This window comes from Mercenaria mercenaria, chromosome 5 (assembly GCF_021730395.1).
Source record: "Mercenaria mercenaria strain notata chromosome 5, MADL_Memer_1, whole genome shotgun sequence".
Classification (NCBI taxonomy): Eukaryota; Metazoa; Mollusca; class Bivalvia; order Venerida; family Veneridae; genus Mercenaria; species Mercenaria mercenaria.
This window is the reverse complement of record NC_069365.1, coordinates 91,279,941-91,352,029: the sequence shown is the minus strand read 5'-3', so window position 1 is coordinate 91,352,029 and position 72,089 is coordinate 91,279,941. Positions and strand designations below refer to the sequence as shown.

The 72,089-nt window shown below is 34.2% G+C and overlaps 3 protein-coding genes across 7 annotated transcripts; all 3 read left to right on the top strand.

The window, feature by feature from the left end:
• Positions 1-15,735: 15,735 nt before the first annotated feature.
• Positions 15,736-26,900, top strand: LOC128557212 (heat shock 70 kDa protein 12A-like). Of its 2 annotated transcripts, XM_053544286.1 has the most exons (8): positions 15,736-15,895; positions 16,504-16,611; positions 18,710-18,801; positions 19,134-19,352; positions 19,776-21,301; positions 22,276-22,866; positions 23,471-23,533; positions 25,786-26,900. In XM_053544286.1, the coding sequence occupies exons 6-8, from the start codon at positions 22,428-22,430 to the stop codon at positions 26,160-26,162; spliced, it is 879 nt and encodes a 292-aa protein (XP_053400261.1). In that variant the 5' UTR covers positions 15,736-15,895; positions 16,504-16,611; positions 18,710-18,801; positions 19,134-19,352; positions 19,776-21,301; positions 22,276-22,427; the 3' UTR covers positions 26,163-26,900. The 2 variants fall into 2 exon arrangements, with proteins under 2 accessions (XP_053400261.1, XP_053400262.1); XM_053544287.1 differs by lacking the exon at positions 19,776-21,301.
• On the top strand, positions 15,788-19,997 carry LOC128557407 (heat shock 70 kDa protein 12A-like). Its single transcript, XM_053544767.1, has 4 exons — positions 15,788-15,895; positions 16,504-16,611; positions 19,134-19,352; positions 19,776-19,997. Exons 1-4 carry the CDS (start codon positions 15,788-15,790, stop codon positions 19,995-19,997), a joined length of 657 nt encoding a protein of 218 aa, XP_053400742.1.
• Positions 26,901-27,234: 334 nt separating the features above from the next.
• On the top strand, positions 27,235-35,203 carry LOC123557917 (heat shock 70 kDa protein 12A-like). Of its 4 annotated transcripts, none has more exons than XM_053544284.1 (5): positions 27,235-29,561; positions 31,158-31,368; positions 31,653-31,874; positions 32,708-32,864; positions 33,583-35,203. In XM_053544284.1, the coding sequence occupies exons 2-5, from the start codon at positions 31,333-31,335 to the stop codon at positions 34,317-34,319; spliced, it is 1,152 nt and encodes a 383-aa protein (XP_053400259.1). In that variant the 5' UTR covers positions 27,235-29,561; positions 31,158-31,332; the 3' UTR covers positions 34,320-35,203. The 4 variants fall into 4 exon arrangements, with proteins under 4 accessions (XP_053400259.1, XP_053400257.1, XP_053400260.1 ...); XM_053544282.1 differs by having other exon boundaries at positions 31,158-31,460; XM_053544283.1 differs by lacking the exon at positions 27,235-29,561 and adding an exon at positions 29,570-29,818 and having other exon boundaries at positions 31,158-31,460.
• The last annotated feature ends 36,886 nt before the right edge of the window (positions 35,204-72,089 follow it).

Sequence of the window (72,089 nt, the reverse complement as noted above, 5' to 3'; positions counted from 1 at the left end):
TCTGTCCATAAACATCGCACAATTCCTCAAAAATCTCATTCGCAGATACGCCAAGCTTGCATCTTTATATAACCTCGAACTTCAGCTGCCTTTACTTTTTTCTTGCTATTTTGGTATCTATGTGTAGAGAATGGATGTCCCGTTATATCGGTATGCTTTTTATGTGAATTTAGTGCAATGCAAGGCGGCACGATAATCAGTTGCATTATTTTTGAACCGCCCCTCGTATAATAATCAAAGCCTTGAGATGTCTGATGGTTGCGGGTTTTGCTAGAGTTATTTTCATTTTAAATGCCAATGTATAAATATACATGTATAAGAAACAAATTCTAATATGCCTCGATCTAAGATAAACTCTGCCTGACCTTACATGAACAGCTGGAAGTCATTGGTGTAACCATGAGCAGGAATACCTAATCATTGACAGATCTTATATAATCTAAATGGCCAGTGTGAATGGATAGAGGATGAATAAGAACTGCTCGATCATTGAGTATTCATCCGCATTGTTCATGAATGGGACTACTTTGTGTAGCACATGAACAAATTTCTTTGGATGTGATTTGGAATCAAATAAAGATGCTACATGATTGTCAGAGATACACTTAACTTTGGTAGCGGGATAAACCCGCAACCAAAAATCAATTTTGAATTCTTAAGGTTTAGCAGTATATCACAAAACAACAGATTGTTTTAGCGAATGAACAGCATCTTGACACACAACTTATCTGTCCAATACGTTCTGTCCCACGGAGTTGGATACTTAAAATATTCTAAATGAGTTGTCCCCCATAAGAATGCCATTTGTAAAGAAATAAATGTAAACAATTGTAAAAACGATGTTTCACCTAGTTATGTAAAGTTTAAACACACGCACGATGTTGCAAATGCATCAAAACGAAGACATGTAACAACTTTTTAAAAATGGCAAGTTTTTAAAGGCGCTGGACTGTCCAGAAGTGTGGCCCCTTCATGTAGCCCCTTTCCGGAATTCAATACATATATATCCGTCGTTTATATGACTGAAAAATTGTTGAAAAAGAGGTTAAACCCGAACACACACACACGCACAATACATATATGAATAAATTGACAATGGTTTTGTACAATAATATAAATGTTTTATATGCTGTTATATTTTCATGTAAAACAATGCTTTCTTTCTATGATTTGATGACGTTCAAACTTTTTTCTCTCAGAAACATGGACCTATACCTTAACAACGCGAATACAACTGTTGTCTTATCATATCGCATACAAAAGTGACCTAATTTGAAGTACGTGTGTATTTAGGATGAAGTGGCAAGGCAATCACACAATTCATTATGTTTCAACTAAACTTACATCTACAGTACTTTGACTACAGGAACCTCAGAATTCGGTTTGTAAATTGAGGTCATTTTGCGTGCATTTAAAGGTGGATAATCAGATTTTGGCCATGTAACGGATTTGTTCGAAACTTTAGCATCTGATCATTTACACTCATTTATGTTCATTTAACACTTAATACAAATTAGATTTTCACTGGAGGTATTTTTAAAATTTCATTTTCCTATCCTGGTTGCCCAACCAAGATAGAGTTATTTTATCATAAGTATAAATTTGATAAACATACTTTACCTAAAGAAATGTATAAATATTAGACATATTGTAATATATTTGTAAAATATTTGCATTAAAAATTATGTATTTAGATGGAATTCATTAGAAACGCAAGTTTGAAAAATTATTATTACCTCCCTTTGCTTATCTTGGTTGCGCAACCAAGATAGATTGGAAATAAATGAATTCAGAAGCTACACACAGCTTTTAAACTTGCATTTTGGTTCAGATTGTTCAATAGTTGATATGTCTATCAAATGCAAATGTAAAACTAGACATTGTATCGAAATAAAAAGAAATACCCAGCTTTTTATATATTTTCATATTAAAGGGGAGTAATTACAAAATTTTATAAAAATAATAAAATATACATTTCAAATAGGAATCAAACTTTATGTAATCGGTCTTTTTGTTCCTTAAATAATTCTCTACCGGAATATACAAAAAGTAAAAAATGTCATTGAATGTTGTTTAAATGTGATTGACCACCTTTAAGAAGGACAACGGAAAAGCGTTTCGACGTTTTAGGATGTAAAATACTATTTTTATATAATACGGCAGAAAATAATATTCGACGTATTAGAAAACTAGGTTTAACTGATTGCACTCTTGCGCGTTCTTCCTTGTTTGGTAATATATGCTTTATGCTAATGAGCAAAACACAAGCAAGCCTATAACCTTAAGTTTTTTATTTATCAGTACGTTTGATCCAGGTCTAATAACATATAACGCAATAATCCTCGGTTTAAGTCTAGACAGAGTAACGTACCTCATACGCGTGTAAATGAACATTAACACTTTTAGATTTAAAAATGTTCAATTCCCTTTTCCCACTATTGAATATCAGTATTACCTTTGTATTTCATTCTTATTAGATACACAAAGAACGACAGAGACCGATTAGTCACATTGTACGGTAACATTCTTACTGAATTTATATAACCAGCTTCTGAAAATATTTTCCTGTGTCACAAGAAAAACAATACATATATTGTGCGTTAAGGTAATCTTAAACGCATCATTTAGGTCTCCAAGAGTGGTAGAATGATCTTTTTGAATTTTCAAAATATCTTTATTAATGCGTCAATTTCACGGCCAAGTATGATTTATTCCCATTGTAAAAGATCAGGCAAAATCACAATTTCGAAAAACATTCTCTAAATACGGTTTACAAAATGTTGTGTTTATTCTAACTAATATATCCTGAAAGTTTTATAACAATCAATAACACGAATTAAAAGACATTTAGAGTTATTTTACAATGAAAAAATGTTTTTGGCGATAAATTCAAAACTAACAAGATATGTAGAAAATTAAAAAAGTCACTGTTATCACTCTTGCAGTCTCGTATGATATATGATAGCAATGCTATGTTGCTATACATCAATACATCCGCTCTACACTTCTCTAGCATTTCTCAAAATTGGATTTTTTAATGATTTTTTTCACACTGGTATCAACGCAGATTTGTGGAACTTTCAAATGTACTGTCCATTGCCCCCCATATTTTTTTGTAAGCTTTATTATACGATGTGCTGGGCTGTTTCATAGATGGGAAAACGATTTGCTAGAGTTCGAAGCGGTGCAAAATTGATGTAAACGTGATCCATGCTACTGCTGCCCGTGACTAATGTATCAACCTTTGTTGGGGCGGTGCGTAAGCTCCGCCTCCAATGGAATTAAGACGGGAAAATGAAAGCCCGTCACTTCTTAGTGCAAAACGGCAAATCGCATCCACTTTCTACATCCTCTCATAAATAAGAGCACATACAACAAAGCGCATGAATATGATCTATATTACGGCTATTTTAGACTAGTCTGGTTCCCGTCTTATTATGTATTTTAGTACGACAGTGAAGGGACAGATAAGCCAGACTATTTTTACACTCTGACGTCATGATGGAAATCCCCACTTGGTTTTAATCTGAATTGTCTAAAAATATATACAGATCAGTGACTTGTAAGCTTGGCGGACTACTTTTTTAAATTTTTTCTTAAAACGACGGCATCTTGTTCTTTAGAATAAATGCAAAAAGACATATCTATGCGATTATTATAAACTGGACTTTTATTAGGTTCGTGAGACCATGGTACAAATGTATAGTGTATGCATACCGTATTTGCAATTACTACATAAAAGTTTTTATAACGGAAACGTTTGAGGAAACGGAAAGTGACTCATGTTAGCATTTGTTCAGGATTTTAGCTTTTTGCAATTCTATCTAGGAAGATATTGCATCTGGAATGGAGTGTTATTGAATAAAATCATCGAGGATACGGGTTGCCTATTTGTTCTGTCAAGCGGCGTTATGGCGTGTGTATAAATCACGTCATTCGTTTGCTTGGTGAAGATGGGTAATTCTGTATACAACTGAATTTCGGACAAAATTGTGTATGCCAGCAAATCAAAATTATTCAAGCATGTTAAGTAGACAGAGAGGTCGGGCACAAAGCTAAACAAGGTTAGCGTTTGTTTTTCAGCTCTTATTTTATAATATTATTGATTTTTATTTCAAAGGCTCTATTCAATAATTCAGCTGTTCAGCTATTTGTGTATTCTACTGTCTATTCTACTTCTACATTTCTTTTATAGGCACGCAGCTGCACATAATAGGCTACTCGTAAAGAGTGGTAATGCAGTATAAATAGATAGATAACGGTTTGACGTATCTATACCTGTCAAGTCTGACGCTTGAATCGTGATTCTCACGAATTCAAGGTTTGATCACGATTTAACGAATTTGGAGCATTTTCTCACGCTTTCTAAAAAAATCAGACAAAAAAAATTGTGGACCACTTATTTTCTCTAATTTGCCATCTGGCATTGTTACTTTAAGACAGGATGAGACAACAGTAAACAGAAAACACATGTCAAGTGTCATTTTTTATGTACTGATTACGTAACAGACCTGCCGAAACTGGTTCTGGCCAGTTTTTGCTTTAACCGAAGCTTCCCGAGAAAGATTGTACCAATCAAATTGATGCGTTAATTTCCGAATGACTACGAGCCAATTACGTAAATAATCGATATTGATTGACTGGTTACTATTTATGCTATTCGTGGACATTGCATTGTCGGAAAAGTATTAGAACCATTCGCGCACTTGACCTTGACCGACACTAAAAAACATGAAGATGCCAAAAAAAAAAAAAAGAAAAAAAAAGAATTATTCATCAAAATAAAACAACGCGTGGGAACTGGAATTTCCTTGGCTTAGAATTAAAAGCAAACAATAGACCTAGTTTTGCTTTCTGCAAGCTATGCAGGAAGTAAGTTTTATGCACAACCGTTTTACCGGTACAGGTTCAAACCGAAAGTACATTTCAAATCGAAAGTAGAATATGTAGATCAGTGAGACGTTTTGTTTGTATTAAACATTTAGGTCCATAGATATCATGGCTGTAATAAAAACTCAAAACAGTTTAACTGACAAAATCAGTTATAAAATTTGCATTATCAATTTTATTTGTTTTTTAGAAAAATAAAGTTTCTTGTAGATCTATCATGAAATAAAAAAAATCCAAAAAAATCAGGTCACATGTGTTTTCCATATAGACTGTGTTAAAGCAAGGCAAAAAAGAGTGGACATGGAATTCATATTAATGATCTCAGAAAGCACCAGAATGCATATTTTCATATATACTTGAAAAAAAAATTCTTTGAGGGGGGGGGGGGGGGATGGAAAGACCCCTCCTGCCCCCACCTCTATTTGTCGCGCGCCACGACTCGCACAGATCTCACTCATTCATATTTTGGAAACTTGGCAGGTATGCGTATCAATCTTCAGATTTCTATGCTTGGTAGTCGAATGTCTTTGATGAATGTCATGAACGAGCATAAAATTCAATCGTCAGAGCCAGTTGTTTTTGCAAGTCAACAGGTGTACAACTCCAGTCGCGTTAAATAATATTACAAAACGCACATTTTTACAAATTGGTATCCCATCGATTGGACCACATTCTATTGATGTTCTGGTGGTGGGCAAAACAATAATTTTACATTGTGTATGGGATTAGAATTTTTAATTCTTAATAATTTCGTTCATTTATGGATATTAAAAATTCAAAAAGTTTCGAAATGCTTACGATATTCATGTTTCGTTATTCAAATATCTTTTGAAAATGAATAACCGTTTTAAGTGACATATGATTTAAATAGCGCCGTAGGTGCCCTCAACTTTTAGGAAAACACGGTAAGCTATTAAGCGTTCATAATTAATCCGTTTTATTTCAAAATAATAATTAAAAGTGATCAATACATGCTTATTTTATATCCTTTCCATTGATCAAAAAATTATTGATATCATTTGTGATTTGAGAAATTATAAGCCTTCAGAAAAACATCACTGTTAACCAAAAACATGGACTCTCGGCGTCTGTCCATCCGATCGTTTTTTATCAGTTCTATGAATAGAATATACAACGGATTTTTATGCAAACACGATCTCGCCTATTAAATCTTAGGAAATTAATAAATCAATCAATATATTCCATGAACACATTTAAAACTGTGTATTTGGTGTTGATGTCTATTTTTAACTAAGCCTATTCTATTTTAATCAAGGATTTTCTAAAAAACGGCAGAGAAACTTCTTAAAATGCAAGATAACATTTCCCAAAATCAAATTTTAACCAACCAATGGTTTAATTTTGTTTACATTTTAGTTTTATCGGGGAAGCGGTTGTCGAGTATCGATTTTTTGTCTTACTATATCGCAAAGTACTGCATGTTGCGCATTACCAGTCTTATCCGTTATGTTCTGTGTAAATCCGAGGGTACCGGTAATAATAACACCAAAAACACGGCCTGTGATTAGATTTGTGAAACTTGGAAGTCTGAAAAATAAAGTGCTGTAAAGTCTAATCTATAACAGTAAAAATTAAATTTGAGTCTAAGATATTTATTACTGTTTAACTTTTTTACACTAACAACATCTTTCCATAAATGGCATTTTTCCCCAATCTGGACAGATATCGCGCAGAAATTTCACAATTTTAAAGGCCTAGGCCTCTTCCCAATTTGCTGGTGAAAAGCCCTGGGAAATAATGCAGTTTTCAGCATAAAATCATTATAATTATAGGTTTAGTATCAAAATTCTTTTGACAAAACATTTAAATAATATTACAATTATATGTAGACATTACTTTTTTTGCAATATTCTGACAGTGAACTCGCATTTTATGTGCTGATCTTAAACAGTTGACATGGACATGTGTTAAATTCCATAACTAAATTATCACTGTCAGTATATAAAAGACCTTATTTAGTTATGATATCCAGAATTATATGCAAGGCATACTCGGATCAAATTGAATGAAGTAAAAAATGATTTTTTGAGCCTCATTTTTAGCTCACCTGAGCACAAAGTGCCCAAAGGTGAGCTTTTTTGATTGCCCTGTGTCGGTCGTTGGTCGTCGTTGTCAACAATTTGACTGCTAGCACTCTAGAGTTCACAATTTTGAGCCAATCTCAATGGAACTTAGTCAGAATGTTACCCTTAATAAAAATTTTGATGAGGTCTAGATTAGGTCATCTTAGTTCTAAAACTACGGTCACCAGATCAAATCAAAGGAAAAGCTTGTAAACACTCTAGAGGTCAAATTTTTGTCTCAATCTTCATGAAACTTGATCAGAATGTAACCCTCAATAAAATCTTGGAAGAGTTTGACATTGGGTCATCTGAGGTCAAAATTTAGGTCACCAGTTCAAATTAAAGGAAAAGCTTGTTTACACTCCAGAGGTCACAATTTGGACCCAGTCTAAATGAAACTTGGCCAGTATGTTACCCTCAATAAAGTCTCTTTGACGAGATATTGGGTTATCTTGGGTCAAAAACTAGGGCACCAGTTCAAATTAAAGGAAAAGCTTGTTAACACTGTAGAGGCCACATCTATGACTATATCTTCATGAAACTTGGTCAGAATGTTGATCTTAATGATCGTAAGGTCCAATTTGAATCTAGGTCATCTAGAATATAAAAAAAACTAGGTCACCTGGTCAAATCGAAGGAAAAGTTAATTTACACTGTAGAGGCCACATTTATGGTGATATCTTAATGAAACTTGGTCAGAATATTAATTTTGATGATCTTTATGTCAAGTGCAAATTTGGGTCAGGTGGGGGTAAAAAACTAGGTCACTAGGTCAAATCAAAGGAAAAGCTTGTTGAGGCCACATTTATGACTGTATCTTCATGAAACTTGGCCAGAATGTTAATCTTAATGATCTTTAGGTCAAGTTCGAACTTGGGTCATGTCGGGTCAAAAACTGGGTCACCGGGTCAAATCAAAGGAAAAGCTAGTTTACACCTTAGAGACCACATTTATGACCATATCTTAATAAAACTTGGTCAGAATATTTATCTTGATGGTCTTTAGGTCAATAGGTCAGGTGAGCGATACAGGGCTTTCATGGCCCTCTTGTTAAAACAGTTTATATTTTCTCTGACTCACTTAATAAATTTAAATTTATATGACAGTAACCTAATATTCTCTATTTATTAAATGTTTGACGTTACAGGAGTACTACACTATTGTAATAAAGCTTTGACATTGACGTCATTTATAGTATAGGAGACGTCGGTCAAATTGACTTGTTTATATAGCAGAAGAATGTCGAATATTTCGTGTTTCGACAAGAAAGGCTAACATGTGATAAAAAGAATTCATCTTATATTTGTGACTATCCAAATTGAATTTATTAAACTCGTTGAATATAATTGATAAAAGGTGGTGTTTCACATTTCATCATGCAATCTATCTTATATTTGGCATGAATGTCATCCTCAGTCAGACGAAGTCTCTTGTGCAAACCACAGGTTCCTATCTCAATATTTGACTTTCATCTAAGAATGTTACAAAAAAAACAGCTGAAATGCACCGCCCCATCAGTACTCTCAGTGCTTTGATTTTTAAATAAATTATGTGGTCGAGGCAAGGGAGGTAATATTCCTTAGAGCTTCATCTTGGCTTGGTAGATGTTACTTCCCATTATTGAATACTTCCATGCAATCAGTGCAGTAGCAATCTCCTAACATATCTTTACAATCTCGAAATCAGGACCCCTATTTAAGGTACCTGGGTAATGAAAAAAAGGAAATACGCGAAACAGAAAATACTATCATTGAGAGAGAAATGAACCAGTCGGGACCTACTCTGAAATTCATCGGTTGCCTGGATTACCACAGAAACGAGGTTGAATAAGACTTCATGCTGCTTATGCTCGACAACATATAAGATGAACAATTTTGTAAATCCTTGCATGTGGAAGCACTCTTAGTTAATATTATTTCATTTAGGTTTTAGCGCCGTTTTCAACAGTATCTAGGTTATGTCACGGCGGAAAGTTAACCTAACCAGTGTACCAGAACTAACCTGGTTTCTGCAAATGACTTCCCCATACAAATCAGGGATTGATGACGAATGGTTCCAGACACGGTGTCCTGTCTCAATCGGAGAACATACGCCTGGCGATCCGTAGGTCTGTGCTCTTCCTATTGAGCTAAACGGGCGGAGTTACTTAGAATTAACTGGAGACAGTAAGATTTAACTGCAATCTGACTAAAGTACATCTCCTATTACGCTACGCATATGATCTGACAACGAGCTATTGATAGCCTCGTTCTGACGACCCTTTCGCTAGCAATCAAAAGCTAACTTACAACATTCTGCAAGCTTTAAAAAGCCTTAGTTTTTGATATCTACAATTTTTATGTCGAAAGATGTCAGATAGCCGGTTAACTCAGTAGGTAGTGCACTTGCTCTGTAAGCGAGAGTTTCCGGGTTCGAGCCCTGGATTGATTGCAAATTTTTCTTACTCTTTGACATTCGAACAAGTTGTCTGATTGGTTCAAATAAAAATAGATTTGCGAAAATAAAAAAAGCAATATTGGAAATCCAAAATATACAGAGGGTCGTTCTCAGATCTTCGTTTAGAAGATCAAGTACTTTAGTCAGATTGGATTTAACTGTAGATAAACCCGACTCAATGAACAAGCATCAGCAATATCACAAAGCATACAACATATCTCAAGGTTCTAACATCTTTTCTCATCTTAGTAAAAATCAACCAACATAAACTTGAAACAAATGCGAAATTTAGTAGCATAGGTGATTACCTACATATATAATGTGTTGTTCGAATGTCAAAATGTATTAATGTTTTCTTCAGTTTGAATTTGCATCAGCAGAGTTAAGGTCATATGGCTAATTTGCAGCTTGTACTGTAACTTTGACCCTAGATGCACATACAGGTATTATTTCAAGCACGGGTGGCCATAAAGGTTGAACCACCGACTTTCAGCAAACCAGCTGAATGATTCCTGTACATAATGACTCAAGAAGGGCTCGGGCGCACAGAGGTGAACGGTAATGATTCAAAGCCAGAGACCTTATTTACTTGGTCTTGAAGGACTCAAACTTCTTATCGATTTGAGTTTACTCAGATATTCATTTTCCCAAAAAGTCTAAGATCAAATACTATATGTTACATTCCATATTTCCATATTTCCATCTTTATTTAAAAAAAAATATTTCTGGCAGTTCTTGATAACAGTTTCTCCTGACATTGTAAGAAATATGATCCATAAAAAGCATAGAACACTACATAGCTACATCATAGCAGACGCGGTTTGATTAAGACTTTTCACTAGGGCTAAGAAATCGTTTAAGTTTAAGTACATCTATTGGGGGTTTTCTTTAGTGTTTTTTTGAATGCCCTCTTTGACATGATCTCTTTCTTTTCAATTTTCCGGTGTCATTTTCAAATTGATTGTTTCCAACCTGAATATCCGCCAATTTCAGATTATTACAGGGTAGGTTTGCTTCTGCATTTTACGCTGGAACTAAATATCCCGTTCGTCATAATTTTGTCTCCAGCAAATTCATACTGCTGAAATTTTGCTGAACCATGAGTAGCTGCAAATTGGAGATTCTTGCAATGTTTCCCAGCAACATATTGATATTTGAAAAATCCAGAACAACAAAAAGATCTAGTATCTAAAAGTATAAGTTTCAGACGACTATAAACCGTGATAAATGTGGACTCATAGATATTAGTTACATATATATAGTTTACATATTAAGGTTTAGCAGTATATCACAAAACAACAGAATTGTTTAACGAATGAACAGCATCTTGACACACAACTTATCTGTCCAATACATGTTTTACTGTTCTGTTCCACACAGTTGGATACTTAAAATATTCTTAATGAGTTGCCCCCCTTTAAATAAGAATGCCATTTGTAAAGAAATAAATTGTCAAAAACGATGTTTTACCTAGTTATGTAAAGTTTAAACACTCGCACGATGTTGCAAATGCATCAAAACGAAGACGTGTAACAGCTTTTAAAAAATGGTGAGTTTTTAAAGGAGCTGAACTGTCCAGAAGTGTGGCCCCTTCATGCAGTCCCTTTCCGGAATTTAATACATATATCAGTTAATTGACAACGGTTTTGTAGAATAATATAAATGTTTTATACGCTGTTAAATTTTCAAGTAAAACAATGCTTTCTTTCTATGATTTGATGACGTTCGAACTTTTTTCTCCAAAACATGGACCTATACCTTAACAGGTGCGCGTCATAAAATTAAATATTACTGTATTTCTTTTAATAATTTCCCTTATATTACAAGTAAAATATACAATATTCAACTACTATTGTACAACAAAATGCTAATTAAGCCAAAATCATACGTGGGGGTTGTGTCCACTGTACCGATAAGGAGTAGTAGAATTGTGATGAAATCGTCAAATATTTCAGGCATGATTTAAATATCTTTCTTAGAACAATTTAAAAAGTATTACAAGTAAAATATACAATATTCAACTACTATTGTACAAAAAAATGCTAATTAAGCCAAAATCATACGTGGGGGTTGTGTCCACTGTACCGATAAGGAGTAGTAGAATTGTGATGAAATCGTCAAATATTTCAGGCATGATTTAAATATCTTTCTTAGAACAATTTAAAAAGATTGATGAGAAGATTCTTTAGAAAGGCATAGAATGCAACCAAGCAGAACAATAACTTACTCTGTTTAATTCAGGTCTTTTTTGTCCAGTATATAACTCAGCCGTCATTGATGAATACATTGCCTTACAGTAGTGTTGCTGTATTTATATGTATATATGTATACACTCATAGACTTTTATAATCGGTCACTGTTGTAATTGCGATAACTTTGATAATATTTAAATTACACGACTGAAATTTTCTCGATCACCTTTGTTCCCATATGCTATTTATTCGTGAGGGTAATTTTCCATTTAAATGGCTTGAACTAATCTTGCGTGGTGGTATACTTTATTGTTTTATTTTCAGCGTAGTCTTAACGAAATATATGGAAATCATAGGTGATTATAAATGTCTTTGAGTGCATAGTGAGTAAACAGTGCTACTTTAAAGTGTGTTTTCTTAGTATTGTCCGTAAGTAATGACCTAGCGCTCATGCATATTCCGTATGTTTCCGTAAATTAAAATTCGGTGTTGGAACCTAAATGACGACATAACTATTGAAACACCAAGAATATACATTTCTTAATTAACATCATCATGTCGCATGTACAGATATAGATACAGATTATCTAACAATCTCGTGGTTGTGGGCTGAAGTCCTCTATCTGACCATTTCATTCGCTTTCTTTCATCTGTAAACTTAACAGACGGAAAATATTCTACTATATTCAGCATTCTTCTACCTGCATTTCAATAAACTGTTCTAAAATATGTCGACTAAAATCTGCAGGACCGGGCAAGTATTCTTTCATTAAACAGACAATTCATGGAACTACCGACAGTACATGAAAATAAATGTTTCATAAAACATTTTAAAAACAAAAGTAATACCGATATCATTACATTGCATTGAATAAAATTGATGTAAACTGAATTCGACCCCATGGAAGCATGCGTAGAATTCGGAGAGCTTACCACTGCGCCACTTTGTCATTGGTTAACTATAACGTTTAGATATTTTCAGGATACAAATATCGCGTAGAATACTGAAAACGCCTGAAGATTAATGAGTGTCATTTCAATATGTACGGACAATAACAAGGAAAAATAAATACAAAATATTTTTAAAAGAGGTTAAAAGAATGTTTTCGCACAGTACACGATCGATATGAACTATAAATCATTGCAGTTGATCAGATAGATTATTTATAATTTGTAAGAATAAATATAAAAGAAATCTCTTGTTCATAAAATTTCTGTAAGTAAAATGTTAATAATTTCTTGATAAGTAACTGATTTATCAAAAAAAAAAGATATATTAAATTATAAACGTGTTTATTTGCCATGTTTTTCTAAATTATTAGCAGATCGTGCAGTGACTAGACAAATCTACCCGCTTGACTTACAGTTATAGTTTCTGTTACACCTTTATTATGTCAAAATGGGTAAAACCGGATCTGCTATAGTTTTGTCTGGTTGCGTGATTTGCTTCCAAGGGATCTTCCTACAGATTGCATATTCGGTAGCAAAGATTGCGGAGAAATTGAACCTCGTTTTGATATATTGTCGTAGGGAAAATTATCTCACGTAAACTTGTATAGCAAATTGGTATTCTTTGGACCGTAGCATAGCTCATATCGTACATGGCTCTCCGTAAAAACGAAGAATGCTTAAATAGTTTCAGAGAGTACGTAACATCTCCCGAGTGTCATTACGGGTCCTCTGTCATAATCTGTTGGTTCTGTAATTTAAGCAATATTTGCACATTTTCCCTAGGGAGTTTTGAAAACATACTACAATATGAAAATGCATGTACCAAATGCATTTCAGACTATAATCGTCATACTAGAATATTCGAGGATCTGTATGAAAAAAACAACAACAACAACAACAACAAAAAAACAACAACAACCACAACAAGATTCATATCAGTTTCAGCCATTATATCTTGTCAAACGAAAGATAAAATAATGAATACTAGTTACAAGAAATATTCAATCTGTGTATAATAAATGATTTGTTTGTAATCAGGCTAAGAAACTTTTTCTGCCTACTGTAACTTTCATACAATGCAAACTGCATATTTGAGGCTTGTCTTATGGTTTGTATCCGAGATCCTAATGTAACGGGACTTCTATATAACATGAATAAAATCAAATATGTTGTGAATGATATTAGATATGTCATGATTCAGTAACTTTCCAATAATGTATGAGTACAAAGCATTTATACTAAACAAATATTTCGTTGTAGCAAAATTTCAAAATATAATCATGATTAAGTATACTACTTAGGAGATATTTGAATCATAGAATGACCTGTCTATCATTCTAACACGACCAGCAAATAACCTACATACATGTAGAGCAAAAGCTATCTCGGGTTATTCTGCAATAAACCACTTGCGTGCAATGACGTCATCCGATCCAGATGCGTAGCACGGTCGTAAAAAATAGTTACAATTTTTTCTTACACAGAACAGAACAGAACAGAACAAAAGTTTATTCAGTAATTTGTACATATAGTACCTCATTACATAATATACATTGACATATAAGATATGATCATGTGACAAAGTTGTTGAAAACTTAAACTTTAAATGGAGAACGGATCGTAACAAGCTGTAACGGGCTGGTCTTTTTACCCCAAGACACCCCAAAACACAGCAACCACCATGACACCCAGCATCAAAATAATCACTTATTTGATACTGTAAGTGGGTAACTATATAACATGATAACTCAACCGCCTAACTGTAAATAAAGATGTAGCAGTTATTTCCCTTTCAATTGGTGCGATTTTGACAGACAAACAAACCTTAACATGTAAACTGGGAGGTCCCGGGGCAAACACAGTTGATACTAGTTTGTCGTGTTAGTATCGAAATAATTTCCCAAGTGTGATTTATCGTAGATAAACCACGTTTGGGAACTTATTATTTCTTAATTAATAAGAATATTTAATCCAGGGTCCTATTGTTTGCCTATTGTAACGTTGGACTATATATCATTCATAATAATAGCTTAACCCTCATCTGGTTTGCCTATTGTCTATCATTCGTCATAAGACATTAATGGCTTCGTATAATAGCCAAGTGTTGGAGGAAAGCAAAAATATAAGAAAGAATATACATAGGGTCAGTACAACTCAATAATATGAGACGTCCTTACACAAAGGAACAGCTGAAAATCTGCTAAAATATATGAATAACTATCTCATTCCTCAGCTTGTGGACGTGTATAAATAAAGTTCTTAAAATGAAGCGCTGTGAATTTTGACACCTAAGACGCGTTTGGAAACAAAGTTTAAGTATTGAATATGCAATTAACATTAAGGTTTAAAAAAATAAAGAAAGCAGGCATGAAAAATCTTTTTTAAAAAAGGACTATCGTTATGCTTTCAGGTAGCATGTTCATATGTAGCTACCATTATTTTTTGAATAGAGAATGTTTCAGAGCTGTGAGATTATTTTTGACTAATCATTTATTCTTGCCTACCTAGCGGGGATAGTTTACATTTATCCCAGCACGCGCCGGAGATATATATTCCTGTATTTCCTTAGGGAAAAACCTTGTCTAAATACGCTCAGTTTTCCATTCCACACTGTCCCTCGGGAAGGGAAAAACCCGTCTTACACAGGCAGGCATGTAAGATCCTTATAATCAAATCATGTTAAAGTTAGATCACAGCCAATAATTGAACTGCTTAAAATGTATAACCAAGCAAAATCTGTCATTGAAATCAAAGATCAAAATGCATCAAAAAATGAGTGCAACATGAATGTGTCAATTACGAATGACCGGTAGTAACTTCACACTTCAAACTTCACACTTCAGACTTCACACTTCAAACTTCAGACTTCACAATTCAGACTTCAAACTACACACTTCAAACTTCACATTTCAGACTTCAAATTTCACACTTCAGACTTTCCTATTATTTGTATGTGTATTAAACATTATATATTTGAAGTGTGAAGTGTGAAGTTTGAACTGTGAAGTATGAAGTGTGAAGTCACCACCGGTCTTTATTATTCGGTGGGTACACGAATATGACTAACATGATATTGTTTCTTTAAATAAACCTTTCTAAATATAACCATTAACCGCTCTACATACACCGAAACCGTGGCGTGCTATTTTAAGCAAACTAGAGTTTTTAGGAAAGGGAAGTAAATTATAAAATTATCGATTGCAAGTACTTGTTAATATTGAAAAGAGACCCAATATGGGCGACTACAAGACAAAGCTGGTAATTGCTGCTATAGATTTCGGAACAACTTACTCCGGATATGCGTATTCCTTTCGACATATCTTAAAAAAGGATCCATTAAAGGTTAGTTTTGTTTTCTATTTCGAAACAAAAAGTTTGAGAGAAAATAAAATCCAATATTCTATTTTTAAGTTTGATGTTTCGATAACAGCCCGTTGTAGAAAGAAATAACTATGTAGCAGCCAAGCATTCGTGCTAAAAAGAATGGTTCTATATATTTTTTTTCTCGAATTAATGAGCTGAAGTTGAAATAAAATATATCGTGAATAAAATAAATTATGTTGTGAATGAAATTAAATATGTCGTGAAATTAAATATGTCGTGAATCAGTAAATATCCAATAAAATATGTGTAAGAAACATTTATACTGAACGAATATTTAGTTGTAGCAAACTTACAAAAGGAGATATTTGAAACATAAAATGGTCCATTTTGGAAAAGTCCACACGTATATACAAATGTTTTAGTCGAAAGTTTAATATATTATTGCCTTACGGGGGTGGATTGCAAACATGTATTCATATCAGACATATGATACAAAGATATAGGTCAAACGCCAAAAATATATTTCAAATGTATATATTGCCATAGATAATAAATAACATTAAAAACTCTAATGATGTCATGTATTTGATTATTTTACTTTATTTAATATCATGTCTTCACTTTAGACATACGAAAACATTTGGACAGACGATAATGGCAAGTTACAGACATCTAAAGCGCCTACTACTGTCCTTTTTGAACCAAATGGGGAATTCCACTCGTTTGGATATGAGGTAAACTACATAGGGGATATCTGTTTGTTTTGAGTGAATATGGAATAGCTCTATATCTCACCGAGAAGTGAGAAAATTTCAAATATTTTCATGAGCACGTACCTCATTATCTATACTCACAAAAAAACAAACAAATTTTCTTTTTATTCTATGCCTAATTACTTGAGATATTCATTTAGCAAAAAAAAAAAGAAAAAAGATCTCAGCGCGGGAAACAGACGCGCGTAAATGAACATGACGTCAGACGTGTTGTGACGTTAGAAAGACGCACATGACATAAAGTTCCATTCTATTTTATTTCTTGCTGCATAACGTTATGAAATTCTCATTAAGTAAAATAATTTGAATCGAGAAATATACTATAATGAACAAAGAGCGACTACAATTTTCAGCCTGTGTTAAGCAAAAGACTTAAAATTAATACACAATGTACAAGTAGATCGGCAAAGCTATATATTTTACAGTGAGTGATATGCAATGAGTGATATGGATTATATCTCACTGATAGAATACAGTATTTCATCACTTAGTATAAAATAAACTTCTTTATATCATTGTATGGTCATCTGGACTGATTCACCATGAAATAAAAATTGGTATTTCACATTGTCAAATAATAGATTGTTATCTAAAAGGAAAGATACATATTTGTGGACAAATATTTACAACCATCTGAGGCCCAGAACCAGGACCGGGCCCAGGGGGCCCTGGCTGAGGCGTGACCTATTCTCATCAAAAGTTGTACCGAACTGTTTTGGCAAAGGAATAATATTTTCTCTAACCAAAACTGCACAGGATGCCACCATTTCATACATATTTTTCAAATTATTCTAGGTGCAGACCCCGAAAAAACAATGGGTGTACCCCCTCTCGTACCTCGAGATTAGGCCAGAAAAGCAGAGACCCCCTAAACACCTAAAGTGATGGTAATATCCCGTCCCGTATCTCAAAATTAGACCAAAAAATGCACCAGAGCCCACCATTTCATGCCTACTAGACATAAGTATATTTCGAAAAATTTCAGGAGGACCCCCTGACCCCAAAAATGATGGGAGTACCTCCTCCCGTACCTAAAAAAATAGACAAAAAATGCATCAGTGGCCAACATATCATACATATATTTCAAAACTTTCCAGGAGGAGACCCCCTGACCCCCCTAACACGAGCAGAGAGCTCACTACCATACGTATCTCCATTCGGCGCTATGCGCCTCGCCGGTGACGTCTTCGTTCTAAACTGGTGCCCCCATGTATTATCAAGATCCGGGCCTGCATCGTAATTAAATCTTGCCAAAACAAACTCAGATTCAATATCAGTACAAATTGTATTAAAGGAGTAATTCAAAGCAGCTTTCTCGTATTACAACTATTAGAAAACTACATACCACGGCTAGTTAGGAAACAGTTCAAATGCGCTTACACGATCATTTAACTTAAACGGGGGTTACGTATGATTCATACACAGTCATGATCAGCTAATTTGTTCTCAAGCATGGCAGGATGTGTGCTAAATCTACAATATCTTTTACTTATATGTTAGATATTGTAAAAATTAAATAAATCCGTATCACAACTACGTTTATCTTCACGCAGACTTTTTGTTGAAACTGGTCGATGGACCAGACCTGTTAGTAGGCTACTAAATGAAAGAATATGTAACGTATGTATCAAGTTAGATGACGAGTTTCACTTTTTAGAATGTGTTTTATATCATGATTTAAAGAAATAAGTACATATCAAATTATCATTGAAAGAGACCAAATATGCATACACTCATTGATTTAATGAATACAGAAAACAAGAATGTCAAAAAGTATTAAAGTATGCACGTTGGAAAAGCCTTTACTGTTAGAACAAGTGAACTGTATGGAGACATTTATCTGTAAGATATATTTTGTACATCATGTTTATAATGTCAGTGATCATCCTAAGTAATAATAAAACAAGAAGAACAAAATATATGTGACAATGCATAGAACTATTTATGCATCACATGTTAAAAGGTTCACAAGCTTATCAGACGGAGGTAAAACTGTTATCCGGTTATAAAATAACAGAATATTGTTAAAATATATTTCTTGTTGTAATTGAACTTAAAGGCGGAAAAAAGTATGCCGACTTAGCTGATGACGACGAACATCATGGATGGAAGTACTTCAAACATTTCAAGATGAACTTGCATGGACAAACAGTAAGAAACAAAAATTTTAATCTCTGTCGAGTGATTTAATTTTTGGTTTTTGTTTGATACATGAACTTGTAACAAGATTGAAATATCCTACTCGTATTCCATTGTTTTAGATACAGAGATGCGAATAATATATTGTCAGTGCATATTTGTTTAAAATAGAAAGCAATTCTAATACATCTTGGTAAACTATAATAATAGTATCAAGTTTACATTTTGCTCTTTACACCTTTACCGTTCTATGTATTTTAAACATTAACTTAATTATCTCTTAGTAGTGTATAGCTGATATTGAGGTATAATGTATATGTATGTCGAGCTTGCATAAATTGTAGCGACTGAAACGCAACTTAAAACTGAGAGATGATCAGGGGAAAAAGATTTTGGCTATAGATGTTTTCGCTGCAGCAATCAAGTTCCTTAAAGAACAGCTTTTTGAACAGTTAACGTTAAAGGTGAAAGATATGGAAAAAACTGATATTTACTGGGTTATAACTGTTCCAGCAATTTGGCAATACAGTGCAAAACAGTTCATGAAGGAGGCATCTCTAAAAGTAAGTTTTCAAATGATCTATCTACTAATTTGTGCATACATTATTCTTTTGACATTTGGACACTTTTAAAGATTGTTTATTTAGCAATTAGAATATTTGGAAATTTGCCCTTACATTTTAAACAGTATTTCAAAATTACAGTAAAATGTTTATATAAAAGAAGAATAATCAGAAATATTTACTACAGAAGTTAGGTAATATATGCCAATGTGTTTCGTGATGTTAATTTTAGAAACAAAATTGGTTTATTGGCGTCTTGGTTATCACTTAATTTCAGTAAACAATCAAAATAGTTTATAGCAAAATTTGTAGCAGCTGAGTGATATCATTTTTAGTTAAAGAATAAAAAGAATAAAAACCACCACCACCAACAACAACAAACTACTAAAGCTTTTTGAAGTGCCAGTAAGTTTTAAATTTCAGGCTGGTATACCAGCTGATCAGTTTACATTCGCACTCGAACCAGAAGCAGCGGCGATTTATTGCAAGCAGTACGAAGCGTCTAGATGTGTGGACGAAGATGGAACAACAACCATTAAATCTTTTGCGCCTGGCTCACAGTTCATGGTTCTGGATCTTGGAGGAATGACTTTTCTTCATTTTTTAATTATTATCTCTGTTCTTTCCGCTGGACATACTCATTAGCTTTGCTTTACACGTGATTATATCATTGAACTATTATATCAAACTTTACATAGAATTATATCATTTCCCTCTTTACGATTATTTGGCGGGAAATATATGGTTTAGTCTAGTCGTCTCTCCGTCTGTGACAAAATCGTGTTCACAAGTGCGTTTCATTACCTATACATGTATTGCCTTTGCCACCATTTAAGCAAACCCATACCTTATTCTACAGGAACACAATAAAAAAATTATACAAAAATCATTGAATTAGTACTTAATGACAAAGAGGCTAAACATATAATGACAATGTTAGAGACATAAAAACTACATTTATTAAATATTTCATAAATTGTAAAATATATTCAAAACTTTGCATGCTAATTGCATATCCTGTCATCATACATCAGGGATATTTTTCACAATTAGAGCAATCATCATCAATCAAAATTTTAAAATTCAGGCACATTTAATGGAAAAACGCCTGGAACATTATCCTCATTTTCACCATAGTTTCCTCAAGCACACAATTTGCTCTATGTTAGGGGATGATTTTCTCTCGTGATTTTATATAAGATCATATTGAGCCCTCTTAATGACATCTTATACTAGCCTCTTGCACTGATAACTTATAACTGATACAGCAATTATGAAAATACCGTAGATTGTTGTAGTTTTGGTACAGTAACTACAGTTCATTCTTCATCTGCCGTTTACATAAATAAGCCTTTGCTGCATATTTGCAACTTCTAGGAAATTAGTTGTGTGAATGACATGTGAAATGCAAACTTAGCAGGAGAAGCTCGTTTAAGTTGTACCGGAATATTCTGATGAACATCGGTGATTTCTACATGTAATACAATATGAAATAATGGTAGATTAGAGAAATGATTTCTATTAAATGTAATGCAAGATAAATAATTAATTGGTCAACTGTAATATTTGAAAGTTTTCTTTTAATTCGGAACAAATGGTTATGTGATATTCTAATATAAATACATCAGAAGGGTGACAAAGACTTCTGCAATTATTACATATGTACAACAGTAAAGAACCTGTACTTCATTGGAGGTTTTCAAAGAACTTGGTACAAGTGTTTATCATAATGAGAAAACATGCCGAACGTAAATTTCAGTCATGTCGGTTCAAAGTGAAGGTCATATGGTGAGATCAAATGTCAAGTAGACAGCAGTTGTGTCCGCTCTGCATCCTGTTACCCCTAAAAAGTATTATCAAACAACATGGCCCACAACTGGGAGAACGCAACGTTTAGTCATATCCGTTCAAGGGCAAGGTCGTACAGTGCGATTATACGTCAGTATGAAGTAATTTACGTCCGAGTCATATCTTTTAAATCCCCTAAAAGATTTTTAAATAATTTGGCGCGAATATGTGTCGTAATGAAACAACGTGCTGCGTGCAATTTTTGGTCATGTCAGTTCAAAGTTAAGGTCATACGTAGAGATCAAAGATTAGAAAAAGTTTAAACCCATTATAGGAATTTCAAATAAGTAGGCTCAGCAATGATTGGTCAATGAGCAGAACGCAATATTCATTTCTGTTGAATTTCGGTCAAAGTTGCAAAAATCAAGGGTTAGACTTTCACAATCTGGGCCCAGTTGTTCGAAACTTTTATAGGGGATTAAGCTTACAGTTGATTAACTTTTAGGGTTAGTTTTCGACACTTTAGAAGACTTAGAAAAACACATGTATGAGTTAAGAATTATGAAATTTGAAAATTCTTTACAATAAAATCAAAACATCATACTAGTGTTTCCCACCAAGACTAATGTTTTGAATCAAAATTTAACAAGCGGTTAGTTTAATAGCCGGTTAAAGTTTCGAACAACTGACCCCTGTTGTACGCTTTGTATATTCTAAATCTATAAAAGGACTTTAAAATAACTTGTCATAACTGGTTACCATTCAACAATTTCCAGTAATGTTGGCTCAATGTAAAAGTCATTTGATGAACTAAAAGGTGAGGTAAACAGTGTTCATGTTGAATTGATATCTAATTGAGCCCTTATATAAAGTATTTTTTAAATTTAGACAACTTTGCACGAAAATTTGCCATACTTAGACATCGTGAAGAACACAACACAACTAAATTTACTTTTCCATTTAAACATATATGATTAGATGCACTTTTATTTATAACAATTTTCGTTTAATAATTGCGAGCTTCCCATTAACATTAACTGAAAAAAGGAACAAATGATCTTATTTTAAAATAGAGTTTTACTATCATAATGTAGACATTTTGTCAGACTGTTAATTTAATATATCTTATCTTTAGGTGGCACTGTCGATATAACATCGAGCGAAGTTCAGGCAGATGGTGCGTTGAAGGAACTGTACCCTCCAAGCGGCGGACCATGGGGTGGAACTTTGGTAGATCGAGAAGTATACGACTTCTTTGAAGCCGTTCTTGGGAGCGATGTCTGGGAAATGTTCAAATCCACTAAGAAGCTAGATGCCCTTGAACTTGCTGCAACGTTAGAAATGAAAAAGAGGCAATGTAAGGCGAAGTCATCAGATGAAATTACAATATCTCTGCCAAATTCCTTATATACTTTGTATCACAAAATCAAAGGCAAGGATCTACAAAGCGATTTGGGAATAGGCCAGTTTGTCAAAACGGTTAGAATGAGAAATGATAAACTCCGTGTTGGGAATGACAAATTTAAAGAACTGTTTGAAAATGCCAAACTCTTGTTGCTTGAACATTTGAAAGAACTTTGTGATAAACCAGAACTGAAAAATGTATCTACGTTGATGATGGTCGGTGGATTTTCAGAGTCGCCGATAATGCATAAGGCAGTTATGGAAGCTTTTCCAAACAAGCACGTGATCATACCACAGGAAGCAGGAACCATAGTAATGAGAGGTAAGCTGTAGAGTTCTTACTTTCAATGTAGAAGTCAGGTCAGAATAACATGTCAAACAACTGCGAAAGTGTTCAAACTTGCCGAAAGTTACCGGTATTTTATAAACTTGTATTTTATAAAGTTTAGTTTCTATGAATGAATTGATGAAATTACTGTTATATTAGTGATTGTAAAGAATGGCAACACGTGGTTCGTGAAGGTGCTTATGGGCTACGTGTCCAATATAAAAATGCTTCTGTTTTATAGTCTACGGTACAGGGGAGGTCACAATTGAAAATATTAATATAACTGCTTTGCTTTTAAGTGAACAGATGTTTGTTTTTACAGCTTATACAAATACAATATATTCACTTTGTTATGAATTTGAGTTACCGTTGTTTCACTGACGATCATTAGTGTGTGACATTTTACTGAAAATAAAAAGATACTTTTAACACTCCAATAAAAATGAACTATCGAATATTATTTAACAATGCAATACATTGCTGCTTTTAACACAATTTTGTATCAGACTGATGTTAAAGTACATCACAGGATGTTGCAATTATTTTGATTTAGATAAATGATTTTAAACTATCCAAACTTCATTTATTTTTATTATAGGGGCAGTTATTTATGGTTTTAAGAAAGAAATAATTCATTCGAGAAAAATACCATTTTCATATGGTAAGTATGACTAAGTATAAATAAATATTCACATCTCTCTATGTCTGCTCGACCTTATTTGAGAAGATATAAAGTACAAAAGAACACCAAAATGGGTAATGAACAAGTAGTCTGTAAAAATATGGTCTCAAGAGCAAGTTTGACTTACTAGAATCCATGGAATCCAAAGTCATATCAAACTTGTCTTGTAAACCGTGCCATCCACGAACAGACACTGAAGGGGAAAGCGGTATCAGACGGAGTGCTTTTATATCCATACGCAAGGTAGATTAAACAAATAAATATTTGATATGTTCAAACGTTGTTTCAGACGCGCTTTAAGGTTTGTATTTTAACGTACTGCGGTTAAAATTTAGTGAAGGCCTTCCATAGCTTGTATTAGCAGCTACCTTGTTGTAACAACATTTTGACACAATTTTTGTTGTTTTATAAAAAGAAACTGACAAGATATCACTGATTATCATCTATATAGTTGTCCTTTACAAAAATAAACGGTTGCCATGGAAGCAGTGAAATCATATATAGTTCAAGGGATTTTCTGATAGAGTTGGTTCTGCCAAACAATTTGGTACCTGCATGTATGAAAAAATGTCTTGTGATGGGGTTGTGGGTGCGAGGGGGTGCATGGTAGACGTTTTTGGCCCCCGTACTGTATGTATAAATTATGTCAGTATCATATCTTACTGCTATAAAAGCTCAACAGAAAATCTTGCGATTACGTTTATAAAAACTCTTGTAAGTACCTTGTTTGACATGTGAAGGACTATGGCAAAATCCTAGATAACTTAAAACTTAATAATAACAAGGTGTCATTAGTCAATACATACGATTTCTCTATATGGAATCAACTACTTTATCATATGATCTAATAAATGGCGAACTAACTGCTTTAACTGCTGCATTTATTGCATGTAATTTCAATAAAGTTTTTTTTTCACTACCAGCATTGTTAAACATTATACCATATGGACTTGTGAAGAAGTTTATACAACCTTTCCCTTTTTATCAAAAAACATTCATGTCCGATTTGAGAATGCGGCTTTCCCATAGGAAATTCGTATTTCCATGAGAAGAAACTATGCATCTCTTGTCGCAGATCTGATTCCGTATTGTTATTAAAGAGTCTTTATGTTGTGACTTAATTCCGTTACACAGACAGACGTTATAACTGTATTGTATCATAGCTCGGTGTTTTTTCTTCACAAATTTGGTGCAGGTAAATCGTATACACTGAGTACAGTGTGCGGTAACTAAAAGTGTGCAGGTATTTAATACCCGCACGCTAGTTACCGCACTGTTGGATAGGAGAGTATGCCAGCGTGTCTGGAACAGTAGACAGCGAAGTGTATTTTATTGATTTTCTGCTCTCGCATGGGTTTATTTTACCTGGGCTTTACACGTTTGTATAGCAAGGATTTTAAGTACTCACTTGAACTGCTGTATATGGCAATGTGGAACGCCTACAACTACCATGTATGGATGGCTATGATACAAAACAGAAAGAACATTAAAACTCTCGGGTAAACGATTTTTACTCGGGGGCTATGCCCCCTCGTACAAATCGTTTACCCTTGAGTTTCAATGCTCTTTCTATTACTTTGAAGGGTTTAATGTAGGAAGGGGGCTACGTCACAGTTTGATCAAAATAGAGAAAGTGGTACCATTTTCATTCTCCTGGGAATTCCCCATATTCTGAATAGTTTAACTTTAACTGCAAAACTAATGTCAATATTAATGACGTCACAAATTTCCACAAAACGTGTTAAGTCTATAGCAGGACTCTTTTCTTAAATTTAACGGATTAAAGCCATTACGATACACCGTTATATTCTGCTGGCATAGTCATCCTTTGAGTATTTTAAATAGAAAATTTTGAAAGTTTACTTATGAAGGAGTTCTATATTTAGGGCCTTTAAAAATGATTTTCCTGGTTTATTTGTTATTTCAAAATCAAACTTGCAAGGTAATGATGTGAATCTGAACAAATGGATTTCTAAGGACTTTTAAAACAAATAGAAGTAATATATATGTACACTTGATAGCTTTTTATCGTACTTGATAAATGTGTATTAAACATAATATCTGATAAAATAAATGTTGTACCTTAAACATGTGTTACTACCGATCTATTTTTACAATACATTCCATTCATGGGTTGTCATAGTCGCCTCGTATACATTGTTATAACTGGAAATATCTTAAAAAAATTTTTTGTCTATCCGTTTTAAGATATTCATTACCATTTTTTTCAGGTATTTCGTCAGCAGTTCCATTTGACCCGAGAAAACATCCGGCAAATATGAAATGTTTGAATGGCTTCGGTTTCGAAAGAGTTGAGGATGTTTTTCACGAGTTCGTCAGAAAAGGACAAACGGTGATTCAGGGTGAAACGAAGATTCAACATTCTTTTATGACATCATATGATGGTACTGCTTCTGTTGAAGTTTATCAGACACCGGCAGACAAATTGGCAGATACCAGTTACACATCCGGGCCAGAGTTTGAGAGAATCGGAGAACTAAGTCTTATTCCAAAGAAAGAAGGAAGACAGCAAATTGATGTCACAATGACATTTGGTGGTATTGAGTTAGAGGTGGAAGCTAAAGACACGGGACGCAAAATAAAGTGATTGCAAAATTTGATTTTCTTACGTAAATATATTTATTAATGCACAGCGTATCGTACCTCGGTAGGTACGTCTTTATTCAGAGAGTGTGTTATTTTCACGTAGATCATAAACAATGACATGTATGTATGTTAAATGAATGAGAAGCCATTATATTTCTCTATTAGAAGCGTAGTTTTTATCAACCATTTATTGAAGATAACTGACAATTTCTTTCTCTCTAAGTTAGAGCAATAACTTTTATTTATTTTATTGCTGTTTGTGGTATCTGGTAAAGGGAGACATCAGGTTGTTAAGTAACAACTGAACGCCCCTTGTGTTTCAAATAAGGCCCTTTATGTGACAAAGTACAGTAATTATGTTAAATGCTGTTTTAACTTGTATTGTTTTTCATTGTATGAAATTTTGTACTGTGTATCTTTATGAAATCTAAGTTGTTTAATAATTTAATGGGGTCACATCAATCTGAAAGCCTCGGACAAAAACTAAGACAAAAGAAAGTAAATATGAATAAAACCATACTAATTTATAAAATCTGTCTGTTCGATAATAAATAATCAGATGTAAGTAGTTGTATAACTGTTTGATTACCTAAATGCAATAATAGAGTTATCCTACATAACACGAAAACATACATTGTACATTATTTATACTTTTAACTTTTTTTCCTGACATATGTTATTCCTTTATGCTTTTATTTCACATTTCACCTAAATGTAAAAAAGAGGTGTTTATTTGTTTTCTTTGCTTTCATTTATAGATTTACATTATACGGACATGACTGTCATTTGTAACGATTATTATTTGCAAGTGTGGTGTCGGAAAGGCGTTAGTATTTAATGTCAAACATTCAATATTTTGTTTATGTTCATCACTTGAATGGCGCATATATATTTGAAAAACAAGCTGCACAACAAGTCAATTCATTGAGTTGATTTGTACAAGCATGATCATCATTGTAGTATAAAGTTCATTGCTATAACGAAACATGATTACAGGTTGAAACAAATGGCTGAAATCTGCCTGGCTTAAATGATTTTAAAAGTAAATAAGCATACATTCCGTATTATAGAAAAGTCTAAAAAAAAATAAAGAAATTATTTTCGAATCTATACATACACTTCTTTAGGGTGAAAGCAGTTGAAGTCAAAACACATAATGATTTGGTCGAATAAAAGGTAGAAATAGTATTCATTTAAGCAAATGTGTATGAAGACTCTTTGAAAGCATAGAAAATAAACATGTAAAGAAATAGCGGGATTATTTTGATTCTGTTCAAGATAGGTAACGAAATATACAACATTCCTCATGCCTCCAACACCGACCTAAGTGGAGCTCTTTTACACTGAAACTTTGAAATGACCCTATGATAACAAAAGGCTACAATTAAAAACTCACTGAGCCCAGGTACAACCAAAGTTTTACGACTGCCACTCTCAAAGGTTGTTAGAGTGTAGATCCTTTGGAAATAAAACCACAGAAGATCAGTTGGAAGCGTAGAATGTAACCACTTCCCATCCACAGAATTATGCCGAACTCAGAATTATTGATTTGGCTTGATATCTATGCGAAGGATACGAAATAATAAAAACATTAAATAAAGGTACAGGGCAAGTATTTACAACAGTATTTAAGTGCCCTGTAGCGCCTGCAAAGCGTCTCCCCATGCTTGGACGCAGTATTGTCATCTCTTCTGGTCCTTTGAAATTAGTATCGTTGGGTGCATTCAATTTGAGTTTAATAGAATTCCACTAAAGTCGGTGCTAAGTGCCATGAGGGTTGTTGTGAACATTTCATTACCTCTCATCAACAGACTAAATCAAACCAGCTTGACTAGAATGAACTTCAGTCGATATATATACACCATTGCGAATAATGTAGACAAATGTGGGCTTTGAAACAACTGAATACATTTGACATCCACTATAACATGGTAGAGCTCAACAATTTCAGGAAACAGACTAAAGATTGCATTATTTGTGTGATACTGGTAGTACCTTCATTTTATGGAGAGCTCCGCAAATTTCTGATTGTCTAAATACATGAATTTGTACTGCTTCAAGATGTTTCATCAACTCTTTATCGTGGTGAAGATCCATTAGTTCACTCTTTAGCGGGATTTTAAAAATAGAAACACGCTACAGCATATAGTGGCTGATTTGTGCCTTTTTTATTTTGTTCTGTTGCAGCGAAACAAGACAAACGTCGTTATGGCTCTCCCGTCAAACGTTACCCCGCAAAACATCGCCCAACCTAACCTTGCCCCGACAGAGTTGTCCCGACGAACGTTGCTTTGCCAAATATCGTCCCGACAAACGTCGCCCAGCCGAATATCGCCTCAACAAACGTCCTCCACCGAACGACGCTCCGACAAAAGTTGTCTCGCCGAAGATTGCCCAGCTGAATATCACCCTGACAAACGTCGACCTGCCAAACATCGTAATGGCGCCTCACCGAACGTTGTCCCGCTAAATGTTGACCCGCCGAATGTCGCCCCGACTAACATCGCCTGCCAAACGTCGCCCCGCCAAACATCGTCATTTCGCCTTCATGAATGATATGATACTATTTATTGAATTGGAGAAAGGCAGTAATATTTTAACAGTTCTGGAATATTTGTCCCTGATAAATTGTAACCACCGGAAATTACTCACTCCTTTAACCTTCAATCAATCAGTGAGACCGCCAGTGATATGATATATAACTTAGAAATTACAAGAATTCGTGAAAAGTGATAGACAGATGGCAGTATGCGTACGTGTGTGCGTGCATGCGTGCCCGCCCGTCCTACTTTTGTCAAGATTGTAATTTTGTCGTGCATTGGGAGAGTACCTAATGCTTGCCTCATTGAGATGGATTGTCGCGAGCAAACGCCAGATTCCTATTAGAAAGGTCAATGTTACACTTGGGAGAGGGGGTTGAGCAAGGGTCGTCAGATCATATCCGATCACTAATTTAAAAGTTAACACTCGTAGAGAAATATTTTTTTCATTTTCTCAGCGATGCAGGTAGTGTCATCCAAATCATGCCCTTAAGTAAGGCGGGGCGACGATTTGCTGGTTCAGTTAAAACTATTTTAAATTCAACTGATATTTTGATAATATAAGTTTCAAAATGATAAAAGCTATAAAACACCTCTTACAATTACTTGATACTTGTAAGCGCCAGCGAGTATAAGTATTTGCGAGTATAATAGTGGGAATGTTTTGTTTTCGAAATTTCCTTGAATATTTCTCCCCCTCCAATCGGTGTCTTTCAATTAACGTATTTCAATTTCCTTTAAAATGTTTATATTGGGACTTCTTTTGGTGTAACCTGTTCACAACAGTGACGGTTTACCTTTTTCTTTATCACTTCCTGCTTAAAGTTGTTCAAGGATTGTGTAATAAAGAAAACAAAATGGTGGGTAAATATGATTTGTATGTGTGAAATTATGCTGTATTAATTGTGTTCAATTTTGATTGCATAGTAAATCAATGATTTGAGTAGACGGGAGTGAAAAAGAACAAAGTTAAACTAAATTCCAACTTTCGGTTTCATTGTTAAATGGAAAGAACCTCATTTGCATATCGATAAATTAGACGATCAACTGTAAGTTATATTGTCCCAATACTCGATCACTAAAGGAATCCAAATATTTGGAATATATTAGTAATATGGTGGGTTTGATTACATTTATAAACGTTAGTTATTTTCAATAATAAAAAGCTGTGTATAAATAATACAACTGTGTTGCAGTTTTCATGTATAGGGTTCTTGCGAGAGGTATTTTGGTATGCTTTTAACGTCTCAATAGTTTAAATCTTCTTGTTAAACGGCATTTAAGGCTTGACTTTAGAAATGTGCTTTTGTTAATGGCTATATTTGTTTTAGTTTATTAAGGCAACTAATTGTATCTATTTTATCAAAATCGATAAAACTATATTGCTCCATGTTATGGTTTCATTATTGGCCATGTATCATTAGAATGAAGATATTGTTACACTTTTATTGAATATCTTGAATCGTTTAGTAAACTGTTGAATGACTTTCACCTTCATTTATTTACGTATTCCTGGTATCGAAACTGCAGGGCATGGGCTTAATTTTTATTTGGACGTTTCACCAACTATTACTTGCGATACACATGAAAACAAATAAAGAGTGCATATCGCTAAAATAGTAATAGAAAAACCAATAATATTTTAGTAGTTTATCATTGTTCTTTTACTTCGCTCGTGTACTAACTTGCAAACTCAAGACTAGTGTGGGTCACCTTAGCTATGATATTTACTTTCTTGGATGCCAGACAGGATTTTTCTTTGTTTTTGCCGGTGTTTAAAAATCTCATCTTACATTCCGTGGTGACTGACCTGCGGAAATTTATTAATGAATGGATAAATTCATACGCTACTATAACAGAATAGTGCTTAAATGAAAACATTTGTTTCACTTATTTCTTTTATTAATTGAAAAATACGGTATGCAAGAACAAGTGTCTATTACTTGATGAAGGTGCGGATGGAAATATCAGGCTCTCCGGTAACTGTTTTGCGGTAACGCTACAAAGCCTCGTTACCGCATTAACAGTTACCCGAGAGCCTGATATTTCCATCCGCACCTTCAACCAGTGAACGATTTTTATATTCTTCTCAAGATGTGTGAACACTGATGATAAAAATCAACGTGATTATTCATAGAAAATGAAATTTATAGAATTCATGTACAATCAACCTGAATTTATATGATCAATATGCAAATTATCAAATGGTATAACTTTAATAAAATGTGGCCTTTTCATTAGAAATTGCAAAAAAATTCCTGTTTTACGTTAAATTACGTAACAAAACATCAGTAACAAATCTGAAAAACATAAGAAGCTAAGGAGCTCAAGTCGTTTACTATAATTATAGCTGGTAGTTCATTTCATGAAAAATATACTAATCATACCTAAATATGTAAGATATCTTATTTCTGGGTTTATTTTTGAAAGTCATATAAGATTTTTTTAATTTGAAGGCATCTGCACCGCGGTTGCTAGTTGGAGCAATAGACTTTGGAACGACATTTTCTGGTTGGGCTTTCTCATTCAAACATGATTATGAAAGAGACCATACGAAAGCAACTGTGAAAATGTGGAATTCAGGAACGCTCACAACCGAGAAGACTCCAACGTGTTTATTATAGAAACCAGATGGTACTTTTGAGGCATTTGGCTACGATGCAGAAAGTAAATACAGAGAACTTGCAGACAACAATGATCACATGCATTACTATTTCTTCAGACATTTCAAAATGTCTCTCTTTAAACAGATAGGAAGGGTAATATCATGTTCCTTTGTGTTCTACCATGTCCTAATTGTCGTAAGATTCAGTTATAAAATGAATTTAAATACTCAATGTGCAGAAGTGTACATCTGAATAAGCGCTGGTTCGTTTATATGATATGATACATTAAAGTGCAATATATGTATTGGGTCTCAAAAATTGCTATATTGAGATTGTTTTACACAGGGATTAAACAGGGAGATGACACTAGTAGACGAAATGGGGAAACTATTTCCCGCTATTGACGTATTTGCTATGTCCATCGAATATTTGGTCAATGATATGATGCTTATTGTGGAGCAACGAGTCACTGCACAGTTGAGACCTGAAGAAATTCACTGGGTTATAGCAGTACCAGCAATCTGGTCTGACCCTGCAAAACAGTTAATGAAAGAGGTGGCTTCAAAGGTTTATCATTTTCCTCTTATATACTTTAATCAACAGAAGAACAAACAAGATTGTTAATCAAAAAAAATAAACTATTATAAAATTAAAAGAGGCGGCCTCAAAGGTTTATCATTTACCTCTTATAAACTTTAATCAACTATTGACCCTTATAAAATTCGAAATGTGTGCATCTTTAACATATGTAATTATACTCATTCTTACGTTTACTAGAAGGCTGTTGATGAGATAGGTTTTTGCAAAAATCATATAATTTTGGACTGCAATGTACGTAATGTAAGGTAGGAGTGTTCATGTTGTTCAAATAGAATTTACAGACCTGAAAGAACTATTTTTAAGAGTCTCAAACATTTTAAGAGGAAAGTTAAACCATTTTGATTATTTACACATGTCGCATACACTTGAAATTACAACAAGAAGTTTTGATTTAAAATATGATATGGTTACTATTATGATAACAGAAGATTGATTTGGGACTGCGTATTGTGCTTGAGAGAACTTTATGAGGCATGGACCAGTAGAGGCACGCAAATACCGGGTGTAATCAAGCGTTGTTTTTATCTTAACAAAAATTATTATAAACTCTCCTGAATCAAAGAACTTAGAACTTTTCATTTACCGAGTCAAGAAGATGTATGAAAGTAGTCGAGCCTTAGGCATGATTTGGAATTGATTAAAATCTAGTGCAAGGATTTTGATTAAAATTATCGCTGTTTATTAGTGAAATATACAAGGTAATTTTTAAAAAAAAGTTTTATTGACGAATATTAAAGACATATATATGTATATGCAGCCTGACAGTGTAATGATACATTCAAATGCATTCTTATTTGCAGGCAGGCATAAAAAAGGAGCAACTGACAATAGCCCTTGAACCAGAAGCCGCTTCAATGTACTGTCGCCATGTGCCTGTCGACACAGCTGTTGATGCAGATGATGTTACCATTGCTCAGTTTCCAGAAGGCACTAAATACATGATACTGGACGCAGGAGGTAACAGAATGAAACAAATAGTCTACATGAATACTGCTAATACAAATGCTAAGAGTTGCGCTAACAAATTCAGCAAGCAAATTATATTCTTCATATAAATTTTTCTGTTACTAATTCAGTATTTTAATACCATTGCTCTAGTTTAGGTGGCATCAAGTTCGTGTTTCGTCCATAAAATTCTTTCGTATTCATGCAGGTGTTGAATATCTTTAATATGTAGGCTACATCATATGAAATTTTGTAGTCGTGATATAACTTGTAGCAACACATATCTGCATTTTGATGAAATTATTATGTTTTAGGGGAGGGGGCGGTGCGGGGGAGGGACTGGAACTATTATATAAATGTTGTACTAAGGAATAACGCCACAAATAGTCATGCTATAAATTAGTAATGTACGTACATTGTACAATGTAAGAGTATTAAATTTTTCAAATGATTGTTTTATGATTATTATAATGTAAAAACTAACCGCCCGATGACGGAAGGGATGAGACAAAAAGTCTGGTCATCCATGGTTTCGAGCGATGAAAAGGTAGAAAAAACAAGGGACACGGCCGAGGACCATGATATCAGTCGTTCGAGTAAGCTCGCATACTCGAGCTATGAATGGTTGAGCGAGCTGAGTTTCATTTTTTTTGGTAAAAATGGAAATAACGTATTGTATATAACCGGTTAAGCATTTAAGTATCACTGTTATTAATTACTTTATCTATAGGAGGGACGATTGATATCACAGTCCACGAGGTACAAGATGAAAACACCCTACGAGAGGTGGTAGCTGCTAACGGTGGCGGATGGGGTGGAATAATGGTTGATAAAGCATTTGAAGATTTCTTGAAGGAGCTTGCTGGTAAAGATGTTTTCGAACAATTCAAAGTGCAGGAGACAGAAGACTGGTTGTGTTTGCAGCGAGAATTTGAGGTTAAGAAGAGAGAAATAAGAATAAATTCCGCAAGGCGGATACTTATGCATCTTCCAGCATCGTTTGTCGAATTGTGTGAGAAAGAAAGAAAACTCTGTTTCACTGATATAATTGCATTGACCAGATATGCAGAGTTAGTAGAAATAAAACGGGACAAAATCAAAATATCCAAGATTGTATTCTTCTATTTGTTTGGAGATCCCACAGAGAAAACTGTAATGTATGTGAAAAGAATATTGAACTATAATGAAACAAAAGATATAAAAGCAATTCTGATGGTGGGTGGGTTTTCTGAGTCACCGCTGTTGCAGCATGCTGTCAAAGAAGCGTTTCCAGAAGAAAAGGTCCTTATACCTTCAAATCCATCATCAACAGTACTGAGAGGTGCATTGATGTTTGGTCATAATCCTGAATGCATAACTGAACGAATTTTGAAATATACTTATGGAGTCAATACTACAATGCCTTTCAAAGCATGGCGACATCCGATAGAAAAAAAGAGTGGACACGGACGCTGGGGTCCGATGTGATGACATTTTCAAAACATTTGTAGAAAAGGGCCAGAAAGTAAAAGTAGGGGAATTTCAGGCGAAGAACATTTTCTCAACTGTTTACAAAAAGCAAAAGAAAGTAAGTTTTGACTTTTTTGTATCCGAAAAAGTGAATCCCCATTATATAGATGAAGAACAATGTACTAAAATTGGACATCTAAAAATAAGGTTCGACGAACCAGTGGAGAAAGTAGGACGAATGGTCAAAGTTTTAATGGCGTTTGGAGGGACTGAAATTATTGTAGAAGCAGAAGACAAAGAGACCGGAAACAAAACTGTAGTAACATTGGACTTCTTGGGTTAATACTTTCCACTAACCAAAACGGTTTTTGTTAAAGACCGATGTTCAATTCAATTCATATTCTACAGAGAGGTCATACATTGTAAGTTTAGAATAATGCATTTTTCAAATAGGTGTATACAGCTGTTTAAGAATAACAGATCGAATGCCGTTTTCGTGATTCAGGCACTCATACTTTTCCTTGGGGTAGATGTGTTTCAGTAGAAGTGAAAATAAATAATAATACAAGTATAGAAATGTAACAAAATACTGTAAAATACTGGGAAGGCTTTCACAATTATTATATTTTTTAAAAGATTCCAGATCGTAATAAAATTGTGTGACGAAGTAGTTATTTTCTTGTGGACAACTGCCTTCCAAAATGAAAGGCACCAAATTTCAAATGAAGAATTAGTATCATCAATGTTTTTTTTTCAACTCAATTGCCTAAAATCAGGTAATCCAGTTTATCTTTTACTTTAAATTTATGTATTGTTAGCCAGATTCAAATCTTAAGATTACTCTGTCATTGATTTAATTATTAATTATTATATGATGCTCAGAAATTACAGAGAAGCCGGTAGATTCAATATGTTTTATTTTATCTGAAATAGTTCACATTTTATTTGGCAATTATACATTTTATATATCAGTTTAAAAATATATAAAAAGTTTATATATCAACATAAAGCAGCAGCAACAAGATAATCCTTATATACATAACTAGCAAGCCGCACTTGAGAAGAGAAAACCGGAGTATATATATATGACAGCTATTCTATCTTCAACTTATGTCTTTTACATGCTACTAAAAGAGAAGTTCTCCCTGGAAAAGGGTTTTCTTTGGGGGCTTCAGTACTTAAGAATACGGGGCTCGGTAATCTTTTGGAGAAGTATCTTAATGATTATTTACGGAATGAACGCGTATTTCATATTATGTATTTCTACAAGTTAAGACTTTACAGGAAGGAAATCACTCGGGGCAGATCCCATTTTATACAATGACGTTCATTCCGTAAACAATTATTACGGAATGAACGTCATTGTATAAAAAGGAATCTGCCCGGGGTGATTTGCCTTATGATATGAAATATGCGTTCATTTCGTATATAATCATTAAGGCACTTCCCCCAAAAGATTGCGGAGCCCCATTTTCCGAAGCATTGTAACCCCAAACGAAAACCCTTTTCCCGGGGAGAACTTCCCCTTCAGTAGTATATTAGCAGTGAAAGATAAATATCTGCAGATAACCGGAGTATATATATATAAGACAGCTATTCTTTCTTCAGCTTATGTCTTTTACTATTATAACATGCTACTAAAAGGGAAGTTCTCCCGGGAAAAGGGTTTTCTTTTGGGGCTTCAATGCTTCAAAAAATGGGGCTCGGCATTCTTTTTGGGGGAAGTGTCTTAATAATTATACATACGGAATGAACGCAGTTTTCATATCGAGGGTTCAACGCAATAAGGGCGTATCTACATATAATAATCATATGTAGATACGCCCTTATTGCGTTGAACCCTCGATATAAGGCAACTCTCCCGGGGAACATTCGTTGTAGCGACAATTACAGGTAGAAAAATCACCCGGGAGTGATTCCTTTTTAATCTATATTGTTCATTCCGTATTTGAAAATAATAAGGAACATAACGAAATAATTTTGTACAGTGCATTAGTTACAAAATTCACTCTATCGTTACAAGTTACAGAACCATTAATTAAGCACGTTTTATTGCTTATACGTTTATATTATAAGGTAATTTTCCCTATATGAACCCTTATCAATGCATTTCAAATTTTAATACCATATATGGATATGCGCTCGTGTGCACTATTTTGGCATTTCTTTGATTTGAAAATAAATATTTAATAGCAATTTAGGTTGCATACGATACCAAACGTTTGCACCAAAACTGTTCACTCATTTTCTTTCAAAGCACCGCGGAGATAGGGTTCAGAGTAGCTTTCATGCTCGCAAGTTTACCTACAGATATATCTTTTCAACTTTTATCATATATATTTTATGTCCTTGCATTTTGAAAGTTGTTTCGATGATTCTGATTTTTCAGACAAAATTTCTAATTTCAATTTGCGGAAGTACCTTAAATAAACATGTACTTATCATTCTCATAAATTGTCACCAGGTTGACTTTAGTGGTTTCTCAAGCAATTTACCGAATACAATGGCGTTCCTTTATGATATGAATCAATTGCAAGTGAAACACTAGTAACTTAAAAACAGTTCTGGCGGCTTATTACCCTTGATAATTTATCAATAAAGTACTTAAAATATTTTATATTGTTAGCCGTGCCTTTCACATATATTAATTTTGTTATTGTCTTTTTATATCAATCGCATTGTATTAAACGATGACGGTTAATTACCGTTTAAATATGGATGCACATAATTTTACAATGAAAGCATAAAAAACGCTAGCGCAAACGCAGAGAAAAAATCTACAACATCAAGTTAGGAAATTTCATAGTCCGTTTATTTATTGAATCTTGAGTACTCAACATCGTACTCATAACCGCACCGCTATCACAGTATATCCCAGCCAGTGCCACCTATTCATTTCAGATAGAAATGTTAGACGCTTAACGGAAATATAAAGGACACATAACGTATTCTAAGTACGTTATTTTCACCACTGGTAAAATTGTCTTCTTTGTTCATAAAACTTTACACACGAGCCTGGCTATATGCTCCTGTAGTAGGGTCTCGAACCTGGTCGAAGCTTCCAGATACTGATAAAGTAATGAATAAGTTAAACAATACTTTCTACGACATCCCCTCAAAACCAAGGTACCCACCCTTCGCATCAAAATGTAGCCAGAAAGTATACCTTCACGTTCATTTAGAGTATGTTTATTGTCATATTGCCTTAAACCTGGGTTAAACTCTGACAAACTAGAACAAGGTTAAAATAGTGAGTATTTTAAATTTTAAAGCCAACACTGCCCGGTCAAATTATATGACCACAAAGGGCTACGCAAGGGTACCAAAATTGCATAAACTTATCAAGGGGCTTTCTGGCATACCAGATGGAATATACAGTGCTGGAATAGCATATTTTTATTTGTTTTAGACGATTCAACCATAAAAGTGTAAAACAACTAGCAAGAACAAAACAATGTGTTTGTTCTGCTTTAACAATTTGATGAAAATAATATGATATATAATATGATAATAAAACAACTCTTGACATTCATTGTTTGCAAAACAAAATTGACTGCTTAATGATATTTCATAATTGGGACTGCTGTACAGTATCGTTCAGTAGGTGAAAAGGGAAGGATCGTGGACATGCTTAGGCCCCTAGGCACATATTGCATGTTTGAATTACACATTTACTTCAGTGGAGACGGTTAATTAGCCCGCTGTTAGATACATATGTAGCTGAAATACTGTTATAAACGGTGCTGAAACCAGCCGCAAAGCATGAGCGTGTATAAGGTCTTCCTTACCAGGAATTTGAAAATGTGTCAAATTATAACCTGGATTATTTGTCTGTGCTGTCTCTCTGCCAATACATGGTTTAACCAGTCGGGCACTAAATAAGCAGCAAATCCACATCCACTCCGTACCTAATACTATGACCATGGCCCTACACTGATCTGTCCAAAAAAAGAGAAATATACCATGATAATGGTCCTTTCGGCGAAATAAGTGACTTTCTTCCGTTTGGATTGCCAATGATATCAGCGTTCCTTAAAGTGTTCAGTCCATTCCTGTATCATTTTCAGGCCAAACAACACACGTCAGACCCCAAATCATAATGGAAGACACTCATGAACACACGCACTAAAGACAAGGCAATATAAAAGTCGGCTTCTGTCTGTAAAAGTTGATATATGTAACATGGAAGTACGTCTAATTCCTCCTGTCATGTTTAACTGAAATATGCAACGTTTGTAAATAATGTTAAAGAGTATGAGCCATCTGCATTCCTAAGGTTGATTGATAGCCTTGACCGACAGCTATCTGATTGTGAAACTTCCACCCTTGCTTGCCAAAGCAGTTAACCTGATAGCCATATGTTCCTTAAAGACTATTTTACTGTTGTACAGGTGCATATGGGAGTATCCGCTTTACCTTTGTTTTGAGGGCAACTGTTAGGCGGAAACGAGCTTTGGCAGATAACTTTAGAATAAGTTGACCCAGATCCTTTAGTGTCGGTGTATTTTGTTCTTATCCTCATTGACTTTCTTGCCTATTACGACTATGCATCGGGAGACTAGGGAGACATGGGCATCTTCTAATTTGAAAATTAACTACCCTCCTTTGAAGGAGGAGGGGTATCTTGTAATTTTATAGCCCCCATTCGGAGGAAGAGGGGTATATTGTAAATAATAATGTTTGATGATGGATGTTGGTCGGTCTATAGACAAATCAGTTTCCGGATAATAACTGGAGAACACTTGGGCCTAAGATCATGAGATCGGAAGATTTGTCATGACCAGCAAATGACCCCTATTGATTTTGAGTTCAGAAGGTCAATGGTCAATATCACATTGACAATAGAATGTTTTTGTCACAAAATTAGATTACGCTTTGGTCTAAGATCACATTTGATACGGAGGTCATTTAAGACTATGTTAAATGTCAAGTAGGCAGTGACAAAATAATTTCTGTTGAATATGAATAATTCTTTTTTTTGATAAAAAGGCAGCACTGGTAAATAATTACGCGAATAAAAGAAGCTTAATTATGCAAGTAGAAAAGTTATAAGATCAAGTAGCGGTCGTAAAAGTGCCTCCCCCCTCCCTAGCCCCCCCCCCCCCCGCGGTATTTAAACTTAGAACGTGTTTATTATTTTGTATTGCCCATGCAACCTTCTATATAACAGAGTTTCATTTGAGCCCATGCTAGGGGGATTGGACCGTTCGGGGTTACTTCTTGTGAAAAGACCGACTCTGCTATTATTTAGTTGGGTTGGGATCTTTAATTCCAAAAGATCTTATCATATATTTTACAATGCATAATAAGTATTTATACTAATGAGGAAAGTGAAACTTACTTTAGATAAGATCGCCAAAGGTTATGCAAAATGTAACAAAATCTATTAAGAGTTTGTTTGTATGTTTTGGGTTTAACGCCGTTTTTCAACAGTATTTCAGTCATGTAACGGCGGGCAGTTAACCTGAACAGTGTTCCTGCATTCTGCACCAGTACAAACCTGTTCTCCGCAAGTAACTGCCAACTTCCCCGCAGGAATCAGAGGTGGAGGAATAAGACTTCAAACACAATGTCGTTTATCAAATAGTCACGGAGAAAATCTATCAGAAGATCCTTCGGAAGCACATAATGCAACCAAGCAAATTGAGTCTGTTAGTGAGAGGTCGTGGAAAGTTCAATACCCCTCACGCCCCTAGCACCGGCTTAAGTGAAACTCTTTTACAAGATACATGTATTGAATGGATTCCATGATCCCAAAGAACCATAAAATATAACTACACTGAATCCAAATACGGGGAGATATTTTACAACCGCCACACGACAATTAAAGATTGTGAAAGTCAAACTGATTTATTGTTAGGAAAGCTTATTAGATAAAAGAAATCTTGCCTTTTCTTGTATTCTTCGAAAATAAAATACTAGTATACGGCGTCATTAATTTTTATAAGCATTGCGTCTGCATATACATGTATTATAATTATGTATAATAGGTAAATAAATAAAACAGTGAACTTACGTTGTTTGTCCTTAATTTTCTCTGTTTGGTCGGCCCCACGTATCTCCATTACCAGGATAGCTCACTAAGCCTTCCTATACTAATGTCTTCATTACATTACAAAGCTGACGTAACAGTCATACACGGATAATTCTCTTCAAACGTGTCTTAGATGACGATGAGCCACCCAGGCTGACGCATATTAACAGATGAACCATATACAGATGACGCATTTAAAGGCATAATTCATTTTTGTATTGTTGTGTTATATTTTTTTGGTTCAGTTTTATTTTGGTTCTTATACATTTTGTATATTGTTAGTGGGGTTTCTAGTGCACACTGCGAAATGAGTAGAACATATTTATTTAAAAGCCGGCGTCGTAGCAAGATTTTAAGGATGTACGAGCGTTTTTTTACAGGATATCCGCCATTTTGAAAAAAATGTTTCTTCGAATATTTCTTTCTTACATTTTTTTTTGCCAAAATTAATGCTTTATAATTTAAATATGGCTAATAATGTACCATTTTACCAAACATTGTTGCGAAAAATTAAAAACAAATCACCCTTTATTTTGGCTAGCATTTGCCTAAAATTGATGTAATATGTTTAATGGGACAGGTGTCGGTAAGTTCAAATATCTATGAAAGTAGATCAGGTTTGGTTCTGATATTTTTCTGACTGATATATATATATAACAATAAGCTACAACTGACATAATTGTTTTCAACATAGCACTGTATGGTTTCTAGGAAATATAAATTAAAACAAAAAGAACTAAAATATAAAAGTTCACCAGTTTTTAAACATTTTTCTAAATAAATCTCTTAGATGCACGGTGACCCCAACTTTTGTTCTTTCCATTTAGAAGCTTTTTTTGTGTCACTAAAGCTACAAAATATTTTTAAAATCTTTACGTCAGATTTTTTGTAGATTTAAATACATTTATTACATTGAAAATAGAGTGGGTTGGGTAATTATGTCAGTATGTAAAAATGAAAGAGATTTGTTAGTGACATTTATGCTTATATAATACTGATATCACCTTGTATTCATAATAACTGGTAAGACCTCAAATCCCTATAACATTTAGTGGGATATCATATGTTTTATTAAGTATCACCATTTTTTCAATTTTACAAAAAAATTCAGAAATGCTTAAACAGTTGGTGAAGAAAAAGCCCTATAAAATAAAAACGAGTTCGGTGACCTGTGCTTTTTTTCTCTTATTTGTCTTAGAAACTAATGTTCTTCAAGCTCACAGAGTATAAAAAAATAAAACCTTAACGTTAGAAAAAATACAATCCTACATCCTTAACAAGAATAAACGCTACTCGCCCACAGTGTTGGTTAATTTTTTTTTTCTTCAAAATATTCATTTCCACCTAGTTTGGCATAAAATGTCTATAAGACACTGAAATGTAATAAAGTTGGTGAAAATAAAAGTAACATATTGGTAAAAATGTAAATATTATGTATTATTTCAAAAGTATTGGAACACTTTACTAGCTTCTTTTTTTTGTGAATATCTTTAGTTTATAATAATATCTGCAAAAGTCCTATGTCATTATATTTAAGTTTGTACAATTAGTCACTTTCAGACTCTTTCGCCCGCACGCTTATCTCAGTAGGTAGTGTTGGTCTGCGGATCCCGGGGTCATGAGTTCGATCCTCGGGCGGGGCTTATGTTCTCTGTGACTATATGATAAACGGCATTGTGTCTGAGATCATTAGTCCTCCACATCTGATTCATGTGAGAAAGTTGGCAGTTACTTGCGGAGAACAGGTTTGTACTGGTACAGAATCCAGGAACACCGGTTAGGTTTACTGACCGCCGTTACATGACTGAAATACTGTTGAAAAATATCGTAAAACCCAAAACAAACAAACAAACACTTTCAGACTCATTTTTTATGGATTTTTGAGAGAATTTTTTTTCGCCTAGTAAATGTTTGGACTAGAGGAGATATTTGATATAATCCCACTTACGACATAAATATTCAGCATCATGATGTTTTACGATTGTTACAGGTTTGACTAATTCGGCATAGCTGTATAGCACGAAGAGTAGACAACGAGTATTGTCATGGCTGTTCAAGACACTGCCAGTGTTGTGATTACTTCCCCTCAATCGTTACGATATTTTTTCCAAATAGCGCTCACTTAACAGGTAAGTTGATATTATCAGGCGATAAATATTGAAGAAGGTTTCTCTATTCCAGTTATGGATTAAAGAGGAATACAACTAAGAAAACACCATTAATTTTAATGAATATCTTCTTCCTTTTAGTCGAACGCACATATTTTGTTTTTATTTTTGCAAGATTGGTCAGCTATAAATACCGCTTTAGCTCTTAATAGCCCGTGTTAAAAATCTGATTAAACTACATTTATTCATATTTTGTTAGGTTATTATACCCTACCTAAAGCAGAAGAATATTGTTTTCGTGTTGTCCGTCCGGACGTTCGTCCATCTAATAGATTTCATATTTTCACAGTGTGAGTGGTGAGATGTAAAAATATTTAACTGATAGAATACAGTATTTCATTTGTAAGCATAAAATAAAAAGAAAAGAATGTAACTGAAAACGTATATGTTTCTGAAAATCCTCTTCGAATTCAACGAGAGAGAATGTTTCATTTCTAGTTATTTAACTAACTGTCAATATGCTTAGGTTTAATTCTGTTAATGTTGTCGTTGATCAAAGACTATTGTTACCGCCGAGTGTTTATAATCTAATTGACCTCGTTTAAATCTTAACTATTTTGTTGCGGGTAAAATGTTCTTCAGTTTCATAAAAAATTAAAGCTAATCATGAATATTACATATGTTCAAAACGTGAAACCAGGCGTAGCTTGAGACATAATTAAGAAAAAAACACTTGAATGGAAAACAATCAATTTGTTCAACAATAACAAAAAAGAGACTGCGATCTTTTAAGTGGGATTCTTCTATATCACGGGTGGATAGAAACAAAATATTGACTTTTCATTTACGATATGTTTTCCTATAGCTCTTTAAAGGATCTTTGTTAGGAAAGTTTTACAACCATCAATGCGATAAAGTATCAACGACAAATATATTGACAAGTTTTCTTTTATACTTGGTGTCAATTTCAGTGTATTAACGTCACGTCTAAAGATGTGTCAACGATATTTAGTGTACATGTTTTGAAGGATTTACAGGTTTCCTTTTCAAAACAGAAGAAGTAAAATCAAAGGAAATCCAATATTTGAATGGTCAATTCTAACTCGTGAAAAAGTAACATCAAATCAGCTTTACATATCAGTTCCAGTGTTCCTATATGTCTCGTAATGTCATAGTAAGGACAAAGCTAAAGGATGTTATTTCGTTTCTCAACGCATTTCTCTTCTTCGTCCTGAATGAGATTTGAACTGTAGATTAAGTCAGTACAGATATATATCTCACGGATAAATCGTATTGTGTGAGCGCCTGAATCACTACGAAAATCTGTCAGAGTTGTAGAAATTAACAATCACGCTGCGCTGTTGAATTTCATGACGTCAGCTGTCGTTTATTATGATGTTACCAAGAATTCCGTCGACGTTCTTTGTAGGGAAATTAAAAAGTATACAGCTTAACTTAATACTTGACAGAATATTAAAGTGTCGTGAAATACATACTGTCAATATATGCAACAATGAAATAAACATGCCGTCGGGCAAAGGTCATCAGTATGAATTACTGATATATAATATACCTTTCATCAGGTTTTTTTACACAGATCTCTGAGAGAAAAACAATCTTACTTTCGCAATTTTAAAGTATGCCCTTCTCAACGTTCGTTTTGCTACATTATTTCAGTAAATTGCTTGTTTTTTATTTGAAATGAATATTGGCTGACTAAATTCTTTCCTCTATTTCAAATATTTAGACATTCCACTAAATTGCTTTTACAAAACTACTTTAAATTCAAGACGTTACAGAATTATTTAGAAATTTTGATGTTGAACGACAAAAGATTCTTTGATCATTCTCCTTGTCACATCGATTGTTTCTACGTGTAAGTTTACTGGAATGACAAACAAGAAATTTTGAAAAAAAAAAAAAACAACCGATTTGAATGTATATATTTAATTGTTTGTAACAAAGCAATAACAGAGACAGTACGGATTTTATTAACACTACCACAAAAAGCTAATCAGCAATTTATTTTAACAACATTTGATGTTGAATCACTGTACTCAAATATTTCTCACACTCTAGGAATAAAAGCAGTGGAAAGTTGGATAAATAAATACGTTGCTGAAAACTTTTAAAAACTTTGCCATTTGATCTTATTTAAAATATGTAAACAGAATTCCGACCGACCGACATTTGCAAAACAATATACCCCTCCTTCTTCGAAGAGGGCATAAAAATCTGCTCTGTATTTTCATTAAATTCCATGAAAAGCCATAAATGAGTTACTTTGTTTCGTGGGAATTATAAATTTGAAAATAAAGTGCAATAACCCTACAGTTATTAAAGAGATCCTTATGAAATATATGCTTGCATGTCAATCCTATAGCGATCTACATTTCTTTAAAGTTTCATGAAGATCCATAAATAGGTTACTTAGATACAGTCAAAAACCTTTTTTGAAAATAAAGGAAAAATCTCTGTTTCTACTAGGTCGTGGTGTGTGTGTGTGTGTAGGGGGGGGGGGGGGGGGGGGGGGGGGAAATTTGAGCAAAGGTCGTGTCCTTGATATTATTATGTGAGATTTGGTGAGTCTAGCTGAAATACATTTTTGAACTGTAAATATTTATATTTTTAGCGTTTATTTGGTAAACAAATCAAGATGAAAAACTCGGTTTTTACTTAGGGAGGTACAACTATGTGTAAGCTAAGGTTATGTGCTAATTAATAAGTATGTGATATGTAATAGTGTTTCTAAGTACTATTTGAATTATATTCATTTTAAATTTCGGGAGGATAGTTGTTGAAGCCATCTGTGTTGTGTAACATCTAACTTATCTGTAGTTGTCACATAAGTATGTGGATTATTATCAGTCCTGACTTCAAAACTATTTCAATACAAATAGTCATGGAATTTATTTGTAACACTCCACTTTAAAGCTAACCAGCTTCAGTTTTGCCCTCAACTGAAGCGGTTAATCTTTTGACTGACTATTATCCCTGCTGTTGTTGCTGTGGTTGTTGTTGTTGCTATGGTAATTCCCACGTCCACGTCCACGATTACCAAAGTTTCCAAAGTTCTGTTTCTATCGATCTTGTTGCTGATTAGCAGACTGACTGTTGGAATAATTGTCGACATTCCGGCCTCTTCCTTTGCCTCGATAATTATTGTTGAATCCTTAGTGTTGTTGTTGTTGTTGAGAAGAAGAATATTTCTGTTGTTGATCTAGTTTCTTCATAATCAAATCAAATTTACTGTCTATCTTTTGATCAACTTTTGTTTCCCAGGTAGCCATCCTAGTTTCCATGTTTTCCATTTTCTATGTTAAATTGGAAATTTATTGCAGAAGATGATTTTCTGCTGCAACAACATAACATGATGTTGTGCTTTACTCTTTGAAGAATCAGAAGAGTGCTGACTTGAGATGTTGGCTGATGTAGAAATTTTCTTCTCAACTAACTTGTCGGATTTCTCTGAGCAAAGTATTGTAGTCGGAAATATAATCATATTTTTGAGCCTTAATGGCTTCTGAATAAAATCCTGAACAAAACTTGTGGCGAAGTAATTTATTCTTTGCTATAAAAGGTAAATGGCCTTTATTCATGATGGTCTGGAGAAGTGTCTCCAGTCTACAGGCATAAGCCGTACTGACTCCGTAGGTTGTTGACAGCTATTGAAAAAATATGTCATCAACTGTTCCCTTGATGGTGCATTGGAATACATGGCATCTAACTTGGTTAAAATATCGGCCACAGTAGCCTCCATACCAAGTGGAACTGTTAAAAGCCTGGCAGATTCACGAAGAGAAGCTCTAATGGCCTAAAGAACATGATTATCCGTGTTTTCAGTGTTTGCAGATAAGCACTGTACTTCATATCTCCACACCAGATATGGTACTTCACCCTTGGGTACTGGTTCATCACCCGAAAAACAAGGGATCTTTGGAACAAATGATTGTACCAGAGAAGTCGAAACATTAGGAAAGTGGAAAGCAAGAGTGGAAGTAGAAGTGGGCTTTGTAGACAACTGAGGTGGTATATGGATCGGTACCTTTGGTATAGCACTAGTGCTAATATGGGCCATTTCATCAGTCATAGATTTGAGAGGTCTAGTTGCCGCAATTGTAGATGCAGGCTGTTCTTTTGGAATTAATTCATAACGTTCCTCAATATATTTCAGAAAAGACTACATTTCCGGAGGAGCTTTCTGACTACCATTCTTACTACTACCATCCATACTACTGCCACTACTTTCATTATCCTTGGAAGCCATCATTCAATACAGATTTCAAATTCAAAATCAATTTCAAAATTAAATTTTATGCACTCAAAGTATACAAGTGTCTATATATAATTCACAAAACAATATTCACTGTTTTTACTAAGTATGTTTGTAAGTTTCAATGTAGTATTCTATTATATCCACTCAAAGTATACAAATGTCCATATAATAATTCACAAAACAATATTCACTGTTTTTCACGAAGTATGTTTGTCAGTATAATGGTAAGTATCTGCGCCTGTCAAGCGGGAGACCGGAGTTCGATTCCCTGTCGGGGAGCCATTGTAACCGGGTCGACCAGGGTTAGGTAATCACGAAGATTGGCACGGTTTAAACATTTATTTCGACGTACATCACAAAGCATGAAAAGCCTGTATAATACACAAAAACATACATTACACATAGTACAAGACATTCTATACATATTCCATTAATACAAATTACACATGCGAATATAAAAATATCAGAGAAATACAGTCCTACAGCAAAAGTTAATTACTTAAGAAAATCAAGCAAACCAGGATCGTCTGTAGTGCCATTATTTAAAAAAATAATGGGGCTGTGGTACGAATGTAGAAGTAAATAATCATAGTATCAATATACCAAGATATTAAGAGGGGTCTCGCGACCTTCCTCTCACTACTGAGACCAAGGCGTAACTGCGCTGGGACAATGTATTTTCGGCGGGAAGTTAGGTTTTGGCGGGTTAGTAAAATGTTAAAAGGGTTCATGCACGTGAAAAAGATAAACTAAGAAAATATCTCACTCACTCCATTTGCACCATAAACACGAGATAATTACTGAGCTGTAGTAAACATTCTACTACAGTTAGGCAATATCATAGTTAGGCAATACCATAGATTGGCGATACTACAGATAGGTAATACCAAAGTTAAGTAAATACACATTACAATAACTAGGTCATAACTAAAGGTGTTTACCCGATTTGGATTAAAATGAGAACTTAGCAAAGTGACAGACTTACCAATATCATCTAGAATAATTCAAAGGGCTACATAAACATTCAAATAGGTTTTTTTTCAAAATTTCTTGTTTGTCATTCCAGTAAACTTACACGTAGAAACAATCGATGTGACAAGGAGAATGATCAAAGAATCTTTTGTCGTTCAACATCAAGACTTCTAAATAATTCTGTAACGTCTTGAATTTAAAGTAGTTTTGTAAAAGCATTTTCAAAATAAGTGGAAAGTCTGAATATTTGAAATAGAAGAAAGAATTTAAGTCAGCCAATATTCATTTCAAATGAAAATCAAGCAATTTACTGAAATAATGTAGCAAAACGAACGTTGAGAAGGGCATACTTTAAAATTGCGAAAGTAAGATTGTTTTTCTCTCGGGGATCTGTGTAAAAGAACTGATGAAATGTATATTATACATCAGTTATTCATACTGATGACCTTTGCCCGACGGCATGTTTATTTTAATTTTGCATATAATGACAGTATGTATTTCACGACACTTTAATATTCTGTCAAGTATTAAGTTAACCTGTATACTTTTCAATTTCCCTACAAAGAACGTCGACGGAATTCTTGGTAACATCATAATAAACGACAGCTGACGTCATGAAATTCAACAGCGCAACATACTTACACAGCCTAGTTACTATTCTTCATCTAACCTCTGTTTTTCTTATGGAGCGGAATTCATATAAGTTTTAAGTAGCTTGTTTTCCAATCCATTCGATTGAAAATTTCTTTGTTTGTTTGTTTGTACTATTTTGATTGATGTATGTCTTTTTATCAAACTTTGTTAATTTCAATATAGTACTCATGTTTGTATATACAATTTGTGGAAATAAATACAGTTTAAACCAATTTCCCTACAAAGAACGTCGACGGAATTCTTGGTAACGTCATTATTAACGAAAGATGACGTCATGAAATTTAACAGCGCAGCGTGATTGTTAATTTCTACAACTCTGACAAATTTTCATAGTGATTCCGGCGCTCGCACAATACTCTTTATCCGTGAGATATATATCTGTACTGACTTAATCTACAGTTCAAATCTTATTCAGGACGAACAAGAGAAATGCGTTGAGAAACGAAATAATATCCTTTAGCTGTGTCCTTACTATGACATTACGAGACATAAAGGTAACACTGGAACTGATATGTAAAGCTGATTTGATGTTAATTTTTCACGAGTTAGAATTGACCATTCAAATACTTGATTTCCTTTGATTTTACTTATTCGGTTTTTAAAAGAAAACCTATAAATCCTTCAAAACACGTACACTAAATATTATTGACACATCTTTAGACGTGACGTTAATACACTGAAATTGACATTGAAGTATAAAAAAAACTTGTGAACATATTTGGCTTTGATTTTATTTACTTCACAACAGCGTGTGTTAAGTGCTGTGTGGCGGCCGTAAAAAGTCGCCCCGACTTCATCTCAGTGTTGTTATATTTTCTGGTCCTTCGGGATCATTGATTTCAACTCATTTAGATTTGAAGATTGAATACTGCTTAAGCCGGTGCTAGGGGGCGTGGGCAGTGTTGCATTTTCCATTACTGCTCATAAACAGACTCACTCAAACCGAGTCTGCAATTTTCACTGTTTGCCTTGTTTTCGATGCTTCCGAGGGATCTACTTTCCAGATTTTATTTGCTTCACAACAGCGGGTGTTAAGTGTTGTGTGGCGGCCGTAAAAAGTCGTCCCGACTTCATCTCAGTGTTGTTATATTTTCTGGTCCTTCTGGATCATTGATTTCAACTCATTTAGATTTGAAGATTAAATACTGCTTAAGCCGGTGCTAGGGGGCGTGGGCAGTGTTGCATTTTCCATTGCTGCTCATGAACAGACTCAATCAAACCGAGTCTGTAATTTTCACTGTTTGCCTTGTTTTCGGTGCTTCCGAGGGATCTACTTTCCAAATTTTATTTGATACTTTATCGGATTGATGGTTGTAAAACTTTCCTAGCAAAGATCCTTTACAGAGTTATAGGAAAACATAACTTAAATGAAAAATCAATATTATGCTTCCATCCACCCGTGATGCAGAAGAATCCCATTTAAAAGATCGCAGTCTCTTTTTTGTTATTGTTGAACAAATTGATTGTTTTCCATTCAAATGATTTTTTTTTTAAAAATTATGTCTAAAGCTACGCCTGGTTTCACGTTTTGAACAAATGTAATATTCATAATTAGCTTTACATTTTTATGAAACTGAAGAAAATCCTACCCGCAACGGCAACAAAATAGTTAAGATTTAAACGAGGTCAATCAGATTATAAAACGCTTGGCGGCAACATTAGTCTTAAATCAACGACAACATAAACAAAATGAAACCTAAGAATATTGACAGTTAGTAAAATAACTAGAAATGAAACATTCTCTCTCGTTCAAATCGGAGAGGATTTTCAGAAACATATTATACGTTTTCAGTTACATTCTGTTTCTTTTTATTTTATGCTTACTAATGAAATACTGTATTCTATCAGTTAAATATTTTTACATCTCATCACTCACACTGTGAAAATATGAAATCTATATTTTCACACTGTGAGAGATATAGATTCGCCCCCTCATACATTGTGTATGAATTTTAAATTATTTGCTTATCAGGATGACAATTGTAGTTGCACTTTGTTCTTTACAGTATATTTCTCGATTCAAATTATTTTACTTAATGAGAATTTAATAACGTTATGCAGCAAAAGATCAAATAAAATGAAACTTTATGGTGTGTGCATCTTTCTAACGTCACAACACGTTAGACGTCATGTCTGTTTACGCGCGTCTTGTTCCCGCGCTGAGATTAAAAATTGTTGCAACATGCACATCTCAACGTAACTGAGCATAGAATAAAAAGAAAATGTGTTTGTTTTTCGTGAATATTAAATATATCTCACCTTGAAGTAAGAAAATGTGAACATTTTCTCACTTCGCAGTGAGATATATTCCATATTCACGAAAAACAAACAAATATCCTCTATTTATTGTTAAAAATATACAAAAGTCGTGATGTCTTCATCAGAAAAATCAAATCGACTGACTGTTTAACATAATTATTAACAAGTCACTGTGACGACGAAGGATTCGAAAGTCACAAGAATAGAATTCCGTTCAGCATCACAACACGACACTGGTTCTCAGCTTGCCATATGGATGCATTTGCAATTATTGTAAAAATTATGTCTGATCTAGGCATACAGACACTCAATAAGGAAATGGCGCGAAAAAGGCCCATAATGGCGGATTCAAATTGTTCTTAGATATGTTTGCTCTGTACAGCTATTTTCACTATTTTCTTTGCACTTTTTGTTTTGCTGAAATCAAGTTACCGTTCTATGCTTGATATGTAGGTAGCATAATAACGTAACAGAAATTATCATGGATATTTAGATTATACACCACCACTACAATTGGGGTCTCATTTTTAGCTGATTTTGCAGTTTGTGTGTTTGACTGAAAATGTTTTTCTTGCATCAAACAAGATCCCCATTTTTTTTTATTTTATTTAGTACTGGCAGTATTCTTCAAGAAAATGTAAATTTCAGACATTTAAAATGGGTCCTAATGTGTGCTGCAGCCATGGGAAATATGCCAATTTTATGTAGAATAAAGAAGAAGAGTTATTTAGTGTTAGTTAGGAACATTTAATTTAGCAAAAATTGAAATCTGACCAGATGAGGGTGGAAGTTGGCTACTTTGATTAGAAGTTGATAGAAAATAAAATTGATTTGCAATACTGCTGTGAATTTATCACATTTTCACTGGTTTTAATGTATTTCTTTTCAAAAACTGCATATTTGTAGCCTACAGAATGCTAATTTTTAGCAGTCAGAGGTAAAATTATATTTTTAGGTTTCGGAAAGCGTTTTAGTGCAGTTGATAAACAAACTAATGTCAGTAAATGTGTGTAACTTTAGTTTAACAGCTCATGCTGCGTAAGCTAATATTATTAAATCATGTCCCCTGTTGACCCAAATTGAAGTTTTGTTTTCAGATGTGCGTTAAATTTTCAAACCAAGTTTATCTTTATAGCTTTGTTTTGCTGGTTTAACTTAAATTCTGTACATATAAAACAAAAGTTTTTGGTGGTGGTACTCCCTTTACGAAATATATTGGAAGAAATACTATTTTTAATGTTGAACATTACAATTTCATTCAATTGCTCAATTGTTGCTTAGTGTTGCGCCTTTTCTTTCTTTAATTTTAAACTTTATTTCCCTTAATGTATGTGCAGATGAAGAGAAGCAGTTTTGGATTTCAACCGCTGTCTCATACTTTTGCCTCATTCTTTTGAAAAAAAAATCTTAATCATCTACTAGTACCGTTAGACAAAGTCATAGAAAAGGCGTAGCGCCCTATTTTAAAATGGCTGAACACTTAACATGTGTGTTGTCTCAAATTGTTAATTTAAAACTGATATGGTGATAGGCATTACCTCAATATTTTAGTTTAGGTAGTCACAAGAACAAAACATGTAATCAAAGTTCACAGTATATATTTTTTAATTCAATAATTAATAAGGGAATATTTTAATCAATATCAGTGAAAGCAATACACTAACTTTTGCCAAAGATATTTTTGCAGTAGGGGCTTTTTTAAATGTTGCCGCAATATCACTGCATCGATGTGCGTTCGAGCCTGACTTGGGGCGTTGAATTCTTCATATGAGGAAGCCATCCAGGTGGCTTACGAAAAGTCGGCGGTTCTACCCAGGTGCCTGCTAGTGATAAAATAATGCACAGAGGGGCACTTCCTCCACAATAAAAGCTGGAAAGTCCGCCATATGACCTATAATTGTGTCAGTGCGACGTTAAATCCAACAAAATAAATAAATACATTGTTTTTTCATACATTTTCTCTGCCTATTTAAAATTCACTTAAAACAGTTTTACATGTCATCAATAAAAGGCAATAAATGCGTTACCTTTATAGTTTATAGCATAATATCTATCAACAGCATTCAAAACACATTTTGCACCATAATGTTTATGTGAACACACGCATGAATGTATTTTGATACGCTATGTTTTGCATTAGAAGAAATGATCTGGATGCCTTATCCTATATTAAAATGTTACTGGTCGACGTTTGTGCATGCATAGTATATTGCTCAGTTGTAAGAATATGTTTTTCCTTCAAGATTTTAATGTTAATCAAACATGTTCCTTTTTAGTTTGTTTTGGGTATAACGCCGTTTTTCAACAGTATTTCAGTCATGTAACGGCGGACAGTTAACTTAAACAGTGTTCCTGGATTCTGTACCTGTACAAACATGTTCTCCGCAAGTAACTGCCAACTTCTCCACATGAATTATCAGAGGTGGAGGACTAGTGATTTTAGACACAATGTCTTTTATCAAATCGTCATGGATAACATAAGCCCCGCCCGGGGATTGAACTCGCAACCCCGCAATCCGTAGACCAACGCTCTCCCTACTGAGCTACAAATATGTTCCATTTGTAGTTTTAGAAAAGGTAAAAAGGTAGCAAGTCAAGTTTGATTGCTTGTTAAATGTTAACAGTATCTATCTGTAGACTATGATCAAAACAAAAACAGGAAATATGTTTATCATATAATATCATAATATGTCAAAACAAAAGTTAACAACAATTTGTATGGAAAATGCTGTTCAATCACCAATATTCGTGTCTCCACAAAATGTATGTTACCATTTACCTAAATCACGAAATTAAATGATTTCACAGTAGATCATCTAAGCGGAAGCATCAAGTGTGTATTGTATATAAACGGAAAATGAATTAAACTAAACATAATTTAAATGTTTACCTAAAGGATTTTTACCCTGATCTTATTCTTTATTTACTTGTATAAAACAAACGAATATAAACAAATATTAACATAAATATTAAAAGTAATTGATTTTACAAGAATTCATTTGATGAAATTTATTTTGTATTTGTTTATACAGGGTTTATAATCACATCAACACAATTAATGTCATTTTGGCGACTTTCTTATCTTCTGATTGTGGTAAAAGACTCCTTCCGGCTTTGTTTCGGGTATGTGCTGCATCTTGATAGAACCGCCGACTTTACGTAAGTTAGCTGAGTGGCTTCCACACATGAATAACTACATACCCTAGCGAGCTTTCGAAACCACATCGGTGGTATCTAACTATTTGGATGATGTTGCTGTTGAAAGTCCGAAGGAAGTGGTTCTCAGTGATCTGCTTTTCTGTTTGAAAGGCAATACTTACAATCCATACAAACACATTATCCTCAATGGGACTGCATTTCTGGAACGTTGCTATTTATGTCTTTCTTTGTGTCTGTGCTCTTCATACAGGATAACAGACCAATCCGAAAGATAATATGACAGATATAGTTTTGATATAGCAAAACAGTCCAAAAGATAAAGAGAATCTCTGTAAACGTTAATTATAGTTTTACTATAGTTATAACAGAACAATGCGGAAGACAAAATGTTAGCTATAGTTGTAATACAGTGATAACAGAATAATCCGAAAGATAAACAAGTATATGTTAGCTATAGTTCTATGTAAAATTTTAAGGGCATTTTATGGTGTTGTTACCGCTATTGTTTAGAGGCTGATCCATATCTAGATTAGGCTTTTCATCGAATATAAAGTTGGTAAAATTTTCAGACGGTATCGAACATTTCGCGTAAATGGAAACAAACTGGTTTTAAATACATTTAGATCAATGATAAGCAAATTATATCAGTTTTATCTAAAGAAATGGCAACAAGATGTCTATTGACAGAAACTAAAGAAAATGTAGTTTTGCGTAGCGTCGCTACGACCCAATATTTTACAGTTAAATTTATGTTTAAGTTTTCCATATGTGATTCAATCAAGTACTCAAAAATATAACAATTCAGGAGTACGATAGAGATATGATCCCGGGCAAGAAATAATCCAAAATTCGAGAAATATTTAAATATTGCAGTAGGTTATATGACTACACATGTTTTTTATTGTATCTTTCTAATGTAAGCTACTTCTGAACTAAAACGTTGAGAAAATTATGTAAGAACATTAAAGTACTTTGTCTTGAAATAATATATTCAAAGTTTACTTTCAGATCTCGGTTATATTTTAGAACTAATTTCAAATTGGTCATGCACTTACCCTGTCCATGACATAAAAATAAGTATGTTGACATAAACTTACGATTGCTGAAAATGATAGAGTATATATTGAGGTAGATATATATATAGATTAAAAATCTGTTTATAGAAAAAAAATTGTAGGAGGCGTCTACATTAGAAATTCCGCTGTCTTTTTACTATCAAATGATATGAAATGTCATTAAATCATATTTTTACCATTACCAGCTAGCATGGTTTATAGGATATGACTTCTACATACATTAAACAGCTCTGGGTGTGACATACAGATACAGGGCGTTAGGCACATTATTTTTTCAAGAGCTTAAAGTCACGTGCTTGAGCTTGATGCAGAACGAATCAGACAGGAACTTTAGAAATTGGAAATAATTATCATCTTAGGTCATATCGTAAAATTTGTCATGGCATAAATAAGTATAAGGGGTAATAGCAACAGTAGCAATAGCAGCAGTAGCAATAGTACCAGTAGCAGCAACAGTAGCAGTAAAAACAGTAGCAGTAGCAGGAGAAGCAGTAGCAAAACTATGATATTGACAGTAGCAGTAACAGTAGTAGTACATGTAGCAAAATCGTGAAATCAGTAGTAGTAGTAGTATAAGCAGTAACAGTAGCAATAGCAGCAGTGGCAGTAACACACGCAATACTAACAGTGGCAAAAGGAGCAGTAGCAGGAGAATCAGCAGCAGCAGCAGTTGCAATAGCAGTAGCACAGGCAATATCAGCAGTAGCAAAAGGAGCAGTAGCAGGAGCAACAGTAGAAGCAATAGTTACAGTAGCAGCAGTAGCAGCAGTAGCAAGAACGTTAAGTTGACAGTAACAGTAGTAGTAGCAAAAACGTGAATTCAGCACTAGCAGAGAAGCAGCAGAGGAGCAGCACTTGCAGGAGTAGCAGTAGCGGCAGTAGCTGTAACTGCAGTACTATTAGAAGCAGCAGCTGTAGCAGTAGTAGTAGCAGAAGGAGTACAAGTGGTAGCAGTAGCAGTAGAAGTAGAAGCAGAAGATGTAGTAATAAAGGCTGTAGTAACAGTAGCAGTAGCAACAGTAGAAGTAGCTATAACAGATTCAGCATGAGCAAAAGTACATCATCAGATGCAGCAGTACCAATTCGAGTAGAAGCAATAAAGAAGAAGGAATGGCAAAAGTAGCAATAGCAGTAGCCGCTGTAGCAGCAGCAGCAGCAGCAGCAGTAGCTGTTGTAGTAATAGAGGTAGCAGCAGCAGTAGTAGCGGAAGCAACAGCAGCAGTCGTGGCAGCCGTAGTACTAGCAAGAACTGCAGTAGTAATAGCAGCAGTAGCAGAAGCACAAGTAGCAGTAACAGCAGAAGCAGTAAAAGTAGTAGCAGAAGCAGCAGTAGCACCAGTAGCAGTAGAAACAATAGTCTTAGCAGCAGCAACAGCAGTAACAGCAGTAGCAGTAGCACCGTAGCAGTAGCAGAAACATAAGCTCTAGCACTAGAAGATATAGTAGCAGGAAAAGCAATAGCAGCAATATCTGTAGTAGCGGAAGTATCAGGGGTAGTATGAGTAGCATAAGCAGTAGTAGTAGAAGCTGTACCAGAAGAAGCAGTAGCAGCCTTAGCAGGAAAAGCAGTAGCAGCAGCAGTAGATGTAGCAGTTGTGGTAGTTGCAGAAGTAGCCGTTGGAAAAAAAACCAGTACATGTAATAACAATAGCAGCAGTAGCAGTAGCAGCTCTAGAAATAGTTTCGTTAGCAGTAGCAGCAGAAGCAATAACAGCAGTAAGAGTAGTAGTAGTAGTAGCAACAGCAGCAGCAGCAGTAGTGCATACAGTAGCAGTAGGAGAGTAGCAGAAGCAGCAGTAGCAGCAGTAGCAGTAGCATCTTTAAAAATAGCAAAACCCTGAAATCGGCGGTAATTATTGCAGAATATGTGAAAATGCAGTAGAATCAGTAGTAGTAACATTCACAGGAAATTGACACTAGCAGTAGCAAAGACGCAAAATGGACAGTTGCAGAAACAGTAGCGAAAACATGATTTGGGCATTAGCAGTATCAGCAGTAGCAGTAACAAAAGTAACAGAAACTAAACGTGAAAAGGGCAGTGGCAGTAGCAGCAGAAACAAAAACGCACTTTACTACTATTTCTGCTGTTATCGTTAGTGCCGTTTTTGGGTTTTTGCTACTGTTACTGTTTTTACTACTAGTGCTGCTACTTCCGCCACTGCTACTGCTCTTGAGGACACTACAATTTGCTACGGCAACTGCTGCTTCCACTACTACTGCTACTGGCAATTTCACGTTTTTGCTTCTGCTACTGCTGCTACTGCTTCTACAGCTATTACTGTACAGTTGCTACTGTTGCCACTAGTGTAACTTCTGTTACTGTTACTGCTACTGCTACTACTTCTCATGCTACTGCTACTGTCAGTCAATTTCACGGTTTTGGTACTGCTACGGCTACTACTACTATACTACTACTGCTGCTGCTGCTGCTGCTGCTGCTGCTCCTGATGATGATGATGATACTGCTGCTGTGCTTCGCAACTGCTTCACATTTGCTACGACTAAAGTCATGCCATTCACGTTTCTGCACTGCTACTGATTTGCGATTCATTTTTTTAATCACTGCCAAAGCTGCTACTGCTTCTGCTAATGCTGTGTCTAGTGTTGCTACTGGTATTACTGCTACTACTGTTACTGCTACAGATACTACTATTACTGCTTCTGCTGCTACTGCCGATTTCACCGTTTTGCTTCTGCCCACTGCTTCTGCTACTACTGCTACTGCTGCTTCTCCTACTGTTACTACTGCTTCTACTGCTGCTACTGTTGTTAATTTTGCTACTAATACTGCAGCTACTGCTACTGGAATAACTGCTACTGCTCTTTTGTTATTTTTGATTTCATGGTTGTTTTTGCTACTGTTACTACTGCTACTGCCGTTTCTGCTACTGCTACTGCCACAGCTGCTGCTTCTCCTGCTACTGCTCCACTGCTTACAATCATATTTCTAATGTTTACATTGGTGCTACTACTACTGCTTCTACTGCTGCTGCTGTATCTGCTGCTACTGCAACTGCTCCAACCGCTTCTGTAGTTTGCTGCTTTTAACGGTCGATTTCACGTTTTTGTGACCATTACTGCTGCTACTTCTACTGCCGATTTCAAATTTTTGCAACTTTTACTACTGCTACTGCTAAAACCTTTTGCATGTTCTTGATATTGCTACTGTCAATTTCCCTTTCTTGCTACTGCCCCTGTTGCTCCTGCTCTGTCGATTTCATGTTTTTGCTACTGATACCTCTGCTTCTACCTGTGCTGCTCCTGCTGGTATTGCTGGTACTGCAATTACTGCTACTGTTGTCATAGCTGTAGCTGCTACTGGTGCTACTGCTGTTAGGTATACTGCTACTACTTCTACTGCTACTGCTGTTACTGCTACTGCCGATTTCATAGTTTTGTTAATGCTTATGCTACTGCTAAATCTGCTACTACTGCCCCTTCTCCTGCTGCTACTGCTACTGCTGCTACCGCTAATAGTATGTTAAGTCGAAATAAACATTAAAATTAGTATTCAAAGCAAACACAAATACTGGCGTAATATCTATTATTAATAAATACAAAAATTCAGACATTTTGCTTGCATTTTAAGTGTTGATTGTCTTTGTATTAGCATTATATACATATGCTGTGCTGGAATATTAGTGCCAAATTTATTGAACACCCATCGTACTTAACTTAACAACGAATTTTTGTATTATATTCTATTTTTATATACTATGCATTTTGTCACATTGCTTTTGCTTCAGATTCAGCTGGAGAGGATACATTTTGTTTATAATGTGACTGGAATACGTTGACGATGGGTTTACGATTAAGGTAATGTGTGCATCATAATCAGGTTCAAACTCACAGTGTTGTTTCTGTCACTGAGCGTTTCGAAGTGGTGACCCATATAATTTGACCTTGTGACTTAGTTTTTGACCTTAGATTGCCTAATTTCAGATGTCTTCTATACTTGAGACAAACATTCAAATAAAGTTTTAAGAGATCAATCAGAAAATTTGGTTTCAAGAATAAAAACAACATTATTTTATGATTCAACCTAGTGACCTAATTTTTCGCCTAAGACAATCACGTTTCAAACTTCATCTAGATTTCATTAGGACAATAATCTGACTAATAGTCCGCACTCTAATTCAAACATTTCTCATCCGATCTTCACCAAACTTGAACAAAATGTGTTTAACTATAAGACCTCGGCCAAGTTCGATAACTAACCAAATCGGTCCAGGCATTTTGGAGTTACGGCCCTTGAATTATCGAAAAATCGGCCTTTTTACTCTTGTCCACACTCTAAATCGAACATTTCTCATCCGATCTTCACAAAACTTGAACAAAATGTGTTTGACCATAGACCTCAGCCAATTTGATAACTAGCCAAATCTGCTCCAGGCATTTTGGATTTATGGCCCTGAATTACCGATGGACCACCACCAGACCATCTAATTGGATCACCTCGTCTAAACCATCTAGAGAAATCTAGACATTTTTACAGGGCAAACTGTGGGAGACATGGCTTTACTCAAAAGCATCTGCTAGTTTTCTAATGCAAATCCAAATTAGGAATTTAATTAGATTTATGGCACTATCGTAAAGGTTATGAGAACATGAAACGCGACCTCTGAACAAGTTTTTCTATTATTTAACTGTTGTCCTATTTGACCTCAAGAACCTATTTGAATTTTCACACTAGATTTGGCCATAGCAACATTCGACAGAGTTCACAAAGACCCGTAAAAAATATGCGGCACTTTCTAGAGGGTTTAACCAGCTTAATTTCTATTATTATCACCTCAGTGACAGTTTCTTAACCTCCTAAACCATTGAAACTCTCCAAGACTTTGTTGCGGCAAATATTTACTAAGTTTCATAAGCTTGACCCAAATTGTGACCTCTATTGTGTTAAAATATACAAGAAAGTTTATTATTGTTTCCAACAACATATATGAATGCGACATGCTCTCTTTCTGCAAGGTTTCTTTGACAAATTGAATATTTGAACATACTCGATACAGGGTTCCGAGGAATGATTTCTGCAAAACATTTGAAATCCGTTTCTGAGTTATTTAATCCTTTGCCATGCGCATAGTTCTGTAGGAAATAAATTCGTTGGACAATTTGGTATAGATACCTAAAACAAACACGACTAAATTCATCAAACCCACCAAATGTTTTAGAAGATGGTTTGAATAAAGGTAAAGTGTGTTGCTCAGGTGAGCTTAAAGCCAGGAGATTTTGTGGAAATGCTCATTAGAAATAAGATGAAATTAGATTGTCATTTGTTGCAGTCATATCTTCCCTGATTATTAATTTGCAAGTTAAGATGAGCAAATTATTAGTTTTAAAAAATAATATTAGAACATGCGTTGCGAGCTTTAATTCCCAAACAACAATACTGGTTTATTTCCTGTACCTATCCATGTTCGGTTATAAATTGTGTCGTACATATTATAATATTAAAGAATAAGCTTTTATATGTTGTGTGATTTCTTAAATGTCGTAATCGTTGAGATATATTAATTACAACAATTTCGCATTGGGTGTCGAGAGTATTGGCTTTATTATATTCTCCGCTTAAACTCATACGTAACTTGTATGATACTGAGCTGTCACTATTATTGGCAAATGCCACCAAAGCGTGTCCAAGAATGCCACAGCTGTCTGTGCAAAATAAGCCAGAATAGTTCAGATTTAAACAATTTTGTGACCTTGACCTGAGATACCTTGGTCATAAGCGCGTAACACCTTCTAAATATGATTACCATTTGTTTCAAATTATTTTCAGATCGCTTGATAAATAGCAGAATTATGGACCAGAAGAGAAAAATACCATGTTAACATTTGACATCTAAGTGTGACCTTGACCTTGTAGCTAGTGGTCTGGATCTTGTGCATGACATGCCATCTGATTATAGGGAACCTTTATGCAAAGAAAATTTAAAACCTCTTCATCAATGGCAGAGTTATGAATCTGGCAAGAAACACACTATGTTATCCTTTAACCTCTTAGTGTGACCTTGACCTTAGAGCTAGGGGTATGAGTCTTGAGCATAATTCGTCGTCTCATTATGGTGAACATTTATGCCATGTAATTTCAAAAACCCTTGATGAATGGCAGAATTATGAACCAGAAACCTGTTTAGATTTGACTTCTAAGTGTGACCTTGTAAAAGGGAGCTGGGTCTTGCGCATGACACATTGTCTCGTTATGGTAACATTTATGCCAAGATATTTCAAAATCCCTTGATGGATGGCAGAGTTATTGACCTGACACGAAACAGACTCCGTTAACCTTTGACCTCTAATCGTGACATTGACCAGGGGTCTGGGTCTTGCACATGACACGTCGTCTGATTATGGTGAACATTTATGAAAAGTTATTTTTAAAATCCCTTAATGGATGACAGAGTTACAGCCCGGACAAGGATTTACACGGACGCACGGACGGACGCTTGCACAGACGGACAGTGCAATTTTAATATGCCCGCCTTCGGGGGCATAAAAATATAACAGATGACGTCAGTTAACTACTTTATCGTTCATAAGGCCATCTTCTTTATCATTTAAATCGCATATAATAATCTTAATACTTAGATCAGAATTTCTCGGCATTGATAATGATTCTTAGAGCAAATGCTGGAAAATCCTCTTGTTAATTTTCCTTCATGAATGTTGGCCATATCACTGCTATAGAGCAGTTCTTTCATTTACTTTTAAGTACTACAGTAAAACTTTTGCATCATGTTAAGGAAATGTTTTAAGAACAAAAGTATGATATATAGCTAGAACGCTAATTATTTATTCATACAAGACCTGACAGATCTTTTTCATCAAGATGGTTTTGATGTATAGTTGAAATGCGATTATGTTTCATTATATTAAGGGATCGATTACATATACTAAACTCTTACAAAGGATCATCCGACACAAAACTTTTGATGTTTTTATCGACGAATTAGTTTAAATGAAACCAAGGCTTTGGAGGAGTGCCATTATTTTCCCAATATTCACTGAGAACAATTGCCTTGTTCAAGAATCGAAATCTGGACCTCTAATTGTACATGTACTCTTCAATGTAAGCTTACCTATTGGGTCTCACAGTCGCAAGACCAACATGTGTAGTGAGATTTCACATAGTTATCTTAAGTAACTGCCTGTCTTGAATTATAAATATACATTTATATTATTATCATCACCCTCAATAAAAATAACATACAATATTGTTTTTTGTTTGTTTATTATACAATACAGAAAGCGCAACAAAACACAAAGCCAACAAATAACTTCAGTGAAAACATCATCTGAAAATATATTGTATTATATTATATGATGGTTCAAAGAAGGCCATATAAATTCTATATAATTGTGCTAACGCAACATAATTTCCGGTACGCCACTTATTTTTCAATGCATTGTCAATTTCTTTGTTTTTTTTTATTATATTTTTTATTGTTTTTTTTGTAAACATTATATACCCTACTACAAATTTGTACAAACGTCATATCGTTTATCCAGGAGTGAAAAGTTTATACATTGTATGCCGCTGTTCTTATAGCGTACTCATTTAATCTAAAGAATGAGCATTTGCCTCCATTCCTTAGCATATGACCGTATTGTTTTTTTAGTAAAGAGACTTCAGTGTGTTTGTCTTTGTATTCGGCTCTCGCGGATTTAGCAAGGTCGGATCACACTCGGCTCTTGCGCGCCTCGTGTGTTCTTATATGGCAAAATCCACTCAAGCCGAATACAGCATCTCAGATTGCGTTACAATAGTAATACCCTATTTTATGTCAAATGATTAACTTGTTTTCATACAGTTACATTTGTCCACATTTTCATATTAAAGATACAGTGTAAGACAATATAAATATAACAGAAGCCCGTTGGTTCCGTCTGTTTTACTATGGTTCCGTTACTATGGCTACAGGAACATTTGATGTATTGCATTCATTTTTATAGTAATGTTATTATGTGTTTCTGTAAAGAATTTTATAATATACACACAGAAGACTCCAAATAGATTTAAATGCAAATTTATATACCATATAATATTTTGCCTGACAGTTTCGGACACCAGCTCCTAAAACATAGCTCATATCGATTTCTGTGTAAACGTTTTACATGTACTTCATTAAGGTAAAACAGGCTGACTTTAAGATGATATTGAATTTATTTATACACACTTATTCTCAACAAAACAAAATTTTCCCGCCACTTGAGCTTTACTTGTACAACTAGTTACCAAGATAAAACAGTGGTCTCGTAGTAACGTTTCGAACTACGAAACAATTATCTTTTGGTTTGTATCTCCACTGCTCCAACAACTAAAATAAATTTCGGATGGGTCCTGTGTATTGGTGTTTAACAAAATGTACGCCTAAAAGTTGAGACGATTGATGGAGCGTGCTCTAAAATTTAATATTACAAGCCTAGAGTAGTCGTATATATGAGTTTACAGAGACGACTACTAGTATATATAACTTTACAGGCACACACGCATATATGCACACAAATGCATAAGTAAGACAACGGAATAAACAATACTAAACAACAAATATGATTATGCAGATAATGTACTTTCTAAAGGCTCACAGCTTTCCCCGTCTACTTCACATCACATTGTGTATTAAACGCTCATAATGTAAAGGAGAAAAGTCAAACACTAACGATGCTTCAAGAGTTTTCAATTAGTTTACATAATTAATGGTTTGAGGATATTCTCTGACTAGAAGCAATGTTAATGGTTTTCGTCATATAAAAGAATGACAGGTGTCTTGTCCTTCTTATTGCGTAGACAGTCTTCAGGTATTGATGGATGTCCGTACTTAATTATTAAAACGTCCAAACTTAAATTCCATAAAAATATATTACATATAGAATAATTCTTCTTTCTTTTTTTAATTTATATGTGTTTAATATATAAAGCTAAGTGACCTATACCATTTACAGTCGTTTGCACTCGTTTTTATATTTGTTAAGAGATTTAAAGACAAACATGTATTGGTTTACATATTCAATTTACATATTTTTTTGAAAAAATACTGAAGAAGATACAGACCTTTTAAAGAGCTTATCAATAAGAGCAAACATGATTTTACCGATCGCCAGCGGTTCTCTTATTATTAATAAGCTTACAATGTTTTCAAATTATGTACATCATTTGAGCCGTGCCATGAGAAAATCAACATAGTGGGTTTGCGACCAGCATGGATCCAGACCAGCCTGCGCATCCGCGCAGTCTGGTCAGGCTCCATGCTGTTCGCTTTTAAAGCCTATTGGAATTGAAGAAACTGTTAGCGAACAGCATGGATCCTGACCAGACTGCGCGGATGCGCAGGCTGGTCTGGATCCATGCTGGTCGCACACCCACTATGTTGGTTTTCTCATGGCACGGCTCATTTATTCATGAAAAAAAAGAGTGATCTGGAAAAATTCTCTCATATAGCGATGTACATTAGTATATTTCTAGTCATTTTAAAATCTGCCACTAAAATTACTTCCAGTATTTACCGGAATTACAAGTACAAAATGTTTTTCTAAAAAGACCTGAATTAATGAAAGGTTTGTGCTTACGAACATATGTCATAAGGCTGACTTATTTGCTGGACACGATGCGATTTTTATATTGATTTCGATGCAAACAAGAGAATTACAATACATGGAATTGTGTTACCTTTGCACAACATTTCAATCATCTTTGGGAATCTTTTTAATCTTATTGACATTCATAATTAATAAACTTTGAAAGCAGTTTTGTAATAATTTTGAACACTAGACACGTTTAATTACAAAGTAAAGGATCTAGATCCGACAGTAATTTTGTAATAATTGAATGAAATCAATAATATTATTATTTCTGTTACAGTTGAAAATAAACACAATGTGATCACGTGATCAAAAGATAATAGGTAAGGGTAGATTTCCCGGAAGCACAGACCACCAAAACCTAGTAGGCCCACAACAAAAAGAAGCAGTAATGGAAAAATATTTCAGACGGGTTGCTTTAAACATCCTACAAGTACATTAAATCAAGCTAAATATTGATGGAGGGGAAGGAAAAGGCAATGGGCGAAATGGGGTCGGGGTGGGGAGGGGTAGGAATCCGAAGGGAAAAAACGAACAAGGACGAACAAACAATGGAACGCCATGTACCCTAAAAACAATCGCACCACAACGTAAACCACAACACCACAGACACTAATGTACCAAGTCTATGATTTCTGCTTATTGTTGTATAAAAACATCGTAATATGCACATGATGGATTAAGTGCAGTCTAAAAAACTTCTGACAATGCAGCATGAAATCGGCCTGTTTTAGAATTTTATCATGTCAGTCAAAGCCATCAGAATACATTTAATAAGGTATAATCTTCACAGAAGCAAATCGGGAGAACAAGTGAAAAACATCTTACACCGGTTATAATTATATATGTCAGTTATCATTTTGTCTAAATATTACAAAAAACGGAGTTCGTCTGTATCGTGCTCATTAATTTCAAAAGTCTGAAATAAAGATTATTTAACTTTAGTATTTTCTAAACAGATTTAAAAATAACCTCTGTGAATGTGAAAGAACATGTGTACTGCTGTTAAGCAAAGCCTTAATCTAATCATTTTAAACTTGAATGAGACTCTTTTGATGTTTATTCTCGGTAGCCTGTCTCAAAATGCTCACCAAAATCAAGTGATTTGCTCAACTCCGCATATGAACTTCATAAAATAAAGACATTTTACGCATCAACTAAAAGAAAAATCTGTCATACAGCTTTATTCCATCCAATTTAACACTAACAGTCTTTTTTTTGTTGTTTTTTTGTATTTTTGGGATTTTATTTTTACATTTAGACACATGCACTATTACCTACATCCCCATTTTTCTCACAAACGTATATCACAGGATAAAATGCACGCAGTAAGTTTGTTCAAATGTACTAGGTTTGGCCAAGCGAATGTCAATTTAAAGAAAAAATCTGTTTTCCACAGCTATATTTTTTTTTACATTGTAACAATATATTTCCACTACTCCATATAATTTAACCAGAAGATAATCTCATATAATATCGTGTAATTTGCAAAAAGCTATAACCTTATTATAATGGGCATATCTTATGAAAAAAAATACAGAAATACCGGTCAATTTTTATGTTGTTAAATTTTCGACCAAATTCATATTATATCTGTCCGATGTCCTTCAATATAGGTAAAATATACATTCAAAAGTACTTTACCGCTCGTGTCTGAACATGTGTTAATAGTGGTCTTATGTAAGCAATATTCAATTTTGTGCAACTGTTACATAACAGATGTAAAATGCATTGAAACATTTGAATGTAAGGGTAGCGTTTGTTCTCTAGTGTAAGAGCTGGCCGTTTTTTTTTTTGAGAAACCTAGAAATAAAACAGTGACAAATAAATAAAAAATACATACTCTTAACTAAATCATACTAAAACTTGCTTTTTCAGCAAAGTCATGAATAGTTCATAAATATCTATACATGTGTTGAAATCGCTTCAAATGATTGAAGTAAAAACTCCCTTCTGTATGAAATTTCGCTAATGCACAGGTTGCAACTTCATCATCGAAACATCATTTTAGTTGTTTTTAATGTTCCGTAGGGGTAAATCAGATTTTTATATTGTTCATTTAGATTAATGTTGGTACAAAAATTGAACCACCAACCACCATGGCCACCGGATGCACAGTTCGAATTAGGGTGGCTGTCTTGGTCGAAGTCATCAGTTGAAAAATGCTGACCATTGTTATACACAAAACTTAAAGTTTGTGATGGACCTACATTTGCAACAGAAATAAAGAACAATTAAGAACATGCAATAAACCCAAACGGATCAACTACTAGTGTACTTAGTTAAGATTGTATTGAAACGAGGAAATTAAAAGAAGTTAAAAACCATTCTGAAACGAGTAGGTGTATGTATCAGTATGAGTATTATCAATAGATAATACATAGTATGTAACATTATTAAGTGACTGCACAATGTGTTCATCAATCTGATGCATTCGTGACATCATTATATATAGATACATTATTCTATCAAGCTGACTAATTATAATGATCCCAAATGTTGTGGCACTTGACAGATTGTCTGATGATACATTAAGTTAAAAAGAAATGATATTGTGAACGCTTATTATATCATATGTATTCACCAAGATTAAGTTCAGTTTAATCTCCCATGAAAGAAGTAACAAAAATAAGCATTATTACCATATGTACCATATGTAAGGTGAAGGGTATAGTATGGGCCTTTGTCGAGATAAAAGTTCTCACAGGTTTCGATAAAAGTCTCATTGTCAATCGTGGTGACATCCAGCCTGAACTCAGTTGTACCTTGATATGTCATTTCCTGCACAATCTTGAGACCTGGTCATTAAAAGTTTGTTTTAGTAAAAAATGAACATATATATTTGCATGCTATTTTTATGATACATATAAGGCACTGACCTCCAGATTTTCCCTTAAATGTTCGTTTTTTTTAAAATTGAAAGTTTGTTCATACAATGAACAACAGACTGAAGATAAGTTTGGTTTTGTTTTTTAAAAACACAGTCTTACAATGCTAAATCAATAACAAAATATGCCTGTGTCGGGAATCGAACCCGAGCCAATCCACATATTGACAGCATAATTTGTGGTTTATTGCATCGACAATCGTTATAAGGGAACCAACCATTTGTCAGACAAGTAGTTGTGTACCATTTTAGACCAGTCAAAATATCTATTAATAACATCAATCAGGGCATACTTCTGTAGATAGCATAGGAGTGTTATTGTATCAACAGGTAGACAGATGACTGTGAATACCTTTTTGTATGCTGCTGCTGACGTAGACAGATAACTGATTTGACGGATAATGTATCCTATATATGCTTAAATGAAGCTATAGAAGCTAAACAGTCACGGCGGATAGTTTTGAGTTTTAAGAAAACATTTGACCTCCATAGACTAAAGAAGAGTTATAGTATCGCAGGCAGTTAGGAGCGGAGCTTTAGGAACAACGCATAGAAGTTAAACCTTTACGGTAGTCGGATGCTATAAACGATTGCATATGTGTCATACTGCTTTGTAGAATACAAGTGTTAGATATCTTTTTATTGGATGCATTTCCTTCTTCAATCATTCAATAAAAATATTTTAAACCACGAAGGAATACTTATTGAACATTTCAGAGACAAATGCATACAATCATATGGTTTAAACATTAAATAAAACAAAATTCTGACAATTGGTAATAATAAGGTAATTAATGCAACATACCTAACCAAAATTCACCGTTTAACGCCCCAAAGCCGTTTTCATACTCCGAGAAACTGCGACGAAAGTCTACTGAACCGTCAAACCTGTTTTGAAACACCTGTCAATAAATGAATATAATCACTTTTATTTTATAATCAGATAAAACATAAAATGAAATTATTATAAAGAAATTACACATTTTGCATTAAATTGTAATTAAACATTTCTAACGCAAACTAATATAAACTTGGAAAAGTATTTAAAGCTCTTACTTTAAAGTTCTATCTTTAAAACAAATAATACAACAAAATCTTACAAAAGTACAGAAATATTAATGTTGAATTTGTGAGAGACTTTTTTTATTAGAATAAAATGAAAATGAACACTAATCTTGTTATAGGGTTTTACGAAGGCCATAGTCACCAATCATATGGGTCTTTATTGGGAATAAATTAACTTAATAAATTATGTCATAATGACTACATGAAAAAGCGTGTTAACAAAGAGCTTCTTTAATTACTTGGCATTATTGGTTCAGGAACGAATTTAATTTTTAGAACAATTATTATGCATAATATTAACGTAACACAACTATTTATAAATTGTAAAACTGATTTATTATTAATGTAATTGATTCTCCTTGTGTAAAATTATAAATAAATTTACCGCACAACCTCCACCGGATGTGTCCATTTCATAGTAGGCTGCCTGTATCTTCTTTGACTCCTACATTAACATAATGTACTTGATTTTCCTTTTTTAAATTTTAAAAGCAAACTTACCGTCCAACCTCCGCCGTCTGTGTCCATGTCACAGTAGACTGTTGGTGCCTTCTTTGACTTCAATAACTTTATCTTATATAGACCACTTTTTGCAGAGGGATTATTCTCTGAGATTTCTTTGCAGCTGGTTTCTGAAACTGGCAAAGATGATTCCTGATGTCAATCTAAGAAAACTAATAGGTTGATAATACAATGCATTACTGTGGTTTGTTTAGGACGCACACTCATTTTTCAGTTTAAGTTATATCGAACGCTGGACATAGTAGGTCGTGCTCTCTAGGTAATAAGTCGAGCATTCGAGATAATGACCTCTAAACAACAAATGTGGCGTGATAATTTTAGATAGATCTCTCAAATTTCAGAGTTCATGCAGTTATTAAACGGCCCCCCAGCGGCAAAGTCATTATACAAATCAATTAGTGTTAACAGTCACATGAAATACTACATGAACAATTAGATGTGTTACATTGTCATGACAATACAAAATATTGAGAAAAATAGCTACAGTCAGTGGTAACCATATCAACATGCCATAAACAACAAAACCAACTATTGTTTGTAAATATTCAAAAAATGAACAAGCATTTTCAAACGAAGTTATTAGGTAGAATGTGACATATAAAAATTTACGATTTCTTTTTCATCTCAATCGATTGCATTGGGTATTATATTTACTGGTCACACTAAAGAGGTACTACACTCATCTTTCACAAAAAGTATCTTATCTTTATGATATTGATATAAAAAAGCGCCACAGAATAGCTTATTCTTTTGTATTTCAACGATATTTGCATAAAAAAGAGAAATCATACAAGTATCCAGCTGCAAACTGAAAGGGACACATGTAAGGCCAGGACAAAGTTTGAATGTCTAAACATTTTTAATGAATATAGCCATATGCACTCTACTTGTATTAATAAGATCTGTAAAAAGATCCTTTGAAAGCAAAGAATGCAACCAAGAAAAATAGCAGACTCGGTTTGTTTGAATCTGTTCATGAGAGGTAATGAAATGTGAAACACCTCTCACGGCCCCAGCACCGGCTTAAGCGGAATTCTATTACACATATGTTATATGTACTCCATGATCTTAAAGGACCAGAAAATATAACAACATTGAATCCACGTATGAGGAGACTTTTAACAGCCGCCACACGGCACCGCTTAAAGATTGCTGTATTGGTAGTTAATAAAACTTGCGTTTAGACCATACTTTTTAACAGCGTAAAATGGCTATTTATCTATGATTTTAAAACTATACTGAAAAGGAATTGACTATATAAGTTTGTAGATAAAGTTGTGAAAACATTTAAACGTAAGGAGGGCCTAAATTATACTATACCGGTAATATAAGAAAACCTTTAGTAATCCTCAAATGTACTTAACTTGAAGAAATATATTAAAAAATAAAACTATATGAAGAGCAGAATGATATCTAGTAAAATTATACCTAGTAATAACAACTTATTTAAAACCTTCTAATTTTCAAAGTTATTTGCATTCTGTGTTTGCTATTACATTTGTAAGTGTGTAGTACTTTAAAAGAACACGAATGCATTCGTGTTTGCACACGAGTACACACGCACACGTGTATTTTTCTGTTAGCATAAATACTGTAGACTTCAATTCATCATTTATTTTCTAATGTGAAAGTTAGATGCAAAATATCTTAAAAATTATACATACCTGTCTTAGTGTGGAAATATAGGGAACCAGGATATGACTCGTAACTGCCGGGCCTGATCCCAAGATTAACACGACATCCGATGCACTTATAAATATCCGTTTGGTAGGAAAAACTGATACACATGTTATTCAAGTGGCATAGCTTGCTGCATTCGTGAACATTAGATATGTTTTCAACTTCAAAGGCGGTTTCGTTTGGTATGCACCTGTATCCTGCTAACTCGGAACCAAACTCATATTTCGTAAATTTTATAGCAACAGAAGAAAGAAAGTTCCAGACTGCAACGAAAGTCAGCAAACACACAAACAAGTTAGTACTCTGCATACCTATTCATTCCGTCAAACAATTAACGATATAAACTGAAATTATAATTATTTCCAATTTCTAAATTTCATGTCTGATTCGTTCAGCCTCAAGTATTAATATGAGACTTATTGTTATTTTGTCACGTGACATTAAACTCTTGAATAAATAATGCCCTGTAATTCTATGAGACGTTCAAAGCTGTTTAATGTATGTAGAAGTCATACATCCCGTAAGCATGCTAGTTGTTAATGGTAAAATTATGATTTACGGTTTAGGAGTATATGATGAAAACAGAGAAAAAAAGATAAACGAACAACATATTTACCAATATTTTGTTCAACCATTACATGTTCTATGGTACTGTCCCGTACGACGGATACTTTAAATTTTCTGAAAAAGTTGTCCCCTTTTGAAAATGAATGTTATTTGTAAAGAGATAAAATAAACAATATTGCGTTCCACCACGTTATGCGAAATTTCAACACTAGCACATTATTGCAAATACATCAAAACGATCATAATTATGTAACATTTCTTTGAAAATGGTGCGTTTTTAAATGCATTTAACTGTCCGGAAGTGTGGCCATTTTATGCAGTCCTTTTCCGGAATTTATGTTAATATCAGTATACTGACACTTCTTTTGTAGAATAATATACATGTTTTACATTCTGTTCAATTTTCGTATGAAATAACACTTTCTTTCTATGATTTTGTATTGTTTGATTTCTTTTTTCTCAAAACTTAATGCTAAGTGTTAATAACATTTCTTATCGTTTGATAGTAAAACGACAGGGGAATTAGGAATGTAGAACTTTAGCTGCTTTAAGGATCCCACCTATAAATTTTGTATGAACATAATATGAATACATATTTACCTCAATATATACTTTATTGTTTTCAGCAATCATAAGTTTATGTCATCATGCTAGTTTCAATTTATAGACAGGATAAGTGCATGACCAATTTGAAATTGGTACTAAAATATTAGAATCAAGATCTTAAGGAAACTATGAATATATTTCTTAACAAATTGATAAATGTTCTTAAATATGATACAGTTTCTAGGGTTTCACTCCGTCCTACACATATTTTCCAAAAAATATCCATATATTTGCTTCAAGAAAAAGAAAAGGGATGTTGAACAGTGCAATGTAAGTCAACTAAGTTAAATACACTCATATTGCCGCATTTCTGAAAGTGGTCCGCAGAACACCCTTCT

Bases quoted from the DNA above. Each gene is read 5' to 3' on its own strand.
- LOC128557407 (XM_053544767.1), top strand. From the start codon at position 15,788: ATGGGCGACTACAAGACAAAGCTGGTAATTGCTGCTATAGATTTCGGA. The intron at 15,896-16,503 runs GTTAGTTTTGTT...TCTTCACTTTAG, and splicing joins TAAAAAAGGATCCATTAAAG to ACATACGAAAACATTTGGAC. The intron at 16,612-19,133 runs GTAAACTACATA...CATAAATTGTAG, and splicing joins TCCACTCGTTTGGATATGAG to CGACTGAAACGCAACTTAAA.
- LOC128557212 (XM_053544287.1), top strand. From the start codon at position 22,428: ATGTTCAAATCCACTAAGAAGCTAGATGCCCTTGAACTTGCTGCAACG. The intron at 22,867-23,470 runs GTAAGCTGTAGA...TTTTTATTATAG, and splicing joins AGGAACCATAGTAATGAGAG to GGGCAGTTATTTATGGTTTT. The intron at 23,534-25,785 runs GTAAGTATGACT...CATTTTTTTCAG, and splicing joins AAAAATACCATTTTCATATG to GTATTTCGTCAGCAGTTCCA.
- LOC123557917 (XM_053544282.1), top strand. From the start codon at position 31,404: ATGCATTACTATTTCTTCAGACATTTCAAAATGTCTCTCTTTAAACAG. The intron at 31,875-32,707 runs GTTTATCATTTT...TCTTATTTGCAG, and splicing joins TGAAAGAGGTGGCTTCAAAG to GCAGGCATAAAAAAGGAGCA. The intron at 32,865-33,582 runs GTAACAGAATGA...CTTTATCTATAG, and splicing joins CATGATACTGGACGCAGGAG to GAGGGACGATTGATATCACA.